Here is a 66,946-nt window from a genome sequence, read left to right as displayed (position 1 = left end):
TCTCGATTTGCGGTGTTTCTTGTTTGCTATTTAACATCATTCTAAGTAAAGAAGAAATAGAAAATTTTAATAATGATCATGAACTTTCCCATTTGTCTTTATTTTATTTAGAGATGGAGTCTTGCTCTGTTGCCCAGGCGGGAGTGCAGTGGCGCGATCGTGGCTCACTGCAGCCTCGAACTTCTGGCCTCAAGTGATCCTCCTGCCTCAGGCTCCCAAAGTGCTGGGATTACAGGCTTAAGCCATCATGCCCAGACCGGCAATGTCAATTTTGAATGCAAATATCAGATCATTTAACTGAGATGAAGAATCCAAGAAAGTACATGATTCATAGTTCATGGCTTGTCCGTGGAGTGTGCCTGGGGCTGGCCAGAGGAGATGGGCATAGGCCAGACCCAGGAAGGTTGGAAGGAAGGTGCGGGAGCCCATCAGGCACAGAGCTGGCTAAGAGAGCACACCTTGGGCATAGGGATGCCAGACAGGCCAGTGTAGACAGTCAGGTGTTCCCCTGGTGCACATGAGCATCTACATTGAACGCAGAGGCAATATGCATTTGGGCTTGATGGGTGCTGCTTTCCTCTCCTGCCAACTGACCGGCAGTGCAGGGAGGTTGAGTCAGACATCACCCCTTTCTATGCAACACCACCCCAAGCCCCGGCAGAAGGCAACCCTCAAGGGTATTGCAACCTTCATGCAAGAAACCTGCCAGGTACCTGGATCAGGAGTGGGGGTGAGACTTACCTCTGCTGAGTTGCCCAGCAAATGCACCAGGGCACCACCCACAGTGGGCAGCCATAGCCATGGCCTGCCCAGAGAGGCACAGGGCATATGAGTCTGGTCTTACCCACTGTAACCTGGCCCGATGCACTCTGCACTCACACCCAGGCCCCCAGCTGAACAAAGGGCAGCAGTGGTTACTGGGCAAGGGCAGAAATGGGGAGACCAGGCTGCCAGACTGGTTCTCTGCTCAGAGAACCCATCCTGGGGAGGCAAGAGGTGGAACCATGTGTGTGCCCAGACTTCCAGTCTCTATTGCATGCTCCATTGTCTCATCTGGGCTTCACAAAACACAAATTCAAAGCTGAAATTTTCAGGACAGTGACTGCAAAACATTAAACCTTGAGTGTGGGCCCTTTGGAGCACTGGACGCTGGGAAAGTGCACTGTTCTTTCTACTAGAAGTCAGCTCTTCTCACAGATAACAAAGAACATAAAATTCAGAAAATAATACTTTTATTGATTAACTACCTCACGCACTTCTGTAATAGTCTTTACAGATGTATACACATATATACATATATATGTGCATATATGCATACAAATTTATATGCATGTGTCTATGCACATATAATATATGCATATATGCACATCCTTATATGCATATATGCACATACATATATACATACATGTATGTGTATCACATATATAATATATATGCATATATGTGTGTGTATATATATTTTTGGTTGTTGTTGTTGATATTAAATTGAGACACGGTCTTTCTCTGTTGCCCAGGCTGAAGTCCGCTGGTGCAATCATGGCTTTCTGCAGCCTCGAACTTCTGGCCTCAAGTGATCCTCCTGCCTCAGCCTCCCAAACTGCTGGGATTACAGGTGCACACCACTGTGCCTGGCTTTTTCTTACATTTTTGTCACTGTACACTCTTTGATTGCCTCTTCATATTTCCTATAGCGAGAATAGAAAAATTGTCTTTTCTCTAGCATTGTTGATTGAAAAAAATTTTTTTGATACTGTGGAAACATTTCTTTTGTCTTCTCTACTTGTTTTGGGTACTACCCTGGAAATTTTTAGGGCCACTGTCACATTTGGGAAACTCTCACATTTCTTTCACAGAAGAGCTGCAAGATTTCAGGGTACTTGTAGTTTTCTTGTGCAGGGACTAACGTGTGATACTTTTTGGATTTGTAATACTAGTTAACCAGATTGCTAGCACTCCTTGTATATAATAGTTCAGTGCTTTTGGATATGACACTTCCCTTGAGAGGCAGCTTAATTCTCCTTCCCTTCAATATGGGATGGACTTAGTGACTCATTTTTTTGAGAGAGGGTCTTGGTCCATCACCCAGACTAGAGTACAGTGGCTTGATTATAGCTCACTGCAGCCTCAGCCTCCTTGGTTCAAGTGATCCTCCCACCTCAGCCTCCTGAGAAGCCAGGACAACAGGCATGTGTTGTCCAGTTGGCCAACTACACATGGCCGGTGACTCACTTTTTTTTTTTTTTGAGACGAAATCTCACTCTGTCACCCAGGCTGGAGTGCAGTGGCATGATCTCGGCTCACTGCAACTTCCGCTTCCCAGGTTCAAGTGATTCTCCTGCCTCAGCCTCCCAAGTAGCTGGGATTACAGGTGTGTGCCACCACAGCCCGCTAATTTTTTTGTATTTTTAGTAGAGACAGGGTTTCACCATGTTGGCCAGGCTGGTCTCGAACTCCTGACCTGAAGTGATACATTCACCTCGGCCTCCCAAAGTGCTGGGATTACAGATGTGAGCTACCATGCTCAGCCCCAGTGACTCACTTCTTTTATTTTATTTTTTTTGAGACGGAGTCTCGCTCTGTTTCCCAGGCTAGAGTGCAGTGGTGTGATCTCAGCTCACTGCAACCTCCTCCCGGGTTCAAGCGATTCTCCTGCCTCAGCCTCCCAAGTAGCTAGGATTACAGGTGTGTGCCACCATGCCCAGCTAATTTTTGTATTTTTAGTAGAGACGAGGTTTTGCCATGTTGGTCAGGCTGGTCTCAAACTCCTGCCCTCATGATCCATCCATCTCAGCCTCCCAAAGTGCTGAGATTACAGGTGCGAGCCACCGCACCTGGCCAACTCACTTCTAATGAAAAGAATATGATAGAGATGCCAGTTTGTCACTTCTGAGACTAGGTCTAAAAGGTGTTGCAGCTTCTGACCCTCTCTGTCAAACCACTCCCTCTGGGGAAAGCTAGCTGTCTGGTCTTGAGGACACCAAAGCAGCCATCTGTAAAAATCCTCGTGGTAAGAAACAGTCTTCTTATTAGCAGCCAGAAGGGGGCCTTCTGCCAACAGATAAATGATTAAACCATCCTGGAAGGAAGACTCCAGCCCCAGTCAAGCCTTCAGATGAATGCAACCTTGGCTGATGTCTTCACTGTAACTGTTGGGGAAAAAAATAATGAAAATAATATCTCCTGCTAACCCAGTAAAACTTCTGCTCCAAATGTAGAAAAGAATGAAATAGTTTTATTAATGAATCAGCATCAGACTAGACTTTGATGAGCATCACAGGCAGTCCATCAAAGTGATTTCAAAGACAAAACACCAGGCCAGGCATGGTGGCTCATGCCTGTAATCCCAGCACTTTGGGAGGCCGAGGTGGGTGGATCACCTGAGGTCAGGAGTTCAAGACCAGCCTTGCCAACATGGTGAAACCCTGTCTCCACTAAAAGTACAAAAATTAACTGGGCATGGTGGCGCACACTTGTAATCCCAGCTACTCGGGAGGCTGAGGCAGGAAAATCACTTGAACCCAGGAGGCAGAGTTTGCAGTGAGTCAACATCATACCACTGCACTCCAGCCTGGGCAACAGAGTGAGACTGTCTAAAAAACAAAAAAATACAGAACACTTTTTTATATGGGAAGGTAGATACAGTCCATTACATACCAATTAATAGTCTTTACCCAAAAGAAAAAAGAAAACTTCTCATATTTTTGTTGTCTTGTTTTTATTTTTTATTTTATTTTCACTTTTTGCTGGGATTACAGGTGCACACCATCACGTCCAGCTAAATTTTATTTTGTATTTTTAGTAGAGACGGGGTTTCACCATGTTGGTCAGGCTGGTCTTGAATGCCTGACCTCAAATGATCCACCCACCTTGGCCTCCCAATGTGCTGGGATTACAGACATGAGCCACTGCACCCGGCCCAAATTTCTTTTTTAAAAATAATTTTACTTAATGTATTGAACCATCAGTGGTTAGTTCTCTTCCACATTGCCTGTCTATAGATTTGTGAAAGTGGTAAAAGGTATAGGAAACAAAGCGTAGAGCTTGTTTGGTGAATCTTCATCCTCATTAAGTTTTCTGGGCAACTTCATATGGATATGGTATGGGACATTCCTTATTCCTTTGGCCCAGAGAGCTTTGTTGAGCCTCACATCAATGTGCACATTTGGAGTCCCCATCTCCTTCATGGCGAATTTCTGGATCTCTCTGTGTGCCCGCGGGGCACTTCTTGAAGCCCACTCCACCAGTGCACTGGTGTATTCTGGGGTCACCGCCTCACTAATGGCAGAACGACCCTTCTTCTTTGCAGAAGCCATTCTGCCAAGCCCCAGTTGGAAAAGGTGGAATCAAATTTCAACATGAGGTTTGGAGGGTACAAACATCCAAACCATAGCACCCAGTAAAACTATCTCTTAAGAACCTGGGTAAGCCAGGTGCAGTGGCTCATACCTGTAATCCCAGCACTTTGGGAGGCCGAGACAGTGAGCCGAGATTGCACCACTGCACTCCAGTCTGGGCGACAGAGCGAGACTCCGTCTCAAAAAAAAAAAAAAGAAAAGAAAAGGGGAAGGAGAGGGCAGCAGCTGCTGAGGTCTAGAACTGTCCAGCATGCTGCGTGGACAGCGGTGGGAAGGGTATATTTACAGGTGAAGGGCAAAGAGCTAGTTGATAGTGATTTGTGGTCACTGATGGAGTGAGAGCTTGGGAAGGCAGGTGCCCAGCATAGACAGGGAATTCACTCTGAATTGGAGCAGTGGGGAGGGAGGCCTGGATGCCCTGTGATGAGGATGGGAGCTGATGCATACAAGTTTGTAGAAGAGGCATGGGGTGGGAGAATCCTGTCTGATAGAATCTTTGTTTTCTTTTTTTCGAGATAGAATCTTGCTCTGTCGCCCAGGCTGGAGTGCAGCGGCACGATCTCAGCTCACTGCAACCTCTGCCTCCCGGGTTCAAGCAATTCTCCTGCCTCAGCCTCCTGAGTAGCTGGGATTACAGTCCCCCACCACCACGCCTGGCTAATTTTTTGTATTTTTAGTAGAGACAGGGCTTCTTTGTGTTGGCCAGGCTGGCCTCAAACTCCTGACCTCAAGTAATCCACCCGCCTTGACCTCCCAAAGTACTGGGATTACAGGCATGAGCCTCAGTGCAGTCTCTACCTGATAGAATCTTTTCTCTGTGAAGCATCATCAACTCATACAAAAATCTTTGAGGCCTCCTTGAGACTAGGACTATTACATCTTTGGCACCTGAAAGGAGGGTGTTATGGACTGAATTGTATCGCTCTCCCCCCACCACCAAATTCATATGTGGAAGTCCTAACGCCCAGTATCTCAGAATGTGAGCATTATTTGGAGAAAGGTAATTAAGGTTAAATGAGGCCACACAGGGAGGGGGCTTAATCCAATAGGACTGGTTTCCTTAATTGAAGAGGCAGAAGCCTGGACAACATAGCAAGATCCCATGTCTACAAAATTAAAAAAAAAATTAGCCAAGCATGGTGTTACATGCCTGTGGTCCCAGCTACTCAGGAGGCTGAGGTGGGAGGATTGCTGGAACCCACAAGCAATCCTCCATATGTCTGCATTACTTGGTGTTTACTGCATGAGCCATGATTGTACCACTGCACTCCAGCCTGGGTGATAGAGCAAGACCTTGTCTTTATGAAAAAAAGAAGAGGCAGGGTGCGGTGGCTCACACCTGTAATTCCAGCACTTTCGGAGACTGAGGCAGGCGGATCACCTGAGGTCAGGAGTTTGAGACCAGCCTGGCCAACACAGTGAAACGCTGTCTGTACTAAAAATACAAAAATTAGCCAGGTGTGGCAGTGTGCGCCTGTAATCCCAGCTACTCGGGAGGCTGAGGCAGGAGAATCACTTGAACCTGGGAGGCGGAGGTTGCAGTGAGCTGAGATGGCGCCACTGCACTCCAGCCTGGGCGACAGAGCAAGACTCCATCTCAAAAAAAAAAAAAAAAAAAAAGAAGAAAGAAGAAGAAGAAAGGAAGAAGAAAGAAGAAAAAGAAGGAAGAAGAAGAAGAAGCAGCAGCAGCAGAGGAAAGAAGGACAGAGGACGGAGGATGGAGGACGAGGGAGGAGGGAGGAGGGAGGAGGAGGAGGAGACGGAGACGGAGACAGAGACAGAGATGGAGAGGGAGACGGAGACGGAGAAGGAGAAGGAAGAAATGCCGGGGAGAAAAGACCAAGTGGGTACACAGGGAGAAAGCTTGTCTGCAAACCAAGGAGAACAGCCTCAGGAGAGACCCAACCTGCTGACACTTTGATCTTGGACTTCCAACCCCCAAAACTGTGGGAAAACACATTTTTTCTGTTTAAGCTGCCCAATCTATGGTATTTTTATCATAGCAGCCCTAGCAAACGAATGGCTTACGCGAAAGGGAACAGGAAAAGAGAAAAGAAGTAGGGGTTTTATGTTGAAACCCCCAGCATCTGTGGCCCTTAGAGTGCTGGGGTGTGTGTGTGTGTGTGTGTGTGTGTGTGCGCGCAAGTGTGTGTGTGTGTGTATATATATATATATATATGGCAGCTATTTTCACTTAGAGGATGGGGCTTTTGGATTTAGACAGACTTCGGTTTTAGATCCAGCAAGTCGCATAACCTTCCTAAGTTTCAGAGTTTTACGTACAAAAAAAAAGATAATGAAATCCACCTTGGGTTTTTGTGAAAGTAAAATGAAATGAAATCCGTAAAAACACTGAGCACACTAACAAACACTCATGGATATTACTATCTGTAAAGGTGGTGTATCATTAGGCTATGTTATTTTGTTAGTATTATTGGAGATAAATGAATTCCTGAGGCATAAGGGCCTGCATTCACACCTTGTCATCTGGTGAGGAACGAGGGGGTCTGGGTGGATATGGTATAGACATTGAGTCACATACAGGGCTTTGCACTGACTCTGGGGTAGAACCACCATAAAACATAACCCCAGGTAACCAGACTCAGAGAGGCTGCCTTCTGAGATGTTGGTACCTGGCAACGCACCTGGCACACAGTAGGCAATCAAAAAGCATTGGCCAGCCTGGCTCGGTGGCTCACGTCTGCAACCCCAGCACTTTGGGAGGCTGAGGCAGGCGGATCATGAGGTCGGCAGTTTGAGACCCGCCTGGCCAACATGTTGAAACCCCGTCTCTACTAAAAATACAAAAATTAGCCGGGCGTGATGGCACATGCCTGTAGTCCCAGCTACTCAGGAGGCTGAGGCAGGAGAATCGCTTGAACCCGAGAGGCAGAGGTTGCGGTGAGCCAAGATTATCCCACTGTACTCCAGCCTGGGCGACAGAACAAGACCCTGTCTCAAAATAATAATGATAATAAAATATATAAAATATAAAAAGCAGGCTGGGCGCGGTGGCTCACACCTGTAATCCCAGCACTCTGAGAGGCCGAGGAGGGCGGATCATGAGGTCAGGAGATCGAGACCATCCTGGCTAACACAGTGAAACCCCGACTGTCGTAATTAATAGCAACCATTCAAACCAGCCTAAGCCAGGGAATTTAAATACATTTAAAATTCTTTTAAATGGAAGGAGAATCTGTTGTCTTGAAGACCGACAAGTCCAGTGTGTGCTTCAGGTATGGCTGGATCCAGGGACAGTGAGATGTATATGGTGATCTTCTCCCTCTTTTTTTCTCCTGTGCTAGCTTTAGATCCAGGCAGGTGCCCTTCATGTGGTGGTCTTGGCAGCCCCTCCTGACTCCTACCTTCTATACACCCAGAAATTCCAGAGCAAAGGGAATCTCTTTTTCAAACAGTGCCAGCTGGAGGCTTGGACTGACTCTGAGCCACACAGCCAGAGTCACAAGATCATCCTTATCCAATCACTCCAGCTCCAGGCCCTGGGAGTAGGGGAGAGATAATTTCTGAAAGGAGAAACAGGAATCCTTTCCCAGCAGAAGGGCAAGACTGGTTGCCAGGCAGGCACAGACCACACTGCCCACTGGACTAAGTATCTATTTCATTTATTTATGTATTATTATTTTTTGAGACAGAGTCTCCTTCTGTCACCAGGGCTGGAGTTCAGAGGCGCAATCTTGGCACACTGCAACCTCTGCCTCACAGGTTTCAACAGATCCTTGTGCCTCAGCCTCCCGAGTAGCTGGGATTACAGGCGCCTGCCAACACACTTGGCTAATTTTTGTGTATTTAGTAGAGACAGCGTTTCACCATGTTGGCCAGGCTGGTCTCAAACTCCTGACCTCAAGTAATCCACCTACCTCGGCCTCCCAAAGTGCCGGGATTACAGGCATGAGCCACTGCGCCCAGGCTGGACTAAGTATCTGGATAGAAGTCAGGTAATTCCTGGGTGACCAGGTAAGACAGACAGAAGCATGCCACCTGGTGAGTACATGGGGATGGGGAACCAGATCTGTGCTGGGTTCAGGCAGCACTAGGGCCATTGGGGCTTTTAAGGAGGCTGGGATCTGCACCCCTGGGCAAGAGGTCATGTAGCAGATTAATTGCAAAAATGGTCCTGATTCTCCATCTGTCCCTGAATCCACACCCTGTGTGGAGTGGCTTTGTGACATCTCCCAGCAGAGCCTGTTTCCCTTCCCCTAGAATCAGGGCTGGCCTTGTCATTTGGATGGACAGCAGACTGTGGCAGAAGGCACAGTGTACCAGCTCTGAGCCTCAGCCTCAAGCCATGTTCTGTGCCTTTGCTTGTTCAGCCTCTTCGACCCCCGATCCCCTCATGAAAAGAATCCTGGCTATTTGGGTGCAAAATGAGAGACCCCATTTTGGGGCTATCCCAGCTTTTCCAGCCAAAGGCCCCAGACATGAGATTGCTTGGCATGATTACCAAAGCTGCCTAGCTGACTCATAGCTGACTGAGAATGCAGAGCCTAGCTCAGATCAGAACCGGGACCCAGAGACTTGTGAGCAGTAAGTGATTGCTGTTTGAAGCCAATGAGTTTTGGGACAGTTTGTCACACAGCATTGTTGTAGCAAACAGATAACCAATACAAGGCATGTTAGGGAGAAAACCTAGCTGGTGCTTGGCCTGACACACTGTGCAATCAAGAGGTTAGGTGTCCTGGAAGGGACTTGTGTTTCTAACTTGCAGGAAAATGCCATGTGGGCTAACCAGGCCTGGAAATCACGCTTGTTGGAGTCTATAATCTCTACAGATCTCATGCAGGGTGTTTTTTGTTTTTTGTTTTTTTTCAGACGGAGTCTCACTCTGTCGCTCAGGCTGGAGTGCAGTGGCAGGATCTCGGCTCACTGCAACCTCTGCCCCCCCAAGTTCAAGCAATTCTTCTGTCTCAGCCTCCCAAGTAGCTGTGAATACAAGCGCGTGCCACCACGCCCGGCTAATTTTGTGTATTTTTAGTAGAGATGTGGCTTCACTATGTTGGCCAGGCTGGTCTTGAACTTCTGGCCTCAGGTGATCCGCCTGCCTCGGCCTCCCAAAGTGGTGGAATTACAGGCGTGAGCCACCGTGCCTTGCCTGCAGAGGTTTTAACTGACCTCCTGACATGTTTCCCAGAGACACAGGCACTGGGAACTTTCGGAAATGATTCTGCTTGAGCTGCTAGGGAGAAATGTACCCCACTAGCCACATCTCCCTTGCAGTATATATTTTGGTTTTGATGTTTTTGTATGGTGGTTGTGTGCAAGGAACAAAAAAACAAAGATGGCTTCCAAGAGGGGCCTAGGGGAGACTGGGAAGAACTGAATAGGTCCCCAGTACTGCTCAGGTGCAATGTAAGCCATTTGATTGCAGTGGATGAAAAAGAATCCAAGAGACAGGATTAAAGCCCATTTCAGACTTTTCCAAAAATAATTAAAAAGAAAAAAAAAAGGTGCAACAAGGGAAGCTGTCTGATGCAAGGATCTGCCGTCAGAGAATTTAAAAAAAGGTGAAACAGTTCACACACCCTCCCTCCCTGCCCACCATGCCACCTGCTCCTGCTCCTGGTATCCAGGTAACTCCTGCTGTAGGCCTAGGCACATGTAAAATGACCATTTGGGTCCCAAACACATCCCAGATTGTGTCATCTGCCCCCAAACCTGCCCTGGTCTCATGACTTGCTCCAGGGAACATCACCATCCGTCCAGGTGAGAAGTCTGGCAGTCGGCCACCAGATCCTGCTCACCTCCTGCCTCAACACCTCCCCATTCTGTCTGCTCTACCTTGACCACGCCTATTCCACTCCCAGGCTCCCCACTTCCAGCTGGGTCACCTCTACACAGGTTTGGGTTTGTCCACTGCAAGAAACCTCAATTCTGCAGTCTGACATAGGGGGTCTTCCTCCTCCAGTCCTTCCTTCCCTGCGTCTCTCCCAGGCCTCTCTCTTCCCGTGTCCCTGAAGCCAGCTTCCAAGGCTCCGGCTGGGCGTGCACATCCCCAGGGCCCCTCTACATTGGGCTTTCTGCCCTCTCGCGTCTCGCGCCCGCCTGCAGGGTCGTGCTCAAGGGTGTCGGCCCCTTCACAGGGACCCGCTAGAAGCAGGATCAAAAAAAAGGTCCACATGTCCCAGGAATGTGGCCACTTTGTAATCCACCCTCCAGGCCCCCCTGACAGCCTGGGAGCAAGGCGGGAAGTGGGCCCAGGAAGCCGACGGAGCACGGTCCTCCAGGTGCAGGCACACTCAGCACCCGCTCCTACAGCATCTGGTTCTGGGCCTGGGGGTAGGAACAAGGGCTGGCAGAGGAGGGCCCGGCCACAGCTCAGCGGCTGAGGTAGCTGCAGGAGAGGCTGGCGGTGTGCTCGGAGCCCAGGGCGCAGTGGCCCCGGACCTCGGCAGTGTCTGGGCTGCCCTCTCGGCCTCCATCTCCCTACTCAGGCCGCAGAGGACGTGGTGTGGCCACTGTCACCAGGCCAGGGGTGAAACCATCCCGGAGCTGCGCGGGCCCTCCCCGGCCTGCAGGTCACTCAGCGCTCGCTGGGGAGGGGGAACACAGAGGTAGGGTGGTCAGTGGTCCCAGGAACCTGTGACACCTTCCCTGTCTCTTCCCACACTAGACAGTCAGCATTGAGGCTGCAACTTGCCCCAACGGGGTTAGGGGGATGTGTCGCTCACTGGGGCCCCTTTCCCAGCCCTGGCTTCATGGAGAATCCCTTCATTTGGCCTCTAGCCCCCACCTCTCCAAAAGGGCCCCTCAGGTCTCCACTGAGGCTCACCTCGAATTTACTCATGAACTCTGCAAAGATGCCGAAGAAAGCCTCAGAGGTGGTGGCCTTGGAATCCTCCCCAAAGAAGGCCAGTGCCTTGCCCAGCTCCTCCATGGCCTCGTGTTGCAGCCCGTCCAGCGCCCGAAGCGCCGGCTGGGCCGTCTCCAGGAAGGACTGACAGGCCTCAGTTAAGGAAACAGCCAGCCCGCTGGTGCCCCTAGGGTCTCGAGTGGTGGCCCGACAGACAGGTCCCTAGCAGCCCTATTCCTGGTTGGCCTGAGTTCTTCCAAGGGCCAAGGCCCTGTGTCCAACAGGAAACCGGGCCCTGTTCAGGGACTCCAGTCCCACTGGCCACTAAGCTCATCCTGAAACTGGCCACAGCCAGTGCGGCCTCAGGCCATTCACCTCTGTTCTCTCTGCAGGGCCAGGCCTTGGGTCTCTGATCAGAGGCCTCCACCGCCACCTTCTTCCCCAACCACTCAGTTACAGTAGGCCCCTCTGTCACTCTCTAGGCCTTACTTTTTTTTTTTTTCTGAGACAGGGTCTTATTCTGTCGCTCAGCCTGGAGTGCAGTGGCGTGATCACAGCTCACAGGTCATTCCAGCCTCTACCTCCCAGGCTCAAGTGATCCTCCCACCTCAGCCTCCTGAGTAGCTGGGACCAGAGGTTCACACCACCATACCCAGCTAATTTTTTGATTTTTAAAATAGAGATGGGGTCTATGTTGCCTAGGGTGGTCTCAAACTCCTGGGCTCAAGTGATCCTCCCACCTTGGCCTCCCAGAGTGCTGGAATTACAGGTGTGAGCCATCACATCTGACCTTAGGCCTTACTCTGTTTTCTAGAGCATTTGTCATGACCTGAAATTATTCACAAGTTCATTTCCTACCACCTAAGTGAAAGCTCACGCCCTCCATGCACCTCCAGGGCTTAGAATAGCATCTGATATATGGTCAGTCCTGCAAAAAGATTCAGTGGCTGAATTGCTATCTTTTTTTTTTTTTTAGATGGAGTCTCACTGTCGCCCAGGCTGGAGCGCAGTGGCTCAATCTCGGCTCACTGCAGGCTCCGCCTCCCGGGTTCATGCCATTCTCCTGCCTCAGCCTCCCGAGTAGCTGGGACTACAGGTGCCCGCCACCTTGCCCAGCTAATTTTTTGTATTTTTAGTAGAGACGGGGTTTCACCGTGTTAGCCAGGATGGTCTCGATCTCCTGACCTCGTGATCCACTCGCCTTGGCCTCCCAAAGTGCTGGGATTACAGGCGCGAGCCACCACGCCCGGCCATTTTTTCAGCACTTAAAACGGTGCCAAGCTTTGTTCCAAGCTTGTTGAATCATCGTTTAACACCTCTATGAGGTAGATTATCTCTATTTTACATGCGAACAAATTAAAGCACAGAGGACTTTAGCAACTAGCCCAAGATCACACAGCAAGAACTGTGGTGCCTGAGCCATGGTTGAACCCACCAGGGTCATATCAATTAATGACCACTGTGGTAGCAGTTCTCATGACCCTTTTTCCTGATGAGAAAACTGGGCTCAGAGAGGGTAAGTGACTTGCCCATAGTCCCATAGCAGGTAAGCAAATGAGTCGGGATTTGGGCCTATGCCTGTCTGATATGCCAGGTCAATTTCCTTTGCAGAGGCTGCCTTTAATTAATTAATTTATTTATTTATTTATTTATTTTGAGACAGAGTCTCGCTCTGTTGCACAGGCTAGAGTGCAATGGCACGATCTCAGCTTACTGCAACCTCAGCCTCCTGGATCCAAGTGATTCTCCTGCCTCAGCCTTCTGGGTAGATGGGATTACAGGCACATGGCACCACACCTGGCTGATTTTTGTATTTTTAGTAGAGACAGGGTTTCACCATGTTGGCCAGGCTGGTCCCGAACTCCTGACCTCAGGTGATCTGCCCTCCTTGGCCTCCCAAAGTGCTGGGATTACAGGCGTGAGCCACCGCGCCTGGCCTGCCTTCCTTTTATTTTTGAGATAAGGTCTCACTCTGTCACCCGGCTAGAGTGCAGTGGTGTGATCATACCTCACTGCAACCTTGAACTCCTGGGCTCAAGTGATCCTCTAGTTGCAGCCTCCTGAGGAGCTGGGACTACAGGCATGCACCACCATGCCAGGCTCATTTCCAAATTCTTTTGTAGAGATGGGGTCCCGCTATGTTGCCCAGGCTGGTCTCAAACTCCTGGCCTCAAGCGATCTCTCAGCCTTGACCTCCCAAAGTGCTGGGATTACAGGCATGAGACACTGCAGCTGGCCCAGAGGCTACCCTTGAGTGTGACCATCCATCTTCTCTCTGGGGACTTCCAAGCCCAAGGAAGCAGGCCAATACCCCTGGACTGAGGGATGCTAGAGTGGACTAACCCTTACCTAAACAGCCTCAGCTTTCACATCTGCAAAACATCTGGGTAGGCCAGGCACAGTGGCTCACGCCTGTAATCCCAGCACTTTGGGAGGCCGAGGCAGGTGGATCACGAGGTCAGGAGTTTGAGATCAGCCTGACCAACATAGTGAAACCCCATCTCTACTAAAAAATACAAAAAATTAACCGGTTGTGGTGGTAGGCACCTGTAATCCCAGCTACTCGGGAGGCTGAGGCAGAAGAATTGCTTGAACCCAGGAGGTGGAGGTTGCAGTGAGCTGAGACTGCGCCATTGCACTCCAGCCTGGGCAACAGCGCGAGACTCCATCTCAAAACAAAACAAAAATCTGGGTGTGAAGTGAGTGAAAGATGGGGGTGAAAAGCATCTTGCCCAAGCTGTAGAGTTTGCTTAGTGATTCTCTGCAGATCTCCTGCCTGAGAGGAAAGGGCGGGGGTGGATCTGACATCAAATTCCTGCTCAAGACACTCACCTGCACCAGACACTCACCCGTGTGCTGCAGTCAGAGACATGTGACAGGGGCTTTCACCACCTACTGCCCTGGCCACAGGCACAGCCCCCAGAGCTCTCCTCCTTACCTAGCTTCAGCATTAGGGAAAACCCTGTGTTCCCTGCCAAGGGGTGTTGGAGCCAGAGAGGGGGAGCAGGGAGAACTGCCACATGCCCTTCTTTCCTGTCTTCCCATCTGGGCCTCTGTCACTCACTGGCCAGGCCCTGCTGGAGGGCTCAATGGGAATGTCCCACCCTCCTGACTGCCTTTGGCTGGTAGGGCCTGACAGGCTGCTCCTTGTAATTTTGAGACTTAGCTCTGGGCTCCACTGCCCCAGAGGACAGATGGTACAGTGGCTTTGGGGCACTCAAAAGAGCTCTGGCTTCAGTTACACACAGACTTGGCATAAGCACTTGGATTATAAATGACCCAGGGCTAAGCGCAGTGGCTCAGGCCTGTAATCTCAGCACTCTGAGAGGCCAAGGCAGGTGGATCACCTGAGGTGAGGAGTGCAAGACTAGCCTGGAAAACATAGTGAACCCATGTCTCTACTAAAAATACAAAAATAAGCCAGGTGTGGTGGTGGGTGCCTGTAATCCCAGCTACTTGGGAGGCTGAGGCAGGAGAATAGCTTGAACCTGGGAGGCGGAGGCTGCAGTGAGCCAAGATCGTGCAACTGCACTCCAGCCTGGGCAACAGAGCAAGGCTCTGTCTCAAAAGATAAATAAAATTAAATAAATATATAAATAAATTTATAATCCAGGATGGGACCTGGTGTTGTGGCTCACACCTGTAATCCTAGCACTCTGGGAGGCTGAGGCAGGCAGATCACTTGAGCCCAGGAGTTTTAGACCAGCCTGGGCAACATGGCAAAACCTTGTCTCTACTAAAAATACAAAAATTAGCTACGCATAGCCTGGGTGACAGAGTGAGATCCTGTCTCAATGAATCAATCAATTAATCAATAAACAACCCAGGATGGAGCCTCTTCCAGGACCCCTGGGTGCACAGCAACCCGTGTCCAGAATCTCTGCTGGAAGTCGAGGTCTCCAGCGGCCACTGGAGCCATAGCCAGCTCTACCCAACCACCCCAGGATCCAGCCTGGTGCAGGAACAGACTGCTCAGAGGATGCTGACATGACCACTGCAAACTTGTCCTCGCTAGAAGGGGAAATGCTCTGGCAGGCGTCCTGTATCTCGCTGATAGTGCCATGGAGGTCGGCCAGGTCGCTGGTCAGGGCCCGTTGGTTCACTGTAGGGAAGAGGACAGAGGCTGCATGGGGCCACTCTCCCAGCCCAGGACAGCATGCCTCTGCCTCCCCATCCACGCACCCAGCATACCTTTGGCAGCCAGGGGCACGGTGGGCAAGTCCTGAGCAAAGCCCAGGAGTTCAGGGAAGTGCTGGCTCAACGATTTGGCAAGGATGTGCAGGAAGGTGGACTTCCCATCCACTGTCTTGGTGGAGTTCAGCTGCAAGTGACCCCCAATATACATTCCTGTCAAGGACCCCATCAGATGGGGTCACATGGGCCCAGCTTCTCCTGGACTACTGTGGCATCAATGATCAATTCTTGGCTCCCCCCTCTTTTTTTTAATAGCAGGGCCTTGCTCTGTTTCCCAGGCTGGAGTGCAGTGGCTCCATCATAGCTCGCTGCAGCCTCAAACTCCTAGGCTCAAGCGATCCTTCCACCTTAGTCTCCCAAGTAGCTTGGACTACAGGCATGTGTCATGCCTGGCTAATTATTTTTGTCGAACTAGGGTCTTGCTATGTTGTCCAGGCTAGCCTCCAACTCCTGGCCTCAAGTGATCCTCTCACCTTGGCCTCCAAAGTGCCGGGATTACAGGCATGAGCCACCACACCCTGCCCAATCCCCAGCCTTTGACACTCTCTTTCCAACTGTCTTCCCTCACTCCATTTTTCCAGATCCTGGGAGTGTGTTCCCCCATCCCACCCGACCCTTTGCTGCAGTCACATCCTGGCTTCAATGTGGCCCTTTTCCTGCCAGGAGGAGAGCCCTCCTTGGCTCCTTGGTCACGATGTCCTCTCATGCCCTCTGCCACAACTGAGCTAGACCTGGCGTCAGCACTTTGCTGGTAGAGCAAACCAGTCAATTGTTGCCGGCAGGTCCCCTCACCTCTGTCAAAAAGTTGATCTTGAAGCCCGTGGTCTTGTTGGTTTTGGGCTGTCCATCGTTGAGATAGTTGCCCATGGCCAACACAAACTGTGGACAAGAAGGTGGGCAGGTCCTGTCCTCACCCCACCACCCACCCACCCTGTTGTCTGGATGGGCCTCCAGGCTGGAAGCCCCAAGAGGCAGAGAAGCAGATAGGGTGCCAGGGAGGGTACGCCCACTGACCTCCAGGATCTTGGCGAGCTTCCGACTGTTTTTGAGCTCCAGGGAGGCCTGGCGCAAGCATTCAAGGCTGCCTCGGATCTCCTCTGTCTTCTCCTGGAGGGTGGCCTGGAAGTGCAGGCTGCGCAGGCGCGTCTTGTATTCGGGAACTGACAGCATCTGCCTCGAAGGCAGAGCCAGGATTCACCCATCCCCTTCCTTGGACCCTCTGCCCCACCGCAGGCTTTGGGGTGGGGGGAGGGGTCTGCTGGCTGCTTTGGCCCGATATTCCGGTAGGAAGAATAAGCACGACCCCTGGGGAAGCCCGCCTCCCATGTACCTTGGACCCCTGATAGGACCTGGCCATTCAAGGTGTTAAACTGGGACTCAGAGACCTGGGCGCAATGGCGGCCCCCGAAGGCGCGCGGGACCCCAGCAGCCCTGGCCACAGCGACAACCCCTATGGAGCCGGCCGAGGCCTCGCGGCGGGGTTGTGGTCGCGGCACCTGCAGGACGAACTGGTCCGGCTCACTGAGGCGGCCGGGCGCCTCGCGGAAGGCCTGGTAGCGCTGCTCCTCGTCGGCGTCGGGCGCGAAGAGCAGCAGCTGCGCCAGATGCGCGGGCTCCAGGCGCCGGGGCTCCATGCTCATCAGCACCTGGCGCAGCTCCGCGGGGCTCAGCTTCAGGTGCGCCAAGAGGATGGCTGCGGGCGGGGCGGCGCGGTGAGTTGGGCGGGGCCGGAGCAGGGCGGGGGCGGGGCCGGATGGGACCCAAGACGGAGAGGGCAGGGCAGAGGCGGGGAGAGGGCGGACACGGGGCGGGGCCTAGGGGAGAGGGCGGGGCCTTGAGGCTGGAGGGACAAGAAACGCGGACCGGGACAAGAGGCTGAGCTGAGGCGGGTCCCGGGTGGGGAGAGGACGGCGCTTCAACATTGGCCTGGGCTAAGGGGAAGAGCCTGGGAGGGGAAGAAAAAAGGAAAGGGGGGCCGCTCGGTGAGCAGGGGCCGGGAGAGGGTGGGGCCCGGCAGGAAGAGGGCGGGGCTTCCAGTTGGCCTAGGATACAGGGGGGAATCTGAAGGGGCAGGGGACAAGGGAAGCGGGTAGACCTGCGAGGGAGAGCTGGGGCGGGGCCTGGGCTACTGGAGGAACTCTAGAGGGGTGGGGGTCAATGAACAGGGCGGGGTCTATGAGGATAAACTGGGGCGGGGCCCGGGTGGAAAGAGGGCGGGACTTTGGGATTCGCCTGGGCTACTGTGAGGAGCCGGGCGGGTAGGAGCAAGGAAACGGAGCGGGGCTGCTGGTTGAGATCAAGCGGGGGAAGAGGGCGGGGCCCAGCAGGGAGAGGGCGGAGCTTCCAGGTGCGCTTCGGCTACAGGGAGGAGACTGAATGGAGGGGACAAGGAACAGGGGAGGAGACTGAATGGAGGGAACAAGGAACAGGGGCGGGGCCTGCGAGGGGTGCCGTAGGGGGCCGTGGCACGGGCGGGCCCTGAAATAGGGACGGTCTTTCAGCGACCGATTGAAGGGTGAGGACGGGGTTCTCGAAACGCTAGATTAAGGAGCTGAGTGGGGTCTATGGGGGTCGGGCCAGGGACTAAGGCGGGGACTGCGAAGGAGAGAGGGAAAGACGCTGGAGGCGGGGCCAGAACCGGGAAGTTGATTAGACAGTGAGGGCGGGGCCGGCACCTGCGCCCAGATGGGATCTGGCTGGCTATGGGGCCTGGGAGGGGGTCTTCACTGCGCTGAGCGACAGGAGTCCGGGTCCCCACCGCCTAATCTCTGTCATCCACCTGGGCAGGTCTGAGGCCCAGAGAAAGGGCCGCCGCCTGCCCCCCTACACCCCCTGGGGTTCCCCGGACCCTCACAGGTGTTGTAGGCCTTCTTATGGGACAGGATCTCCACCACCTCCTTCTTCCGGAAGGGCTCCGGCCCCGGCACCGGTTCTGGAAAAGAAACTGACAGTTTACGAAGGCGGCTAGGCTGAGGCTGCAGTGGGAAGGCCCAGGAGTGGTGTGGCCACAGCCAACAGCCACTATCCCCCTAAGCACGACGTCGACTTAATCAGCTACACATGTCCATAGTCCCTTCATTCCTCAGGTCAGGGACCCTCAGGTCCTGTGTGTAACCTCCCCCGCCCCGTGCCCTGTGCACCCCCTATGCTGCTGGAGGCCAGGTCTTTTCTGTTCCATCCTGGGACCGCCTGTTCCACCCATCAACGACAGGGAGATACCCAGGAAGGGGTGAGGGCAAGGGAGCCTGGAAGATATATTTGTGGATGCCTCCTGTCTACGGTGTGACTGTGAGCAAATTACCTCACCTGTCTATGCTTCCTCATTAGGAAGTGGGGGGTGATCACAGTATGTACATCATAGAGTTGCCATGGGATTTAGAAATGAGAGTCCCTGATATTTGATCACTACACAATAAATGCCAGCTTTTTTTTTTTTTTTTTAGACGGGGTCTCACTGTGTCATCCAGATTACCAGGTCGGAGTGCAGTGGTGTGATCGCGGCTCACTGCAACCTCCACCTCCCAGGCTCAATCGATCCTCCCAACTCAGCCTCCCAAATAGCTGGGACCACAGGCATCCTCCACCGTGCCTGGCTAATTTTTTGTATTTTTGGTAGAGACAGGGGTTTCACCACATTGCCCAGGCTGGTCTCGAACTCCTGAGCTCAGGCGATCCACCCACCTCAGCCTCCCAAAGTGCTGGGATGACAGGCGTGAGCCACTGTGCCCAGCCTAAATGCCAGCTATTAAATAACTCAGGGACTGAAGGCTTGAGGACGCATCAGGTTAAATAGCAGTCAGTGCAGCCCTGGGAGATGCTAAGCCTGGGGCTGCCACAGATGGTGTGGTATCTGGGGTTCCCCCAAGGCCATCAGGCCACTCACTAGAAGGTTTCTGGGTGCCGAAGTGGAGCTCCAGGTCGAGGTATTTCACCATGTCACTCAGCTTATCATAGTCGGAGTCTTCCCCAAGCTGCGAGGGAGGATGGGAGGTTGAGTAGGAGGAGCAGCAGCAGCTGGACTGGCCTCCCACTTCCCACCCTCTGAGGGCTGCCCTAGGGGCTTCCCGAGCAAAAACACCCATCAGGCGCTGGGATAAAGCCCAGAGCAGGAGGAGACTGCAAGAGAAGCCAGACCATCTGAGTCACCGGGTGCTGAGCCAGCTCCTCTTGGGGTCAGTCGAGACTCAAGACTTGGAACTCTACTTGTGCAGAAGCCAGCAAGGTGGGACTGGAGCGGGGGCATGAGGAGCTGTGAAGGGGCTAGAGCCAAGTAAGGGGCTACTGGAGGTGGCTCAGGGGTCTGGCTCTGTCCTGAGGTCTCCTTGGAGGGCGGTGAGTTCACCAGGGCTGCCCTGGGCAGAGTGAGCTGGTGCTGGCAACTGTGACAGCCTAGGGGTCAGACGCTGGACATGTGGCTGTGATGAATGGCGTAGATGAGAGGTGACAGCCTGGGGCTGGGACAGGGAGTGAGGATGGGGTGGCTGCCAAAGGGAGAGAACCTAAAGGGAGGGCAGGCAGGGGAATGAAGTCTTAGAACATGGCTGCAGGGCAGGGACACTGAGGATGGATTTGGGCTTGGCCAGATGTGTGACCTGTGTCCCTGTGTCCACCTTCGGTAACCAATGGAAGAGCCATGCTGTGGAGCAAGACTTGAAGATCGGTCTAAGGTTGGCAGGAGTGAGGTCTCCAGGGGACCCAGGAGGTCCCTATTTGTGCCCTTATCTCACTGAGTTTTTTTTTTTTTTTTTTTTCTGAGGTAGGGTCTCACTCTGTACCCCAGGCTGGAGTGCAGTGGTGCCATCTTGGCTCACTGCAACCTCCACCTCTGGGAATCAAGTGATTCTCCCTCTTCAGCCTCCCGAGTAGCTGGGACCACAGGCATGCACCACCATGTCCGGCTAATTTTTTGATTTTTTTGTAGAGACGAGATCTCACTATGCTGCCCAGACTTGTCTTGAACTCTTAGGCTCAAGCAGTCCTCCCGCCTCAGCCTCCCAAAGTGCCGGGATTACAGGTGTGAACCACCAAGCCTGGCCTCACCAGGCATCTTTATTAGCAACTTGGAAAGGGTCCCTGGAGATGTGGGCTGATGATATCTTGGCTGAGAAGGCAGGAGACAGAATTGGGACCCAGGAGATGGCAGTGGGGAAAAATCACAAGCATGCCTCTGCCCAGTGTGACTACATGTGAGAGTGTGCTATTGATCCCAAGAAGATGGAGTTGAGGATGATGGTGAGCGTGAGCACTGGGACGGGGCAGCCCCGGGAGCTGGAAGGAGCCCCTGCCATATTAAAAGGAGTATGATGTCCAGGTCAAAGGAGGTGAGAACCCTGTTCTCTCCTCTGAGCTGGTCAAGCCCCATTGGGGGTTCCATCTAGGAATGTCTCTTTGACAGGGACATGGACACTGGAGTGGTGGTTGGAAGCCATGTTCTAAGAGAATGATCTGAAAAAAAAAAGGGGTGGGGTGAACCTTGTTCATCTTGCAGATTGGTTGGTCTGTGGATAAGATTGCTCTGCCCGATTTCAAGGGCCAGAAAGAAAACAGGGCATGGGAATCCTGGGGAGACAAGATTTCAGAACAAGACAAAGAATGGTTAAAATCGTCCAGTGAGGAAAGGAAGACCTTGACAGGTAGTGAGTTCCCCATCACTGAAGGTGTTCAAGCATACACTGGCAGTGTTGTGCGGGAGGAAATTCAAGCATCAAAGTGAAAGGGTGAAGGCTGGTGTGCAGGAGTTTGAAGCAGCTGCTCTTTTAAAGGTTTAAGAGAACTCATCTGGCCTCAAGAGTGATAGGTTTCAAGGATGGGTAGGGTGGCATTTCCAGGTGTCCCCAGTGTGTGTCTTTGGCTGAGGGACACAGATTGGCTTCAATGCCTGCAGTGGCCCCCTAGCGTGGGGATGTCCTTGGGCTGGGCCTCTACTCATCCTCTGCTTGGGGTAGGGAGGATGATGTTGGAAGATGTCTGGCCGATGGGTTTTCCTTCAGTGCTGCTGCCCAAGCCATCCTCCCCCAGTACAGAACACTGCTGGGTCCCAGGTCACCCACCTGACCCCAGATGGTGCCTTCTGAGTTCTCCACCTGTTCCCACCGCAAGCGCTTGACGCTCATGTGGCTGGTCTCACTGCGCCGGTGGCCCAGGCCCCGGGACAGCATGGGGGGTGCACAGGGCACGGGTGGGGGCAGGGGCGGTGGGGGTGGTGGAGGGACTGGGTGGCTGAGTTGGGTGAGGGGCTTGGCTAGTGCCTGAGCAGGGCCCCGGGAACCATCAGAGCTACGGGAGCTGGGCTTAGGGTCATGGAAAGGCAGGGGTGGCGGGGGTGGGGGGCTGAGCGGGGGTGGGGGGATATGGTCAGAGATGGAGGAGTAGGTCAGGGAGCTGCCTTCTTCACTGCTGCTGATGCAGTCGCTGGCGCTGCTCCGCTCATTGGTTACGAAGCTGCCCTGGTCATCATGGAAGCTCATCTGGTGGTGGGGAGAGAGGCAAGGGGAGGGTGAGGCTGGGCCCAGAGAGACTAGAGCAGGTGCAAAGTGAAGGATCATGGAATAACCTGGGACAAGGATAGGGCCATCTCACGGGTTAGCCTCAGGCTGTAAGGGACACCTGGGCTAAGGATAGGACTGTCTCACAGGTTAACCTCAGGCTGTGAGGGGAATAGCCTGGGCTAAGGATAGGACCCTCTCACGGGTTAGCCTCAGGCTGTGGGTGGGATAGCCTGAGCTAAGGAATGGGCTAACCTGGGACAGGGAATACGGGCTAGCCTCAGACAAGCATGATAACCTTGAACAGGAGATAGGGTAAATGGGGGCAAGTGGTGGGATAGCTTGAGCCAGGGAGTGGGATAGCCTGGGGAAGATCCCAAGGGCAGCAGGCCCCTTGCGGGAGCCCAGGAACACTGTTGCCTTGCAGACCGCCACACCTCATTTCACCCGCCTCCCTCCACACCTGCGTGCCCACCTCCTCGTAGTCGTTCTCAGGGGTCAGGAAATCATCCACGATGGTAACCCGGGGGCCCAGCTGCTCGCTCAGCACATCCAGGAAGCGGTCAGTATCTCGGCTTCGCACAGCGTGGGAGAAGGTGAAGAGCTTCCTGCGGCTGGGCGGGCGGGCAGGGTCTGGGCTTGGGGGACTGTCGGGGCAGATGGGCCCGGGGCCTGGCTGTGGGGAGGGCGCCCTGCTGCTGTCCAGGCTGGCGTAGGGGTGGGACTCAGAGCTGCTGGGGGAGGCCAGGCCCCCCGAACACAGTGGGTGGTAGCAGGGGGAGGGCAACAGTCGCTCGCTGGGCCACGAGACGCCGGACAGGGTCCTGGGCCCTGGAGGAGGGATGGAGTATGAGGATTCCTCTTCAGCCAGCACCAGGGTTCCAGGTGCAAGCTGGAGAGAGGGCCCTAGGGCAGGCTGGTTCTGTGTCCCAGACCACTCCCCTTTCCCTCTCTGGGCACAGTGCAGGAAGACACTGGGCAGCCCTGCCTTCCAAGCATGACTAAAGGCCAGATCTGGTGAGCAGGAGCACTGCTCAGCCTCAGGACAGGCTGGACGCCAGCTCACCTTGGAATGGTCACCAGGGGTCCCAGCTGGGAACCACTGAACACCACTAACTCGAACGGTGGAGGGGCTTCTCTAGGGCCCAGACCCAGAGTCATGGAGCGTCTCGCATGCCCAGCAAGCCCTGAGATCACAGGAGGATCTCCCAGGGCTCCTGCCTTCTGAGCTGCAGAGCAACTGTCTTCCCAGCTGTGCCATTCACAGGACAACGCGTGCACTTGATCATTTATCCGGTAACCACTTGCTAACTCGGGGACTTCTTCAGAAACAGGCATCTGCCTTCTTTCTTTTTCTTTTTTAAGACAGGGTCTTGCTCTGCTGCTTATAGGCTAGAGTGCAGTGGCTCAAAATAGCTCACTGCAGCCTTGAACTCCTGGGCTCAAGTGATCCTCCTGCCTCAGCCTCTTGAGGAGTTGGGACTACAGGCATGTAGTCATGCCCCATGCCCAGCTAATTTTGTATTTTTTTTGTTAGAGATGGGGTCTCACTATGTTGCCAGGCTGGTCTCAAACTCCTGGGCTCAATCGATCCTCCTGCCTCAGCCTCCCAAAGTGCTGGGATTACAGGCACGACCCACGGTACCCAGGCTACTTTCTTGATCCACAGCTGAGGTTAGGGTCACAGGACCATGGGAGGGACTGGGACAACCCTCACCCTGATGGAGCAGAGAAGCAGCTCCAGGGCTGAGCCTGGGGTGGAGGGAAACACCTGGACAGTCGAGATGACAGAGGCTGGAGCCCTACCTGTGGTGACTGCTGGGCTGGGGCCTGGAGGGAAAGCCCGGGATTTGGACACGGTCCCCATCTTCCCCTTGAAGCTGCTGTTCAGTCGAGACTCAAGCTCTGCATAGACAGCTGACATCTGGAGGGAGACGGGGGAGAGTCCAGCTCATTCTACTTCCCCTCATGGCCCTAGTGTGGCCTCCGAGGCCAGGCCTGGGTGGGCCGGGAGGCAGGGATATGCCTCAGCCTGAAGCAGCACAGGGACGCCTTGGCCTGGGTCTCCTGGGCCCAGTCCTATGGACCGTCCATTCCCTGCCCCCTACTGACCCCACCTGGAGGGCAGAGAGAAGGTCTCACCATCTTGGGGTTGGGGGTCTCAGGGAGGGACGTGCCATCGCCTGCCTGGCGCTCGCCTGGGATCAGGGGAAGAGGCATCTCAGGGCACTCGCCAGGACCTGCCGGGGAACAATGTCATTACCGTATCTGAGCTCTACAGCTCAGGCCCCGGCCCAGAACCAACAGGCCCCGCAGGCCCAGGAGGGCCAATTCTGAGCCCTGCTTAGCCCCATTCCCTGGGATTCCCCACCTCACCAAGCCTATTTTGCAGGTGGAAAAACTGAGCTCCATTCATACCCTCCCCCCAACACCAGCCTTACCGCAGCTGAGGCCGGCCTCCAGGCCCTGGGACCGGAGGCTGCGGCGGCACATGGAGGAAGCCCGCAGGGAGCTCCGTGGCTGGGGCTCAGGCGTGGGCTCCGGCTCCAGGTCCAGCTCAGGCTCCGGCTCTGCTGTGGGACATGCAGGGAACATGGGGCCCTCTTGTCCTCTCAGCCAGACAAGGGACCTCCAAAACAGGGAGGGGAGGGCAGATGTCATCTGCACCAATATGCGGACCCCAAGCCACGGGGCCTGCCCTGCTTCCTCCAGAACAGCTCTTGAGGGGAAGCCCCAGGGCAAGAAACCAGGTGCCAGGAGCAGCACCAGAATGCAGCTAGCCTGAACTCAGGGGCCTAGCAGAGATCTCATGACAACAGCTTCCAGAGTCTCAACGCCCTGCCTGTACTTGCCCCAGGCCAAGTCACTGCTGCCCAGAGAGGATTATGGGCAAAATAGAAGGTTTTTTTTTTTTTTTTTTTTTTTTTTGAGACTGAGTTTTGCTCTTGTTGTCCAGGCAGGAGTGCAGTGGTGCAATCTCAGCTCACTGCAACCTCCACCTCCCAGGTTCAAGCCATTCTCCTGCCTCAGCCTCCCAAGTAGCTGGGATTACAGGTGTCCATCACCATGCCTGGCTAATTTTTGTATTTTTAGTAGAGATGCGGTTTCAACATGTTGGCCAGGCTGGTCTCAAGCTCCTGACCTCAGGTGATCCACCCGCCTCGGCCTCCCAAAGTGCTGGGATTACAGGTGTGAGCCACTGCTCCAGGCCAAAATAGAAGTTTTTTGAGCCTACGCAGATATGTAAGGCATGTGCGGTCCAGCATGGAGCCTGAGCTTCTCGCTAAAATCCTAGCAAATTGTGGGTCCCTGGGACTGCAGCTCATGGGCACACAAGGGACAGCAACTCTGCAGCGGCCCCTTCCCTTTCCTTCCTTTCCTTTCCTTCCTTCTCTTCCTTCTCTCACTTTCTCTCTTTCTCTGTCTTTCTCTTCCTTTATTCAGAGTCTGGCTTTCTCGTCCAGGCTGGAGTGCAGTGGCACACTCTCAGCTCGTTGCAACCTCCACCTCCCAGGTTCAAATGATTCTTGAGCCTCAGCCTCCCAAGTAGCTGGGACCACAGGCATGCGCCACCATGCCTGGCTAAATTTTTGTATGTTTTTTTTTTAAGCAGAAATGGGGTTTCACCATATTGGACAGGCTGGTCTTCAACTCCTGACCTCAGGTGATCCACCTGCCTCAGCCTCTGAAAGTGCTGGGATTACAGATGCGAGCCACTACACCTGCCTTTTTTTCTTTTCTTCTTCTTCTTCTTTTTTTTTTTTTTGAGACAGGTCTCACTCTGTCCCCCAGGCTGGAGTGCAATCAAGGCTCAGTGCAGCCTTGAATGTCAGGCTCAAGAGATCCTCCTGCCTGAGCCTCCCCAGTAGCTGGGATTACAGGTATGTGCCACCACACCCAGCTAATTTCAAAATTTTTTGCTATGTTGCCCAGGCTGGTCTCCAACTCCTGAGCTCAAGTGCTCCTCCCACCTCATCCTCCCAAGTAGCTGGGACTACAGGTGCATATCACCACGCCTGGCTAATTTTTTATTTTTTTTCTTTGAGATGGAGTCTCGCTGTGTTGCCCAGGCTGGAGTGCAGTGGTGTGATCTCAGCTCACTGCAACCTCCATCTCCCGGGTTCAAGCAATTCTCCTGCCTCAGCCTCCTGAATAGCTACAAGTGCGTACCACCACACCTGGCTTATTTTTTTATTTTTAGTACAGATGAGTTTTCCCCATGTTGGCCAGGCTTGTCTCGAACTCCTGACCTCATGTGATCGGCCTGCCTCAGCCCCACAAAGTGCTGGGATTACAGACGTGAGCCACCGCACATGGCCACCCCTGGCTGATTTTTAAATATTTTGAATATATGGGGGTCTTGTTGTGTTGCCCAAGCTGGTCTTGAACTCCTGACCTCAAGTGATCCGCCCACCTCAGCCTACCAAAGTGCTGGGATTACAAGAGTGAACCACTGCACCTGCAGCGGCTTTCATAGCAGGTGCAGGGTGCCTAGAACAGGGTAGAACACAGGCTTCGGCACACCTTCCATCCACATGGCCTGCATGCTGAGTGCAGGGGTTTGTGGGCATTCAGAAGGCATGCTGAACAGACAGGTGGCAGCCACACATGGCACCGCAGGCCTGTGTGTGTGCAAGAAAGAGTACACTGGGAGCCCACCAGCCAGGTGGGAAGTGGTCGTGTGCTCACGATCCTGGTGGTGGTGTTGGCATGTCTGTAAATGGCAACCACGTGAGTTTCTTTCTTTTTTCTTTCTTTTTTTTTTTTTTTGGAGTGCAGTAGCTTGATCATAGCTCACTGCAGCCTCGATCTCCTGGACTCAAGCCATCTTCCCACCTCAGCCTCCTGAGTAGCTGGGACTACAGGTGTGCATCTCACTTGGCTAAATTAAAACTTTTTTTTTTTTTTTTGGTAGAGACAGGCTCTTGCTATGTTGCCCAGGCTAATCTTGAGCTCCTGAGCTCAAGTGATGCTTCCACCTCAGCCTCCTAAAATGCTGGGATTATAGGCGTGAGCCACCGTGTCCAGCCTTACACAAGTTCCTTCTCACAAGTTCCACTTCTCAGAGTACAGAGCGCAGCCACTGAGACCACTTCCATTTTGTGGGTGCAAAAACTGAGACTGCAGGTGGTTAGGTGCAGTGTCTAAAGTCTCAGGTTATGTTGTGTATGCTACATAAAGGTCATGCTGGGAAGGCACGTCCATGGGGCCACGTGTGGGCCTAGCCCTGGTGTATTGGGTGTGTATGTGCATGGCTGTGGACACATCTATATGGGAGGGGCCCAAATCAGCTGTAAGACCTCATAGGTGAGGCCAGATGCAGTGGCTCACACCTGTAATCCCTGTGCTTTGGGAGGCCGGGGCAGGAGGATCGCTTGAGCCCAGGAGGTTGAGGCTGTGGTGAGCCGTGATGGCACCATGACACTCCAGCCTGGGCAACAGAGCAAGACCCCATCTCAAAAAAAAAAAAAAAAAAAAGGCTGGGCACGGTGGCTCACACCTGTAATCCCAGCACTTTGGGAGGCCAAGGCGGGCGGATCATGAGGTCAGGAGATAGAGACCATCTTGGTTAACACGGTGAAACCTCTTCTCTACTAAAAATACAAAAGAAGAGCTGGGCGTGGTGGCATGCACCTTTAGTCCCAGCTACTCAGGAGGCCGATGCAGGAGAATCGCTTGAACCAGGGAGGCGGAGGTTGCAGTGAGCCAAGATCGTGCCATTGCACTCCAGCCTGGGGCACAAGAGTGAGACTCCATTTCAAAACAAACAAATAAACAAACAAACAACTTCACAGGTGAGAACAGGTGTCTGGCTGTTCATCTGGTGAGCTGGACAGTCAGCAGCTGCAGGCAGGGAAGTGGCAGGGGAGAGGATGCTTACCTGTCATGGCCGTGTAGCCCAGGAAGCATGCGATTTTCTCCTGACAGAGCTCCTGCTCCTCATAGGTCAGCAGCTGGTAGATGAACTGCCACAGGACCTGCTTGGCAGGGGTGTCCAGCACAGGGTAGACGTCAACGATGAGGGTGTCGATGTTCCTGGGGGAAGGTGCAGGAATGCGAGGCTCAATACTCACAGGCTTACCATGATGCTCAGAGTGGGGGTAGACAAGACGGCACTTCCAAGCCACAGTGTCTGCCCTCATGCCCTATCCCTACCCTTGAAAGACAGAAGTGGGGGCCGGGCACGGTGGCTCACGCCTGTAATCCCAGCACTTTGAGAGGTTGAGGCAGGTGGATCATTTGAGGTCAGGAGTTCGAGACCAGCCCGGCCAACATGGTGAAACCCCGTCTCTACTGAAAGTAGAATTAGTCAGGCGTGGTGGTGCACACCTGTAATCCCAGCCACTCAGGAGGCTGAGGCAGAAGAATTGCTTGAGCCTGGGAAGTGGAAGTTGCAGTGAGCTGAGATCGTGTCACTGCACTCCAGTCTGGGAGACACAGTGAGACTCTGACTCAAAAAAAAAAAAAAAAAAAAAAAAAAAAAAAAAAGAAAAAGGGAGAGAGAAGTGGGCAGGAAGGCAGGGATAGGGTAGCCAGACTCCAATCTCAGCTCTGCCACTTACCAGCTAAGTGACCTTTCTCAAGTGACTTACCCTCTCTGTGCCTCAGTTTCCTCATTTGTAAAATGGGGATAAAAATAGCATCTACCTCATAGAGCTGTTGTGAAGATTAAAACATATAGAGGAGGCCAGGCACGGTGGCTCATGCCTGTAATCTCAGCACTTTGGGAGGCTGAGGCGGTTGGATCACCTCAGATCGGGAGTTCAAGACCAGTCTGGCCAACATAGTGAAACCCCCTCTCTACTAAAAATACAAAAATTAGCTGGGCGTGGTGGCATGTACCTTCAGTCCCAGCTACTCAGGAGGCTGAGGTAGGAGAATCGCTTAAACTGGGAGGCAGAGGTTGCAGTGAGCTGAGATTGTGCCACTGCACTCCAGCCTGGGTGACAGAGCAAGACTCTGTCTCAAAAAAAAAAAAAACAAAAAACCAAAAAACATATAGAGCAGGCCAGGCATGGTGGCTCATGCCTATAATCCCAGCACTTTGGGAGGCTGAGGCAGGTGAATCATCTGAGGTCGGGAACTCGAGATCAGTTTGGCCAACATGGTGAACCCTATTTCTACAAAAAAATACAAAAATTTGGTAGGCATGTTGGTGCACACCTGTAATCCCAGCTACTCAGGAGGCTGAGGCAGGAGAATCGCCTGCGCTCGGGAGGCAGAGGTTACACTGAGCCAAGATTGCGCCACTACACTCCAGCCTGGGCCACAGAGCGAGACTCTGTCTCAAAAAAAAAAAAACAAAAACAAAAATAAAAATAGGCTGGGGGTGGTGGCTCACGCCTGTAATCCTAGCACTTTGGGAGGCTGAGGTGGGTGGATCACGAGCTCAGGAGTTCAAGACCAGACTGGCCAACATGGTAAAACCCCCTCTCTACTAAAAATACAAAAATTAGCCAGGTGTGGTGGCGTGTGCCTGTAATCCCAGCTACTCGGGAGGCTGAGGCAGCAGAATCACTTGAACCCGGGAGGCGGAGGTTGCGGTGAGCTGAGGTTGCGCCATTGCACTCCAGCCTGGGCGACAGAGCAAGACCCCATCTCAAAATGATAATAATAATAATATAAATAAATAAATAAATAAAAATAAAGTAGGAGAATATCTTTTGACCTAGAAGCAGGGAAGAGCTTAAAATTTCAAAAGCCAAAACTGTGGGTGGCAAGCCACCCAGATGCCAAGGCAAGAGACCGAGGGCACAAGCTGTTCTAGTATAATAAAGAAAATATATAGAATAAGAACAGTTACACTAGAAATAGATTACAGATATGATTATATATGAATATTACTAATCATTAGTTTGTAGCATTACTGTTTATTCCAATTTTATAATAATCTTTGTTCTGCAATTATAACCTAGGAGAAACCAGGCCATACAGAGATAGGAGCTGAAGCGACACGGTGAGATGTGACCAAAAGACAAAAGTGTGAGCCCTCCGTTATGCCTGGACAGGGCCACCAGAGGGCTCCCTGGTCTAGCGGTAACGCCAGTGCCTGGGGAAGGCACCCGTTACTTAGCAGACCGGGAACGGGAGTCTCCCTTTCCTGGTGGAGTTAAAGAAGACTCTGCTCCACCACCGCTTGTGGAAGGCCTGACATCAGTCAGGCCCGCCCGCAGCCATCCAGAGGGCTAACCCTCTCCCTGTGATGCTGTGCTTCAGTGGTCACGCTTCTGGTCCGCATTCATGTTCTGCCCTGTACGCCTGGCTCCACCTTCTAGATAGCAGCAGCAGAATTAGTGAAAGTACTAAAGTCTTTAAAATGCATAGAAGAAATAATGATGTAAGCTGTCCCCTCTTTCTCTCCGCCTCGGGTAGTACCAAATAGGGAAGGGCCCCATCTGGTGGACACGTGAGTCACATGACCTTACCTATCGTTGGAGATGACTCTCACTCCATACCCTGCCCCTTTGCCTCGTACACAATAAATAACAGCACGGCCAGGCATTTGGGGCCACTACTGTTTTTTGCGTCTTGGTGGTAGTGGTCCCCCCGGCCTAGCTGTCTTTTCTTCTATCTCTTTGTCTTGTGTCTTTCTTTTTTTTGAGACGGAGTCTCGCTCTGTCGCCTAGGCTGGAGTGCAGTGGCACGATCTCGGCTCACTGCAAGCTCCACCTCCCAGGTTCACACCATTTTCCTGCCTCAGCCTCCCGAGTAGCTGAGGCACCTGCCCCAACGCCCGGCTATTTCTTTGTGCATTTTTAGTAGAGACAGGGTTTCACCGCGTTAGCCAGGATGGTCTTGATCTCCTGACCTCGTGATCCGCCCGTCTCGGCCTCCCAAAGTGCTGGGATTACAGGCGTGAGCCACCGCGCCCAGCCGTCTTGTGTCTTTATTTCTACGATCTCTCATCTCTGCACACGAAGAGAAAAACCTACAGGCCCTGGAGGGCTGGACCCTACACAAAACTGTAAGACCAAAAATGTGGTGAGTTTGATTATGCAAAATCAAGGTTATCTATTCAAGGAACCCCAACTTAGACACATTCATATTAGACACAACAGACCTAATAACAGAAGTAACAAATAGGAGAGAAATTTACAATGTTCAAAATCAAGGAGAAATCAGTATCTAAAATATACAAAGGTGTCCAGCCATCGTGGCTCATACCAGTCATCCCAGCACTTTGGGAGACTGAGGCAGGGGGATCACCTGAGGTCAGGAGTTCGAGACCAGCCTGGCCAACATGGTGAAACCCCATCTCTATTAAAAGTACAAAAATTAGCCACGCATGGTGGTGGGCACCTGTAATCCCAGCTACTCGGGAGGCTGAGGCAGGAGAAACACTTGAACAAGGAAGGCAGAGGTTGAAGTGAGCCAAGATCATGCCACTGAACTCCAGCCTGGGCGACAGAGCAATATTCTGCCTCAAAATAAATAAATAAATAAATGAAATATACAAGGGGCTGGGAGCAGTGGCTCACACCTGTAATTCCAGCACTTTGGGAGGCTAAAATGGGCGAATCTTTTGAGCCCAGGAGTTCAAGACCAGCAACATGGAAAAACCCTGTCTCTACTAAAAAAAAAAAAAAAAAAATTAGCTGAGCATGGTAGGTGAGCACCTGTAGTCCCAGCTACCTGGGGGGCAGAGGCACAAGGATCACTTTAGCCTGGGAGTTCGAGGCTGCAGTGAGCTGTGTTTGCACCACTGCACTCCAGCTTGGGTGACAGAGTGAGACCCTGTCTCAGAAAATAAATAAAATAAAATATACAAGAAACTTCATGCCAGTCAACAAGGACAAAAAGTCAAAGAAAACAAAAATGGACAAAGGGTATGAACAGGTAATTTATAGAGAAAATCCCAGAAAAAGTTCACAAGCATATTAAAAGATGCTTAAAATAATTAGTAATAGAAGAAAACCAAATAAAAATAACAGGATGTCACTTTTATGGCTAAGAAACTAGCAAAAATAGGCCGGGCATGGTGGCTCATGCCTGTAATGCCAGCACTTTGGGAGGCTGAAGCAGGCAGATCACAAGGTCAAGAGATCAAGACCATCCTGGCCAACATGGTAAAACCCCGTTTCTACTAAAAATACAAAAATTAGCTGGGGGTGGTGGAGAGTGCCTGTAGTCCCAGCTACTTGGGAGGCTGAGGCAGGAGAATCGCTTGAACCCAGGAGGTGGAGGTTGCAGTGAGCCGAGATCACGCCACTGTACTCCAGCCTGATGACAGAGACTCTATCTCAAACAAAAAATAAAAAATAAGAAAAAGAAACTAGCAAAAAATAAAAAGTTGGACATCACTGTGATCTAAAGGAATTTGGCTTTAGTTATAATCAATGTATGAAATATACATTGGACAGAGCTAAACACATAGTAATTGGTGAATAAGTTAGATAAAAAACATGATATAAAGCACAATTTTTTTTTTTTTTTGAGACGAAGTCTCATTCTGTCACCCAGGCTGGAGAGCAGTGGCGTGATCTTGGCTCACTATAACCTCTGCCTCCTGGGTTCAGGTGATTCTCCTGCCTCAGCCTCCTGAGTAGCTGGGACTACAGGTGCCCACCACCACGCCTGGCTAATTTCTTGTATTTCAGTAGAGACGGAGTTTCACCCTGTTGCCCAGGCTGGTCTCAAACTCTTGAGCTCAGGCAATCTTCCCAACTCAGCCTCTCAAAGTGGTAGGATAACAGATGTGACCTACTGCACCTGGCCTGTTTTTTTCTTTTTTCTTTTTTGAGACAGGGCCTTATTCTGTCACCCAAGCTGGAGTGCAGTGGCACAATCACTGCTCACTGCAGCCTTGAACCCCTGGGCTCAAGCAATCCTCCTGCCTCAGCCACCCAAGTAACTGGAACTACAGGTGCGCACCACCATGCCCAGCTAATTTTTTCTTTTTTTAGAGATGGCTCCTTGCTCTGTTGCCCAGGCTGGTTTTGAACTCCTGGGCTCAAGTGATCCTCCTGCCTCAGCCTCCCAAAGTGCTGGGATTATAGGTGTCTGGCCTGGGTTTCTTTTTGATGTGATGAAGTTTTAAAATGGACCGTGGTGATGTTTGCACATATTTGTGAATATACTAAAAACCACTGAATTGTATAATTAAATGGCAAATTGCATAGTATGTGAATTACATCTTAAGACTCTTTAGAGCCAAGTACAGTGGCTCATGCCTGTAACCCCAGCACTTTGGGAGGATCACTTGAGCCCAAGAGTTCGAGACCAGCCTTGGTAACATAGTGAGACCTCCCCATCTTTTTTAAAAAACAAAACATAACTAGGCCGGGTGCAGTGGCTCACACCTGTAATCCCAGCACTTTGGGAGGCTGAAGCAGGCAGATCACCTGAGGTCGGGAGTTTGAGACCAGCCTGACCAACATGGAGAAACCCTATCTCTACTAAAAATATAAAATTAGCTGGGCGTGGTGGCGCATGCCTGTAATCCCAGCTACTTGGGAGGCTGGGGCAGGAGAATCGCTTGAGTCCGGGAGGTAGGGATTGTGGTGAGCCAAGATTGCACCATTGCACTCCAGCCTGGGCAACGAGAGCGAAACACCATCTCAAAAAAACAAAAACACCATCTTCAAACAAAACAAAAAGGTATGGACAAGTGACAGGCTTTGCAGAGACCATAATAATGACCCCATGGACCGAGGAGTGTGATAAATGCAGCTGGCTGCAGCTGAGGTCCAAAAAGAAAGACACCAACCCTACCCTGAAGGGCCTGGCCCATGACAAGTGCCCACAGGTGGGGCTCTGGTGAAGGTCCCATCAAGAATGCTGCAGGTGGGCCAAGGCGTGGTGGCTCACGCCTGTAATCCCAGCACTTTGGGAGGCTGAGGCGGGCAGATCACGAGGTCAGGAGTTTCAAACCAGCCTGACCAACATGGTGAAACCCCGTCTCTAGTAAAAATACAAAAAAATTAGCCAGGTGTGCTGGCACGCACCTGTAATCCCAGCTACTCAGGAGGCTGAGGCAGGAGGATCGCTTGAACCCAGGAGGCGGAGGTTGCAGTGAGCCAAGACTTCATCATTGCACTCTAGCTGGGTGACAGAGCGAGACTCCATCTCAAAAAAAAAAAAAAATAGAATGTTGCAGGTGGTTCCTGAATGCCTCACTTCACAGAGAAGGCTGAGACTCGCCCAAGGTCACGTGACTAGGAGGTGTCAGAGTCAGAGATTGTTCCAGGGCAGCTCAATTGCCCACCACCCTGGGGCCACTGATACCAGCAGCCACCTTCCTGAGCATCCCCCAGGAGAATGGGACTGAGGAGGCTCAGGCAGGGAGACTAGGATGTGAGTCTAGGCAGGACTTAGGGCCCACCCAGGGCAGGGCCCCACCACGGCTCTGGCCCGGCCACCTGTGCTGGAAGAAGCTCTCCAGGGCCCGGCAGACCCCATAGCGCTCAGGAGGCGTGAGTAGGTGCTCCAGCTGCTGGCTGAAGGTCCTCCCTTGGACCCGAATGCTGGACGGCAGGATCTCCGCCACCCACTGCAGGGAGGTGAGCGCCGACGACGGGTTGGGCGAGTCCAGAGAATCGGAGTCTGCTGGGACCACAGGCGGGAGAGGCATGAGTGACTCAGAGTCCCCAGGCCAGGTGCAGTCTCCCTGGCTTTTGAGGTCAGCAGACCTCCTGAGCTGGGGTGTGGCTGTCCAGTGCCATGCATGGGAAGGCATGCCTGCGGCCCGACACTGGGGCCAAGGATAGAGGGACTCAGCCCTGGGAAGGGTCCCTAAAGCTATACACTAGGGTTTTTTATTTGTTTGTTTTGAGACAGAGTCTCGCTCTGTTGCCCAGGCAGGAGTGCAGTGGCGCGATCTCAGCTCACTGCAACCTCCGCTTCCTGGGTTCAAATGATTCTCTTGCCTCAGCCTCCCAAGTAGCTGGGACTACAGGCGCGTGCCGTCACGCCCAGCTAAGTTTTGTATTTTTAGTAGAGACAGAGTTGCGCCATGTTGCCCAGGCTGGTCTCAAACTCCTGGCCTCAAGCGATCCTCCCACCTTGGCCTCCCAAAATGCTGGGATTCCAGGCGTGAGCCACCATGCCCAGCCTCACTGGGGTTCTATAGCACCACTTAGGGGGCAGCCCTGGGGAGGCAAGCTGCAGGTTTAGAGGAAGAGCTGAGTCCTCCACACTGTGACTCTCACACATAGCAGCCCGGGCAGGGTCTCTGTGGGCCAAGGAAGCCAAGTGTCCATGGGGGTCTCACCACTGGCAAATGGGACGAGCCCTTCCTCCACCACCAGCGTGGGCATGGCACCACTGCCCTGCAGCATGGACACCACCTTGTCGTGGGAGCAGTTCCTGCCAAGCAGAGATGGCCCAGGAGGGCCTGACTGGGGTAAGCCCTGTCCATGGCCACCAGCCAGACCTCCCTGTCCTGCCCACAGAGGTCACACGGCAAGACCACCTCTGTGTGACTCTGTGTCCCCAGCACCCAGCATACAGCTGGAGTATTTTCTGGTTGGAAGGATGAACTGAGGTACTGGCTAGAGTTGGTGACTGGCAAGGAGGAGGGTTAGATTCAAGAGTTCCCACTGGAAGAGGGACAGACCCTGGGGACCAACTGGTGAGAGGAGATTGTGTTCATGGCCTGGGTGCCCCAAGAGGCAGGAGTCTTGAAGGGGGTGGGGGCAGCTCATCACCAACCTCTGGTGTCCCCAATAGCTTCTGACCTCATGTCCAGTCCATTGAGGAAGAGGATCCGGTCACCTGACTTGAGGGCAGCATTGTCGGCTGGGCTCCCTGGAAGCAAGAAGAGAGGGTGTGCCGCTCAGCTGGGCAGGGTGCCACTTTGAGAGCAGGATGCTATCCTGTTTTACAGGCGAGAAATGGGGACTCAGAGACTCATAGCTGGCCGGGCATGGTGGCTCACACCTGTAATCCCAGCACTTTGGGAGGCCAAGGCAGGAGGATTGCTTGAGCCCAGGAGTTCGAGACCAGCTTGGGCAACATAGCGAGACCCCCGTCTCTACCAAAAAAAAAAAAAAGTACAGAGCCCCATACGTATGGGTGGCAGAGGAGAGTCAAATCAGGTCAGCAGAACCCTGTAATAGACTCTGCATGTCTCAGATCTCAGCTGCTCTAAGGATCTAAGGACCACGGAAATGATCCCCTAGCGGGGGCACAGCATGGACCCCCAGTGTTGGAGAAGAGCGAGGTCTGGAGGGCAGGACTTAGGCAGCATCAGTACTTCTTGAGTCCCTGCTCCATACACTGTTCTTAGCCCCGCATAGAAAGGTCCTCTCAGGGTCTGGGATTCCTTGTTGCTTCAGAAGAATTATTTTCTGTATATATATATTTTTTAATTTTAGAGACAGGGTCTTGCTGCAGTGCAGAGGTGTGATCACAGATCACTGCAGCCTCAACCTCCTAGGCTCAAGCAGTCTTCCCACCTCAGCCTCTGAGTAGCTGGGACCATAGGCATGCACCAAGACTCCAGGATAATTTTTTTTTTTTTTTTTTGAGATGGAGTCTCGCTCCATCACCCAGGCTGGAGTGCAGTGCCGTGATCTCAGCTCACTGCAACCTCTGCCTCCTGGGTTCAAGCTATTCTCCCACCTCAGCCTCCTGAATAGGTGGGACTACAGCCACCACGCCTGGCTAATGTGTGTGTGTGTATGCGTGTTTAGTAGAGACGAGGTTTCGCCATATTGCCCAGGCTGGCCTCCAACTCCTGAGCTTAAGTGATCTGCCCGCATTGGCCTCCCAAAGTGCTGGGATTACAGGCACAAGCTACCGTGCCCGACCACCTAATTTTTGTATTTTTTGTAGAGACGAGTTTCACCATGTTGCCCAGGCTGGTCTCAAACTCCTGGCCTCAAATGATCCTCCTGCCTCAGTCTCCCAAAGCACTGGGATTACAAGTGTGAGCCACCACGTCGGCCTCTTTCTGCCTCTTTTATGAGTCATCATTCTAAATGTAATTTGGAAAGTAGGGAAAATGATCAATGGCTAAATAAAATATACTCTCAGATTGCGAGAAGTTCTCTCTGGGGGAGGTGGAAACTGTCCAGAGAAGAAGGGGAACAATTAGGGAAGACTTCCCGGGAGAGGCGAGATGGGGGAAGTCCTTTCCCTGGAACGAAAAGGAGAGAGTGATGGTGGTGGTGAATCCAATCTGGCCTGCCTGGAATGATGGGACAGCTGGAGAGGTTGTCGCAGAGGATCAAAAACCACTAGGCCAGGAGTCAGGAGACCCCAGTTTCTGGTCCTTAATGTACTAGAGCCTCTCCAGGCCTCAGTTTCCCCATCTGTAAAAGTGTCCATCTAAGCATCCATTTGGCTTCCTATGACAGGAAAGGCATGGGATCACTAGCTTGAAGGTTGGGTTGGGAAGAACAGCAGACCTGGATATTTTTTTTCTTTTTTTGAGACAGGGTCTTGCTCTGCCACCCAGGCTGGAGTGCAGTGGCACGATCATAGCTCACTACAGCCTCGAACTTCTGGGCTCAAGTGATCCTCCCACTCCAGCCTCCAGAGTAGCTGGGACTACAGGCATGTGCCTCACTATTGCCCAGACTGGTCTCAAACTCCTGGGCTCAAGGGATCTTCCTGCCTCGGCCTCCCAAAGTGCTGGGATTACAAGTGTGAGCCACTGCACCCAGCCACACCTGGATTCTAACAAGGCCCTAGGCCAGGTATCTCTGGCTACACATGTGGGAGAGACTGGGAGATGGAGATGATGGTGGTGGCATGGTTGGAACAGCCACATCCACAGAGGAGAGATTAATCACTTCTAGAGGAAGCTCTCTAGAGAGCAGCTTTGGGCCTTTTGCTTACAATATGGTGTCAACAATTTAGTGATGCCCAAGTCGGGGAAGAACCTGAACATGACACTTATCAGGATTAAGTCTCAGAACAGCCTGAAGCCTGTAAGGATGATGCACTGACACTGAAGTGCTCTTCCAGGGCTGGGACTACTGGCCTCAGTTTCCCCATCTGTAAAAGTGTCCATCTAAGCATCCATTTGGCTTCCTATGACAGGAAAGGCATGGGATCAGTCCCGGGCTGGGACTACAGGATCAGACGATGCCCAGCTCACAGATCCATACACTGGAGATGTGATGACACGCAGAGTGTGGAAAGAACGCATTGGCATGGCTACCAATGGGGATGTGTAACCAGGAACATTACACTTAGGTGCTGGGAGGGGACGGATGCAGGACAGAGCAGGTGACCCAGTTCTGAGCAGATGGTTACAGGGAGGGAGAATTCAATTCAGCTCTAGGAGACACTTCTGCCCTACAAACACCTTCCACAATGAATATGAGCGCACACACACCCCTGCCCCAATGGAGGGGCAGGAAGAAAGGGATTCTTGCACTGGGGAGCTTCTGCCTTCTTCAAGATGCCATGGCTGGGCATGGTGGCTCACGCCTGTAATCCCAACATTTAGGAGGCTGAGGCAGGAGGATCCCTTGAGCCCAGGAGTTCGAGGCTGCAGTGGGCCATGATCATGCCACTGCACTCCAGCCTGGGTGACAGAGGGAGACCTCATCTCTCTTTTTTTTTTTTTTCTTGAGACGGAGTCTCACTCTGTCGCCCAGGCTGGAGTGCAGCGGCACAATCTCAGCTCATTGCAAGCTCCGCCTCTCGGGCTCACGCCATTCTCCTGCCTCAGCCTCCCGAGTAGCTGGGACTACAGGCACCTGCCACCACACCTGGCTAATTTTTTTCTGTATTTTTAGTAGAGATGGGTTTCACCATGTTAGCCAGGATGGTCTCAATCTCCTGACCTCGTGATCCACCTGCCTTGGCCTCCTAAAATGCTGGGATTACAGGCGTGAGCCACCGCACCCGGCCGACCTCATCTCTTAAAATAAAATAAAATAGGCCGAGTGTGGTGGCTCTTGCCTGTAATTCCAGAACTTTAGGAGGCCAAGACAGGTGGATCACCTGAGGCCAGGAGTTCAAGACCAGCTTGGCCAACATGACGAAGCCCCATCTCTACTAAAAATACAAAAAAATTAGCCGGGTGTGGTGGCAGGCGCCTGTAATCCCAGCTACTCAGGAGGCTGAGGCAGGAGAATCGCTTGCACCTGGGAGGCAGAGGCTGCAGTGGGCTGAGATCATGCCATTGCACTCCAGCCTGGTCAACAACAGCAAAACTCTGTCTCAAAAAATTAAATTAAATTAAATTTAAAAAATAGGTCAGGTGTGATGGCTCACGCCTGCACTCCCAGCGCTTTGGGAGGCCAAGGCAGGAGGATTACTTGAGCTCAGGAGTTCAAGATCAACCTGGGCAATATGGCAAAATCCCAACTCTACCAGAAATACAAAAAATTAGCTAGGCATGGTGGCGGTGCCTGTGGTCCCAGCTACTCTGGAGGCTGAGGTGGGAGGATCACTTGAGCCTGGGAGATGGAGGTTGCAATGAGCCAAGATTGCACCACTGCACTCCAGCCTGGGTGACAGAGCGAGACCCTATCTCATTAAAATAAAATAAAATAAAATAAAATAAAATAAAATAAAATAAAATAAAATAAAAATAAAAAGACGCCATGATTTCAGGAACAAGAAGGGGCAGGCAGGGTGGGAGGAGAGCGAAGTCCATATTCAGCAGGGGTTAGACAGCAGGCAGAGGCCCTGAGGCCCTTTTGGCTGTCTGAGTCTGGCCTGCCAGGCAAGAGCCCAGTTCAGCATGGGCACTCCATGAAGCTCGTGTTGCTGGGGGCACAGCCTGGGTAGGCACCAGCTCAGTCCTGGCTGCCCCAGAGTCCTAGACAGTGCCCCCAGGCCTCCCTGTGGACACAGGAAAGGTCTGGATGCAGAACCTGGTTCCCTTGGCTTGGGGTGATGCTGAATTTAGAGGGGCAGGGGTGGGGTGCCCCCACTCAGGCAGAAGGCTCTGGCCTCAAGCATCTTAGGTAGGAGTGGGATTCAGATCTGCTGGCTCTGGGACACTCTGGGGACACCGTCCACACAAGGATGGTACCTGGCGGGGAGGGGTTGCTGAGCAGGAGCCTACATGGGGTACAATGACCCGGCAGAGCCACCACGGGGCCCTTCACCCCATCCCGGGCCTTAGGGACTCTTAGGGCAACCGGCCCACCCCTCACCAGGCAGGACAGACTCGATCCAGACAGGCCCGTGGCCGCGAAGTGTGAAGCCGAAGCTCTTGTTGCCTTTGTAGACTCGGACAGTCCTGGGGGGAAAAAGAAGGGGCGAGCAGCATGATGGAGAGTGGGCCCTGGGGCGCAGAGGTTGGCGATGTCCCGTGTCCCTCTCCCCTTAACCTCTCCGGCCCCCTATGCACCCCAGATGCCCAGCCCCGCCCCTGCGCCCTCTCCCCGGGTCTCTGTCCTGAGCCCACCCGCAGGGAGGCGCCCGCTGCCAGTGCCTGTGAGCCCCGCATACCTGCGCGCGCCCCCGGGGCCAGCGAGGCCGCCCACCAGCAAGGAGGCCCTGCGCGGGGGCGGCTCATCGGGGCGGCGTGGCGGGGCGCTGGCGCGCGTGGACACCAGGAGGCGCTCGGGCCGCTCCTCGCTGCGGCTCCGGCGCAGTCGCTGCGCGCCCTGGGCCCGGCGGGCGCGGCACAGCTTGCCCAGGAGGCCCTGTGACACCACCTCGTCGAAGCGCGCCCGGTGCTTCTTGGGGATGAAGATCCTGGCGGCGAGGACGGCGGAGTTGGGGCGCGTTCCCGGACCCCGGATCTCTGGAAACCGCGGCCCGAAGGCGCGTCCTCGCGGGCGCCGCCCTAGGCTCTCCCACCTCTTCCTAGGAGTGGCGGAGGGCTGGGGGGATCGGGTTGAGCAGCCGGTAGCACCCCAGTCTCCCGCTCAGTGCTCAGATTTGCGCCCCCAGCTAGGACGTGGCGTCCTGCTCGCTCCACCTCGGGAATGGCCCGTTCGTACCGTCCTCCATGACTCTGGCCACTGCAGGGCCCGAGTCCCCCAAAGCCAGTCCACGGACCCGTTCCTCCTCCTGCCTCTGTCCTCCTTCTCTGGCCTCTCCCCCCACTCCCTCTGCACCCGCCAGGCCAAGCCCCGAGCCAGGGATCCCCACCACCCACTGTCTCCCACCTGGTCTCTAGATGGCTCTGCTGGAGGAAACTGGAACCCACGAGCCCCTCAGCACGCCTCCAGTCTTCCTGCTTGCTTCTCTGGCCAGCCCCATCTGCAGCTGCCCACTCACATATCTGCCAGTAACCCCGTTTCTGCCACCTTCAGTCCTTTCTCTAAGCTCTTGCCCAGGCTCTTGCCCCAGCCTGGTCCACTCCTTTGCTTCCTTAGCTAAATGAGGCTCCGTACCCAACACTGGCCTCCTTTCAACTCAATCCTACATGTATTCAGGGAGCCCCTGCTATCTGTGCCAGCCAGGAACTGGCGTTCAAAGCTGAAGGGACTGTGGCTCCTGCTCTCAAAGTAGTTACCTTGGAAGTGAGAGGCAGGGGGAAGGCCCGTGGGTCTCCACTGCAGAGCTAGAAACTCCCTCTCTTTCTCTGTCTCTCTCTGTTCTTTTCTCTCAAGAGAGAGGGTCTTGCTCTGTCTCCCAGGCTATAGTACAGTGGCACCATCATAGCACGATCATAGCTCACTGTAACCTGGAACTCCTGGTCTCAAGGGATCCTCCTGCCTCAGCCTCCCTTGTAGGACTACAGGCACATGCCACCAGGCTAATTTTTTTTTTTTTTTTTTTTTTCAGACAGAGTCTTGCTCTGTCGCCCAGGCTGGAGTGCAATGGTGAGATCTCGGCTCACTGGAATCTCCACCTCCCCAGTTCAAGCAATTCTTCTGCCTCAGCCTTCCGAGTAGCTGGGATTACAGGTGCATGCCACCACGCCGGCTAATTTTTGTATTTTTAATAGAGATAGGGTTTCACCATGTTGGCCAGGCTGGTCTTGAACTCCTGACCTCAGGTGATCTGCCCGCCTTGGCCTCCCAAAGTCCTGGGATTAGACGTGAGCCACTGTGCCTGGCATTTTTTTTCTTTTTAATTTTTTTGTAGAGAAGAGGCTCTATGTTGCCCAAACTGGTCTCAAACTCCTGGGCTCAAGTGATACTTCCACCTCCGCTTCTCAAAGTGCTGGGATTACAGGCGTGAGCTACAACACCCAGCCTTGGAAGCTTTCTGGGGGTTAGGTCTATAGTTGAATCCTGAGCCACAGTGACTGGCCACGGCTCAGCACATAGGAGAGACTCAGTCAACAGAGATCCACCAGCAGCCTAACCCCATTTCTGAGTAATGGCAGCAGTTAACATCCTGATGGACTCTCCAGTCTGTGGCAGAGGATTCTGAGGCACAGAGAGGACCTGTAGCTCTCCACGGTTACACAGCTGGCCTGTGGCACAGCTGGCATCAGAGCCCAGACTTCAGCTCTCAGCACTGTGGCAGGACCTCTAACAAGAGTCCCTAAAGGTCTGGTTGCCTGTGAGGTCTCCCTGGCTGCATCCCAAGGCCCCCTTCCCTGTTCCTTGTACCAGGTGCCAGGGCCAAGGGCAAGATGAGGGGGAGAAGGGAGAAGGGATCAGTGGCCTTGCAGCTGAAATACAAACCCCTCTGAGGTGTCCCAACAGCCCTCACACTTCCCTCCACCTCTGTGGGTAGGAGTAATTAGGCCAGCCAGGCAAAAGAAGTTGCCTGGTGGGAGGAAGTGGGTGTGGATTCTCAGGGAGGAGGCTCTGTCCCCGCAGTGAGCTCCGCTCCAGGTCTGGATGGTCCGGGGGGTAACCAGGAGCCAGGATGAATGTCCTGCTCACCTCTGCCCGGTGCCCATTCCCAGCCACCTGCAATGCTGCCTGCAAATCCGGAAACTCAGCCTCATCCCCCAGATGGTCATTTAAAGTCTCTGGAGCCTGATCACTCCATCTGCCAGGCCTGCACATTCCCTAGTGCCTCCCAGACCTTAAGTCTCATATCCAGGCAAAGGAGAGAAGACACACACACCTGAGACTGTCCACCTCACTTCCGGCTCCTGCCACAGACTCTGAAGACATCACCCCATGCACCCAACCCCCGAGTCCAACCTGGGCAGGGGTCAAGAGGACATCACAGCTCTACCTTCCAGCAGCAACTAGAAAAGGCCCTGTCGTCCAGGCGCGGTGGCTCAAGGCTGTAATCCTAGCACTTTGGGAGGCCAAGGCGGGCAGATTACCTGAGGTCAGGAGTTCGAGACCAGCCTGGCCAACGTGGTGAAACCCCATCTCTACTAAAAATACAAAACTTAGCCAGGCGTGGTAATGTACTCCTGTAATCCCAGCTACTCAGGAAGCTGAGGCACGAGAGTTGCTTGAACCGGGGAGACAGAGGTTGCAGTGAGCCAAGATTGTACCACTGCACTCCAGCTGGGCAACAGAGTGAGACTCCATCTCAAAAAAAAGAAAAGGCCCTGTCCCCCAGGTGGGAACCAGGCTTTCACCAACTGCACAGATGGAAGAAGGTCGGGCAGCCCTTTCCTTACTTGGTGTTTTTGGAGCTGAGACAGAGGTCAAGGCTGCCTGGTGAGCCAGACATCCAACCTGGCTCCTGCTGGCCCTCCATGCAGCTCAGCCTGGCCCAGAGTCCCCAGCCCTGGGTCTGCCCTAAATCGACTGACCCAGCAGAGCCAGGAGCAGTGGGGCCACAGCAACTATTACCACCAGTCACTATCCCCCTGACTGGCAGTCCAGCAATCACTGTCCCTGGACTCCGAAGTCCCTGCTATGCCAACAGGCCTCTCTCAGACCACAGGACTCTTCCTGGGGGCCACACAATGACCTTGCACCCCAGGTCAGTTTTGTTCTCTCTGTCAGAGTCAGATCTACATCCAACCCCAAGTTCCTACCCTGCCCCCTCCTAGGGTCCTCTCTCTCCATTCCCCGTCCCCACCCACCTTTCTCTCTTTCTTTCTTTTTTTTTTAAGACGGAGTCTCGCTCTGTCACCCAGGTTGGAGTGCAGTGCTGCGATCTCCGCTCACTGCAAGTCCGCCTCCCGGATTCACGCCATTCTCCTGCCTCAGCCTCCCCAGTAGCTGGGACTACAGGCGCATGCCTTCACACCCGGCTAATTTTTTGTATTTTTAGTAGAGACGGGGTTTCACCGTTTTAGCCAGGATGGTCTCAATCTCCTGACCTCATGATCCGCCCGCCTCGGCCTCCCAAAGTGCTGGGATTACAGGAGTGAGCCACCGCGCCCGGCCTTTTTTGTTGTTGTTTGTTTGTTTGAGAGAGACTCTCTGTCGCCCAGGATGGAGTGCAGTGCTACAATCTTGGCTCACTGCAACCTCTGCCTCCCAGGTTCAAGCGATTCTCCTGCCTCAGCCTCTCGAGTATCTGGGGCTACAGGCATGCACCACCACACTTGGCTGTTTTTTTTTTATTTTTAGTAGAGACGGGGTTTCACCATGTTGGTCAGGCCGGTCTCGAACTCCTGACCTCAGAAGATCCGCCCCCCTCGCCCTCCCAAAGTGCTGGGATTACAGGCGTGAGCCACCGGGCCTGGCCCCCCCACCCAGCTTTCTTTATCTCACCTTTGATCATCAGCCAGCGAAATGGTGGCAAGGGGACAAGGGTTCCCTGGTTCAGTATAGGGAGCACGGCAGTAGAGAGGTCGTGACCCCCAAACTCAGGACGAGATGCCCCCGATTTTCACAAGAGCACCCAACCTCTGTCTCGGCCCTCTGTCCTGTCCCCTCGACCAGCCCAGTTGTAAAAAGGAAAGTGGGCTTTCAATCCCAGCCTTTTGTCCCAACACCGACTCTTTAGGGCCGCGCACGGTTCTGAGCGCCCAACGCTTAGACCTCGCCGCCCCGATACCCACTGAGTTTATTTCCAACCTCCCTGGGCCTCGGGCTCCGCCCAGGCTCGGAAGGTGCCCACCCAGGGCAGGGAAGCCCCTCCACGCTCCAGCCCCACCCCCTTTCAGACCAGCCCGAGGCGGATCCGTGGCGCACAGGGCGCACGGTTCCCGGAGGCGCGGGACGCGATGGGGAAGCTACCGAAAGTGCCGAGAGAAGCCCTGGTCCTTCCCCATCTGGAACCGGGGACCGCGGCGCGGCAGGTGCCGAAGGGCAGGGGGTAGCCGAGCCCGGGAACGGAGCGAGCGCACGGCGACTCCACGCACCTCTGCCCGGCGAGCGCGCGCGGCCCCTCCCGAGCGGTCCCGGCCCGCAGCCCCGCCCCGCCCCCTTTTGGTGGCCCCGCCCCTCCCGGTGGCCCCGCCTCTCCCCTGCTGGGACCCTTTTGGTCGCTCTGGGGTGCGGGGGAAACTGGCGGCTGTTTGAAGCCGCCGCGCTCACTCCCCTTGGCTCTCTCCATTATTCCCTCCCCAGGTTCCTCGCCTGCGTCCTCTCCAGCCACTGCGCCCCGGACCCCCACACAGTGGCGAGTCCCTGCAGTTCAGAGGAAGCCCCGACGGCCTTTGGTAGAGCATGCAATATTTTCCGGAGGGGATGGCCTTTGCGCTGGGCCTCCAGGGCTCAGGAGTTGGCCGGCTAGAAGAAGCTCTCTCTACCCTCCCCGGGGTCGGGGAGGGACCCACCTCAGCCTCCCGAGTAGCTGGGACTACAAGCATATACCATCATGCCTGGCTAATTATCGGCTATGGCCAAGAAGGGGCTGGATAGGGAGGCTTTGAATGCCGTGGTCAGCAGCTGAGACCCCACTCTGGGAAGAGGAAGGAGCCGTGGGAGGGTTTCATGGTTCAAGGAGAGGTGGAAGGACTCCAAAGGTTTTGGCACACCAGGAGAGGGCTGATGCTGGGAGGTGACCCAGAGGGGGGTGTTGGGATGGGACAAGAAGCCGAATTCCAAAACACAGAGGAGGTGGAGTGTCTGAGGCCTGGGGAGTCAGTGCGAGTGAGGACTCGCCCACTGTGACAACCCCCAGGCGAGTGGGCAGGGAGCGAGTAGAGGGCCACCCTGAGCTGCGCGTCTTGCCCTGCCAGGAGAGAAGAGGAGAGGAGAATTAAAAGGGAGGGGAGGGAGGCCACAGGAAAGGAGGTCTGGACTCTTCCCTGGGGGCTCTGGGCCTGCCATCTCCTGAACAGTAGCAGGAGGGGACCCCAGCGTGCCTGCTTGCGTGTCATGTCTCAAGGAGTCCTGACTGCCACTGGAGAGGCCCAGAATCAGGCCTGAGGAACAAATGAGAGTTGGGGTAACCAGTTCAAGGCACATCCTGGGGAGGGGCTCTTCAGGGGCACCCCCAACCAGAACATCAGCATGAGGCCCTCTCCAAAGACAGGCTGGAACAGCAGAGGCAAGATGCCCCAGGACTTTCCCTCTGTCTCACTCAGAGGGACAGCTCCCATGGGGCAGCCTGTGGGTACCTGCGGGCAGCACAGGGAGGACCCTGCTGGTCTGATCATCGGTCTCTGGTACTGTCCACGCACTGCTCCCCAATACATCGCAGCCCCCCATTCCTGGCCCTAGCAAGACCATCACCTTGCCGTGACCTCCCGTGGCTGTACTTCTTCCTGGAAGCAGCCAGAAACTGGAGCCAGTGCCCACTCATGCCGTGCCCTCCCCAAGCCCTGTCCTCAGCCCTATGAGGGAGAGAAGCAGCTGACAAGCCTCCCAGCCAGCACAGCTCTCTGACGTCTATGGGGCCCCAGCCATCCCATTATGATTGGAGCCATTCCTGGTTGTATTGTGCCAGCTGCAGTGGCCCAGAATCCAGAACCATGCATGGCCAAAGGCTCTAAAAACCATCTACCGTGCTGTGGGCACAGGAGATGCAACCAGGAGCAGATGTCCAGGGTCGAATCCAGGCACGCTACCTCAGAGCCAGGTCTCCATGGGCACAGTGGGGCCAGCTGCTCATGCCTGTGGCCAGGTGACCCAGGGCAGCATGAGGTGGTCACCCAGTCACTAGGTGACCACCAGGGGACAGGCAACAGTCGGACTTCCTGAAGTGTCTGCTCCAGCAAAAGGCACTGCCTAAGGTTCCTCCAGAGCTGTACTTCTCAACCAGTTGTGATTTTTGTCCACCCAGAGGATATTTGGCAGTCACTTGGCATTTTGTTTGTTACAAAATGACAACTGACAGGGGGTTGTGCTACTGGCATCTAGGGGGTAGAGGCCTGGGATGCCGCTAAACATCCTATAATGTGCAGGACAGCCCCCAACAACAGAGAAATATCAGCTCCCAAATGTCAGCAGTGCCCTACTTGAGACATCTGCTCTTGGGAACAAGAGCTTCCCTAAGAGAAGCCAATACTAATTGAGCACATATTTTATGCCTGGTGCTTCCATCTACACGTCTCATAGAATTCTCCCAATATCTCTCTTATTTATTTTTAGAGACAGAGTCTCGCTCTGTCACCCAGGCTGGAGTGCAATGGCATGATCATGAATCACTGCAGCCTCAAATTCCTGGGCTTAAGTGATCCTCCCACCTCAGCCTCCCAAGTAGCTAGGGCTACAGGCATGTACCACTATGCCTGGCTAATTTTTTAATTTTTTTTTGTAAACATGGGGTCTTGCTCTGTTGCCCAGGCTGGTCTTCAACTCCTGGCCTTAAGCAGTCCTTCTGCTTCAGCCTCCAGAATTGCTGGGATTACAGGCAGGCACCACTGCCCCCAGCTCATTTTTAAACTTTTTTTTTTTTTTTAAGAGATGGGGTCTTCCTATGTTGTCTAGGCTGGCCTTAAGCTCCTGGGCTCCAGTGATCCTCCCACCTCAGCCTCCCAAAATGTTGGGATTACAGGTGTGAACCACCAAACCCAGCTAATTTTTTATTTGTATTTTTTGTAGAGATGGGGTTTCACTATGCTGCCCAGACTGGTCTTGAACTCTGGCCTTAAGCAACCCTCCCGCCTCAGCCTCCCAAAATGCTGGGCTTACAGGCATGAACCACTGCACCCAGTCCCAATAACTCTATATTATGGTGTTCGTGACACTTGGCACTGAAGCAGAAGAGGGTGATGGGGTGCAGATGGTCTCTCACACACCACCCTTGGATTCTCAACTCACCTCTTCCCTGCTTTCAGTTGGCCGAGTTCATTTACATGGTTTCCTAACAAGAACCCTGCTGAGAACACCCAGAAACTACCAAGCCCATTTTACAGACAAACCATAGATGTCAGTGAACCTGCTTGAGGTTGCACTGCCAGTGAGTGGACCTGTATTCAAGCCGGGTCTGTCTGGATTCCAAATCCCAGCTTCTGCCATGACCTGCCCCCGACCTGACACCCCGTTCCCCCCACCCCACCACCCATATTTCCTGAAACACTAGCAGACCGCAAAGCTGACTCTGCTTTCCTGTTCCCTCCTGGCCACGTCACACTTTCCAAACTGCCTGGCCTGTCCTAATTAGAAAACCATTTTCTCACTTCATCAGACCGGGATCCCTTTGGGGACAGACCCAAATTAGCCTCCCAGTCGCAGGATTAACTGTTGTGGTGAAGGAAGAGGAGACCTCCTGCTTACATGGTGACCACGGACCCATCTCACCCTTTACAGCAGCAGCGCTGTCCAAGGGAACGTTCTGTGACGATGGACAAGATCTACATCCGCCTGGTCCTGTACGGTAGCCGCTAGCCATATGTCACTGTCACTGCTGTGTGCTTGGAATGTGGCTAGTGAGACTGAGAAGCTGAACTTTATATTTTATCAAATATTAATTACATTTAACTTTTCTTTTATTTTTTTTTTTGGAACAGAATCTGGCTCCGTCACCCAGGCTGTAGGCTGGAGTGCAGTGGCTTGATCTCAGCTCACTGCAACCTCCACCTCCGGGGTTCAAGCGATTCTCCTGCTTCAGCCTCCCAAGCAGCTGGGATTACTGGCACCTGCCATCATGCCCAGCTTATTTATTTATTTATTTTGAGATAGAGTTTCACTCCTGTTGCCCAGGCTGGAGTGCAATGGCGCGATCTCGGCTCACTGCAATCTCCGCCTCCCAGGTTCAAGGGATTCTCCTGCCTCAGCCTCCCGAGTAGCTGGGATTACAGGCATGCGCCACCACCCCCAGCTAATTTTGTATTTTTTAGTAGAGACGGGGTTTCTCCATGTTGGTCAGGCTGGTCTCGAACTCCTGACCTCAGGTGATCCACCCGCCTCGGCCTCCTAAAGTGCTGGAATTATAGGCATAAGCCACCATGCCCAGCCACATTTAACTTTAAATAACGATGTGTGGCTAGTGGCTACTGTGCTAGATGGCCCAGCTTCATGGTATCACTGCTCCCTTCTCCTTCTCCCCAAGCCTTCTATTTTGGCCACTGGGATCACCCTTTAGTGAGGCCACACCTCTCTGATTTGGGTGGGTCCTGGCCTCCTTGCAGAGCTTTGACACATACACATGTGTATATTTTTTTGCCTACCACCTTTTGGCTGTTCAACCTCTCACTTAAACTTTACCTCTTGGTGGGGCACAGTGGCTCACACCTGTAATCCCAGCACTTTGGGAGGCTGAGATGGGAGGATCTCTTGAGGCCAGGCCAGCATGGGCAACACAGTGAGATGCTGTCTCTGTTTATAAATTCTTAAAAAAATTAAACCTTGTCTCTCCTCAATGTGGGGTCCTAGGACCCAAGTGGTGGCTCTCTGTGGTCCCCTCTACTCCCTGTTGGGTGGTTCACAGCTGGGGGCTGCTGGATGCCATAGGCCAGGGTGGCACTGCCCTCACCCTGTGTGGCTAGCACCTGGCCCATCTGAACTCTCCTTGGGGACTGTCCTCCCACATCCACAGGACGCACCACCAGACTCCACCAGTCACTAAGCCACAGCACCGCCACCTCCTGCTGCCTCCTCCAAGAAGCCTGCCCTGGTTGCTCTGTGCTGAGTTAGCCATCAACCGGCACCCAACCCTGGAAATCACCCTGTGTCTGTGGCTTCTCCATGCCTCCTCTGGCCTCTCTCCAGATAGGGCTGCCCAGAGATCGCTGCCACCCTAGAGGCCAGCACACTGTGGGGCCATGGGTGACAGGCCAACCTTGGGGAGGGGGTTGTTGGGAAGTGGGGGGTTTGAAGAGGTGGGGGGTGGCTGAAGCCCTACTGCCAGGGTAACGTTCTCCTTGCAGAGCCCAGCTGGGCGCCGCCCCTTCCTCCAGCAGCCTCCCCAGTTTTCCTGACTCACTTGACACGCGCTTACAGCAGAGGCTGCCGTTTCAGGCTGCGGGGACTGGGCATCCCCAGGTGTCCAGGGCTCCCGCTGCCCAGGCTCTAAATCGAGCGCACCCAAGGGGGTTCCCCCTCCCGCGCCCTGCCCGACCCGCTGCCGCGGCTGCTGGCGGCTTGGGGACCAGCAGCGGCTGGGAAAGGCGGGCGTGGGGCTGTCCCGGGGGACAGGCGGGCTGGCCCGGGAGGGGGCAGGAACAGACACCGGCAGCGCTGTGGGGAGAGGAGGACCGAGAGGGCCTTCAGCCGAGCCCGGCTGCCAGCAGCCGGGAGACGAGCGAGCCAACTTCCTGGGGGACAGCTGGGCCGCCTGCGCCCCGCTGGCCCATCCCTGGTGGGGAGGGGCGGGACGGGGGGCTGCCTGTCAATCAGCTCCCCAGGAAGCGCTCAGAGCCAGCGCATCATCTCCGCGGCAAATTCGGCTCTAGAAATAACTTTTTTCTTTTTTTTCCCCTTTTCTGATTATCCTAGCAAGGGGCTCACCCCTTACTCACCCCAGGCAGCTCATGGTGGCCTCTTTCGGTGGTGGTCGCCTATGCTCCGCTGCAGAGCCGAGAGCTGCGCCGGGGCTGGGGTGGGGTGGGGGGCGGGGAGGGTGGCCAGCCCAGTCCCTGACATTGGCCAGGCCCAGAGGGAGGGGCAGGCTGCGGGGTGAATGGCAGCAAGGGGAGGGGGCGGGCTGAGTCCCGGAAGGGGGAGGGGAGGGATGGGGGAGCAGTCGCAGGCCCAGGAGGCTGGGTGAGGAGGGAAACCCGGCGGGATCCAGGGAAGGAGAACAGCAGTCCAGCCCAGAGGGGGCTTGGTCCAAGCTGGGCAGGCAGCGAGGGCCTCCAAGGATGGAAGTGGAGTCACGAGATTCCTGGGTCCCTCCAGGTGAGGACCCACCAGGATTTTTTTTTCTTCTGACAAATAAACTTAGAGCAGGCCGGGCGCTGTGACTCACGCCTGTAATCCCAGCATTTTGGGAGGCTGAGGCGGGCAGATCATTTGAGGTCAGGAGTTCGAGACCGGCCTGGCAAAAATAGTGAGACCCCCCCCTTTTTTTTTTTTTTTTGAGACAGAGTCTCACTCTGTTGGCCGGGCTGGACTGCAGTGTCGCGATCTCAGCTCGCTGCAACCTCTGCCTCCTAGGTTCAAGTGATTCTCCTGCCTTAGCCTCCTGAGTAGCTAGGATTACAGGCACCCACCACCACAACCTGCTAATTTTTTGTATTTTTAGTAGAGACGGGGTTTCACTTTGTTGGCCAGGCTAGTCTCGAACTCCTGATCTCATGATCTGCCCGCCTCGGCCTCCCAAAGTGCTGGGATTACAGGCGTGAGCCACTTTGCCCGGCCGAGACCCCGTCTTTACTAAAAATACAAAAATTAGCCAAGCGTGGTGGCGTCGTGGCGCCCAGCTACTTGGGAGGCTGAGGCAGGAGAATCACTTGAACCCGGGAGGCAGACGTTGCAGTAAGCCAAGATCATGCCACTGCACACCAGCCTGGGTGACAGAGCGAGACTCCGATTCAAAAAAGCTTTGAGCAAAACAGAGCGGAAGAGCAGAAAGTGTACTGCTGACCCTGCTCGTGATCCTGTGACTGCTACCAATTTGCTGTGTGGCTTCAGGCCAGCCTCTTAACCTCTCCGAGCCTCAGTCTGTCTCTGGGAAATGGGGTTAATAACAGCTCTTGGGTGATTCAATGAAAGAGTGTTCCTCTAGGGTCTGCTGAGGTCCTTGGCACACATTCATCATCATCATCAAAAGGCATCGAAGGGCCGGGCACCGTGGCTCATGCCTGTAACTCCAGCACTTTAGGAGGCCATGGTGGGCGATTGACTGAGCTCAGGAGTTTGAGGCCAGCCTGGATAACATGGTGAAACCTCATCCCTAAAAAAATACAAAAATTAGCTGGGCATGGTGGCACGCACCTGAAGTCCCAGCTACTCAGGAGGCTGTGGCAGGAGGATCACTTGAGCCCAGGAGTTGGAGGCTGCAGTGAGCCAAGATCATGGCACTGCCCTCCTGCCTGGGCGACGGAGCGAGACCCTGTCTCAAAACAAAACAAAATAAAACAAGAAAAGTAATCAGGCCGGGTACAGTGGTTCACGCCTGTAATCCACACACTTTGGGAGGCCGAGGTGGGTGAGTCATTTGAGGTCAGGAGTTGGAGACCAGCCTGGCCAACATGGTGACACCCCATCTTTACTAAAAATACGAAAATTAGCTGGGCGTGGTGGCACCTGTAGTCTCAGCTACTCGGGAGGTTGAGGCAGGAGAATTGCTTGAACCCGGGAGGCAGAGGTTGCAGTGAGCCGAGATCACGCCACTGCACTCCAGCCTGGGCAATAGAGTGAGACTCTGTCTCAAAAGAAAGGAAGATGAATGAAAGAAAGAAAGAGAGAGAGAGAAGAAAGGAAAGAAAGGAAATCAAAGGGCCAAGAGCACACATGGTTTGTAGGGTGGAGGTGGGGGGGGGGGGGACTGGAGCCCCACATGGCACAGTCCTGGGCTTCCCTGCCCTCACATTGTGCCATTATCCTGTCTCAATAAAGAATTGGAAGTGTCTGGTACCCTGTTGGAGATTTTCACAATCTAGGTTTTGGGGTGGAGCAGGGCAGACTGTGACCTTTTTTTTTGAGACAGTGTCTTGCTCTGTCATCCAGGCTGGAGTGCAGTAGCACAATCATAGCTCACTGCAGCCCCACCCTCCTGGGTTCAAGCAATCCTCCAGCCTCAACCTCCCAAGTAGCTGGGACTACAAGCATGTGCCACCACACCCAGTTAATTTTTATATTTTATAGACATGGGGTCTTTCTATGTTGCGCAGGCTGGTCTCCAACTCCTGGCCTCAAGTGGTTCTCCCACCTCAGCCTCCCAAAGCACGTGGATTACAGGCAGGAGCCACCGTGCCTGGCCAAGGTGGTGACTTTGGATCGGAAGGTGGATCCTTTCTGAGGTCTGTCCTGGGCCTTCTCCTATCACTCAAGGTGGTACCCTGGCATCTGGCAGAGCCAACAGCTGCCTTCTCAGGGTCATTGGCCTACTCTTGTTTGGGAGCTTGCAGGTATGTTGCGATGCCATTCAAGAGCAGGCTACCATCTATCATCTCCCACCTGGGCTGGAAGGGGTGTCTGGGGTGGTTGTGGGGGAATGACGGCCCTAAGTGAGACCCACCCTGCCTGTCTATCCAGCCCCCTGCCTGCAGTACCTGAGGTTGTCCAGGAGTGGCCCGCAGGCCTCTTGGGGCAGTGCCAGGGTGAGAGCCCACACCAGGTCATCCACCTGCTGCTCAGCTGCAAACTGCTTCAGTGCGGCGAACACCTGCTCCTTGGCAGTCGGCTGGTCCCCCAAGATTTCATCCACCTGCAAGGAGGAGTCCTGTGAATGAGCAAAAGGGATCCAGAGTGGAACCCTGGAGAACTGCTCTCCTCCTTTCTTTCCTCCCTCAGTTTACCTCCATGGGGTGGCTGACCTGGGTGTACCACCTGAGTGCTATGCCCATATCATGCCCCTTCCTTCCCTCCTTCCTTCCTTCCTTCCTTCCCTCTCTCCCTCCCTCCTTCCCTCCTTCCTTCCTTCTGCTTTTTGCTTCCTTCCTTCCTTCCTCCCTTCCTTCTTCCCTTTCCTCCCCCTCCCCTCTCCTCCCCCCCCCCCCCTCCTCCCCCTCCTCCTTCCTCCTTCCCTCCTCCTCCCCTCCCCTCCCCTCCCCCCTCCTCCCCTTCCCTACCGAGTTTCACTCTATCACCAGGCTGCAGTGCAGTGGTGCAATCTTGGTGCACTGCAACCTCACCTCCCAGGTTCCAGTGATTCTCCTGCCTCAGCCTTCTGAGTAGCTGGGATTACAGGCATGCGCCACCACGCCTGGCTAATTTTGTATTTTTAGTAGAGACGGGGGTTTCTCCATGTTGGTTAGGCTGGTCTTGAACTCCCGACCTCAGGTGATCCGCCCGCCTTGGCCTCCCAAAGTGCTGGGATTACAGGCGTGAGCCACCGCGGCCGACCATATCATGCCATTTCCAACCACATATCTGCCCTGCGAAGTGGGCCTGGTTGCATGGTTAGTATCTTCATTTTATTTTAATTTTCTAATTTATTGTTAGGGGTGCAATGGCTCAATCTCGACTCACTGCAACCTCTGCCTCCCAAGTTCAAGAGATTCTCCTGCCTTAGCCTCCCAAGTAGCTGGGATTACAAGCACCTGCGACCACACCTGGCTAATTTTTTGTATTTTTAGTAGAGACGGGATTTTACCATGTTGGCCAGGCTGCTCTCAAACTCCTGACCTCAGGTGACCCACCCACCTTGGGCTCCCAAAGTGCTGGGATTACAGGTGTCAACCACCGCACCCAGCCAATTTATTTTAATTTCATTTTTTTAGAGGCATCATCTCACTCTGTTGTCTAGGCTGGAGTGCAGTGATGTGATTATAACTTACTGCAGCTTTGACCTCCTAGGCTCAAGTGATCCTCCCTCCTTAGCCTCCCGAGTAGCTGGGACCACAAGTGTGTGCCTACATGCTTGGCTAATCTGTTTTTTTATAATCCCTCATCTACTTAAAGACACGTGGCTAATTAAAAATTTTTTTTTCTGTAGAGATGGAGTCTTGCTATATTGCCCAGGCTGATCTCAAACCTCTGGGTTCAAGTGATCCTTCCACCATGGCCTCCCAAGGTGCTGGGATTACAGGTGTGAGCCACCTCTCTTGGCCAGCATCTTCATTTTCCACATAAGGAAACTGAGGCTGGTAGAGGTGACGGCGTCATGGGGCAAAAGTGAAGGGTCAGGATTCAAACCCAAAGAGAGCTGTTCTAATAAGTATTGTAAAGATCAAAGGAATTAATATAAAAGCTTAAAACCACGCCACACATTCAGTAATTGCTAGTTACTATTATTGAATACTACACTCACTTCCATGCTGTGCGCTGAGAGATCCCACAGAGAACATTCTGACTCTACAAAAAAAGTCCTGGCACGTTACCTTAGCCCTGAATTTTGACTCCCTCAGTTCTCTCTCCGAACTTTTGTTTCTTTGTCTTTGTCCACAAACCAGCTGATACTAATCAAGGCACATCTGCACACAGGAGTGTGTGGCCATTGGAAATGAGCGTGCAAATGGACACATTGGAAATTAATGTGCAAATGGGCACGTTGGAAGTGAGGGTGCAAATGATCATGTTGGAAAGGAGCATGCAAATGGATACGTTGGAAACGAGCGTGCAAATGGGCATGTTGGAAATGAGCGTGCAAATGGACATGTTGGAAACGAGCATGCAAATGGACACGTTGGAAACGAGCGTGCAAATGGACACGTTGGAAACGAGCGTGCAAATGGGCATGTTGGAAATGAGCGTGCAAATGGACATGTTGGAAACGAGCATGCAAATGGACACATTGGAAACGAGCGTGCAAATGGACACGTTGGAAACGAGCGTGCAAATGGGCATGTTGGAAATAAGCGTGCAAATGGGCATGTTGAAAATGAGCGTGCAAATGGGCATGTTGGAAATGAGCGTGCAAATGCTCACGTTTCTGGAAGGCAGGTTGTTAAGTGTGTCCAAAGCCCATCCTTCTACCCAATGATCTCACATCTAGGAATTTATCTTAGACACATCCTGGCAAGACACATGCACAATGATGTATGAGTGAGGTGGTTCACCTGTGTATTATTCCTAACACTAAGACGTTGGCAGCAATATAAATATCTGACAGTAGGGGCTAAATAACTGCAGTACATCCATGTGGGAGATATTTGTAGTTTTTTGGCTATGTAGGCCAAAAACAAAGAGGAAAATCTCAGCTGGGTGCGGTGGCTCACACCTGTAATCCCAGCACTTTGGGAGGCCAAGGGGGGCGGATCACCTGAGGTCAGGTGTTCGACACCAGCCTGGCCAACATGGTGAAACCCCGTCTCTACTAAAAATACAAAAATTAGCCAGACGTGGTGGTGGGCGCCTTTATTCATCCCAGCTACTCGGGAGGCTGAGGCAGGAGAATCGCTTGAACCCAGGAGTCGGAGGTTGCAGTGAGCCGAGATCTTGCCATTGCACTCCATCCAGCCTAGGCAACAAGAGCAAAGACTCTGTCTCAAACAAAAAAAAAAAGAAAAGAAAATCCCAAGTAGGTGGGAGGCAAGATCCTGGCAGGGCTGGGGGCAATGGCTCACACCTGTAATCCCAGTGCTGAGGGAGACCGAGGCAGGAGGATTGTCTGAGGCCAGGAATTCAAGACCATCCTGGGCAACATAGCGTGACCCCATTTCTACGAAAAATTTTTTTTTAAATTAGCCAGATGTGGTGGTGCACGCCTGTAGTCTCAGCTACTTGGGAGGCTGAAGTGAGAAGATCACTTGAGCTCAGGAAGTTGAGGCTGCAGTGAGCCAAGATTGTGCCACTGCACTGTCCAGTCTGGGCAACAGATCAATATCCCATTTCAATAAATAAATAAGAAAATAAAACCATGAAATAGGGAGTGATGGCTAAGGTGTGCAGAATTTCTTGTTAGAGTGATCAGATTGTTTGAAAATGGATGGTAGTGACGGGTGTTATCATTCTGCGAACATATTAAAAATCATCGAATTGCCCACACGTCATACAGTTTAGCCACTGAAAGCACATACTCCATGAGACCCCTCCCTTGTTGGCTGAAGGTCTGGTTGTCTCTGGGCACTTACAGCTGGAGCTGATCCTGAAGCAAGGCTGGGTCCATGAGTGAGTCCATGAGTCATTTATGTCTCCCTCTCTCGAGGACTTGTGGGTGCAACTTCAGCCTGAACTGGGGCTGTCAGGCCCCACCTCTCTCACCCTCATCCACCTCCAAACTTCTCAACAGACTCCGCATCCTTCCCTTCCATCCTCTGTTCTCAGAGGTTGAAGAGGTCCCCTTCCAGCTGGGTGCGGTGGCTCACGGCTGTCATCCCAGCACTTTGGTAGGCCAAGGTGGGCAGATCATCTGAAGTTAGGAGTTCGAGACCAGCCTGGCCAACATGGTGAAACCCCATCTCTACTACAAATACAAAAATTAGCTGGGCATGGCCGGGCGCGGTGGCTCAAGCCTGTAATCCCAGCACTTTGGGAGGCCGAGGCGGGCGGATCACGAGGTCAGGAGATCGAGACCATCCTGGCTAACACGGTGAAACCCCGTCTCTACTAAAAAAATACAAAAAATTAGCCGGGTGTGTTGGCGGGCGCCTGTAGTCCCAGCTACTCGGGAGGCTGAGGCAGGAGAATGGCGTGAACCCAGGAGGCGGAGCTTGCAGTGAGCCGAGATCGCGCCACTGCACTCCAGCCTGGGGCACAGAGCAAGACTCCGTCTCAAAAAAAAAAAAAACCCCGTCTCTACTAAAAAGTTTAAAAAAATTAGCTGGGCATGATGGCAAACGCCTGTAATCCCAGTTACTTGGGAGGCTGAGGCCGGAGAATTGCTTGAGCCTGGGAGGCGGAGGTTGCAGTGAGCCAAGATCGTGCCACTGCACTCCAGCCTGGGTGACAGAGCGAGACTGTCTCAAAAAAAGAAAAAAAAAAAAAAGCCCCCTTCCTAGTCAAGGCCAAACCACCAGGCCACAGACACCTCACCATTCCCAGTCTCCACCCTTTCTTCCTGCCACCTACTTGTCATTCAGCTTTCAGCTCAAAGATCATCTCATCAGGCAGCCTTTCCTGGCCACCCTGTCAAAGTGGGTCCCGTCACTCTCACCTTACCCTGTTTATGCCTCCACTTTATTCATCATCATCTTTTTTTTTTTGGAGTCAGGGTCTTGCTCTGTTGCCCAGGCTGGAGTGCAGTGGTGCAATCATAGCTCCCTGTGGCCTTGAACTCCTGTGTTCAAGTGATCCTCCCACCTCTGCCTTCCGAGTAGCCAGGATCACAGGTGCACACCACTGTGCTTGGCTAATTTAATTTAATTTTATTATTATTATTATTTTTTTGAGACAAAGTCTCACTCTGTCACTCACTCTGTTGCTCTATGCAGTGGTGGGATCTTGGCTCACTGCAACCTCCACTTCCTGAGTTCAAGCGGTTCTCCTGACTCAGCCTCCCAAGTAGCTGGGATAACAGGCAAACGCCACCACGCCTGGCTCATTTTTGTAATTTTTGTAGAGATGGGGTTTCACCATGTTGGCCAGGCTGGTCTCAAACTCCTGACCTCAGGTGATCCGCCCACCTCGGCCTCCCAAAGTGCTGGAATTACAGGCGTGAGCCATCGCGCCCGGCCTATCATGATCTTTAATAGCTTGTGTATTGATTAATCCACTTGCTTACTGTCTCTTTCCCTGCAGTAATGTTAGGTGTGTGAAGTCAGGCTCCTTGTCTGTGTTGCTCATGGCTATTTCCCCTGTCCTGCACATCCAGGCCCACAATCAATGACTGGTAAATGCATGGTTTTCTTTTTCTTTTTTCTTTCTTTTTTTTTTTTTTTTGAGACGGAGTGTCAACTCTTGTTGCCCGGGCTGGAGTGCAATGGCGTGATCTCGGCTCATTGCAACCTCTGCCTCCTGGGTTCAAGCAATGCTCCTGCCTCACCCTCCTGAGTAGCTGGGATTACAGGCACCCGCCACCACAACGAGCTAATGTTTTGTGTTTTTAGTAGAGACAGGGTTTCTCCATGTTGGCCAGGCTGGTCTCAAACTCCTGACCTCAGGTGATCCACCCGCCTCAGCCTCCCAATGTGCTGGGTTTACAGGTGTGAGCCACTGCGCCCAGCCTGCATGGTTTTCAGTATCTCTACTTCTCCATTCCCTGCAGCTTATATAAATGTTCAAGTCTCTCTCAAGCTATAAATAAATAAATAATAAGCTGGGCACAGCGGCTCATGCCTATAATCCCAGAGCTTTGGGAGGACAAGGTGGGAGGATCGCTTGAGGCCAGGAGTTGGAGACCAGCCTGGGCAACATAACCAGACCCTGTCTCTAAATAACGAAAAAGTCGGCTGGGCACGGTTGCTCACACCTACAATCCCAGCACTTTGGGAGGCTGAGGCAGGTGGATCACAAGGTCAGGAGATCGAGACCATCCTGACTAACACGGTGAAACCCCGTCTCTACTAAAAATAGAAAAAAAATTAGCTGGGTGTGGTGGCAGGCGCCTGTAGCCCCAGCTACTCGGGAGGCTGAGGCAGGAGAATGGCATGAACCTGGGAGGCAGAGCTTGCAGTGAGCCGAGATTGTGACACTGTACTCCAGCCTGGGCGACAGAGACAGACTCCAGATCAAAGAAAAAAAAAAAAAGAAAAAGCCAGATGTGGTGGTGCATGCCTGTAGTCCCAGCTACTAGCTACTTGGGAGGCTGAGGTGGGAGGATCTCTTGTGCCCGGGAAATCAAGGCTGCAGCGAGCCATGATCACACCACTGCGCTCCAGCCTGAGTGACAGAGCGAGACCCTGTCTCCATAAATAAAGAAATAAAAGACAATCCTCCTTCGATCCCGAAAGCTGCTGATTCTCCTCCCTTCTCTAGTCTGGAGCCGTCTACATGTGCTGTTTCTGTACCACTGCCCTTTGCCACTGCAGTTCACTTTTGCACTTGAGGCTCTCCACGACCCTGCTCCGGCCAAGAACCCCAGACGGTGACTCTCAGACCTCGATCTTCAGCCCAGAGCTCACTCTTGAACTCCGGAACTGTATATCCACCCACTTTCTAGATAATACCAAAAGGGGAGGAGAAGTAGCGGGAGGCTTCGAGGGTTTCCAGTCAGAGGCCACGTTCTGTGCACGTCTGAATCCTAGCACAGACACACCATGAGTCTGTGTAACCGTCTGTCTCCCCCACCTAGGTGTGATGACCCAAGGTCTCATGCCTGTCCAGCCCCAAGCATAGCGCCTGGCACATATTAGGCACTCGGCGAATGTGGATGGAACTGAACCAAAAAGCAGCCTTGCATTGCACTTCCTGCAGGCCCCAGCTCACCACTGTTTCCCTCCCTGTGAGCGGGCCAGGCTGGCAGCACCAGCTGCCCCCTCCCCATGCACGCACCATGCTGGGGAAGGTTGCCGGTTTGGAAATCAAAGTCAGCAGCAACCTCAATTCAAAGGAGAACATGGCTGGCTGCAGAGATGTTTTATGTAAGAAAGAGGAAAAAATAGTTCCTCCCTCCTGGGGCCCGTGCCACAGTGTGGTTTCGGTGTCAGTTATTACCCAGATGTTCTCAGCCTACATCTAAGCATGAGGTATCATCACGGGACACTAATGGATTTTCTATTAAATATCAGCCACTTCAAGGAGGAAAAACTGGGGCAGGCAGAAAGCGCAGGCGAGAATTGGAGGGCTGGTGATTGAAAACCAACCAGTCTGGCGCAGTGGCTCATGCCTGTAATCCCAGTACTTTGGAAGTCAGAGGCAGGTGGATCACCTGAGGTCAGGAGTTTGAGACTAGCTTGACCAACATGGTGAAACCCCATCTCTACTTGAGCTCCTGACCTCAGGTGATCCATCTGCCTCGGCCTCCCAAAGTGCAGGGATTACAGGTGTGAGCCACCGTGCCCAGCCAAGCCACCAAGCCTAGCCGGTCTCTACTAAAAAATATACAAAATTAGCCAGGCATGGTGGTGCATGCCTGCAATACCAGCTGCTTGGGAGGCTGAGGCAGGAGAATTGCTTGAACCCAGGAGGCGGAGGCTGCAGTGAGCCAAGATCATGCCATTGCACTCCAGCCTGGGCAACAAGAGCGAAACTCAGTCTCAAAAAAAAAAAAAAAAAAAAAAAAAAAAAAGATAGAAAACCAACTGGGCTCCACGGAGGCCCTTCATCTTCCCGAGGAAGTCATGTTTCGAGATTCACTCTCAGCTTTTGTGGGTGCCCAGCAAGCCCTAACCGAAATCCTCCACTTCCCCGTTCCTTCTTGCCAGAAAACACACTGCAGCTGGCTTGGGCAGCCTGTCGGGTTCTACCCTCAGCGGGTTGCTGCCCAGTCCTGCTCCTGGGCAGGTCTTCTTTTGCATCCTGCCCTGTTTGGGGTTCTGAACGTGCCCCCTTCCAACTCTCCAGGGATTAGATGGAGTCTGCGATAGACCTTTGGTTCCATGGCAGGTGATCTGGGATTGTAGCAGGCATTACTCGCACCCACCAATATTTCTAGGTCTTTCCTCTTTCCAGGACACACATTAGACTACATTTCCCAGCATCCTTAGGGAGGAGCAGTGTAACCAGTTCTGGCCAATGAGCATTGAGGACAGATGCTGTCTGTAAGAGCAGATGCACAATTGTCCATGTTCTCTTCCTCTTCCATAGGGAACCCTGAAGCTTCACATCAAGATGGAGGAGTCTGAAATGCTGAGACCTTGTATGGACATCAAGCCACCCTAGAAAGTCTACTGACCCCCTAGAGGACTCTGTGGGTCAAAAATAAACTTCTGTAGTGCAAAGGCACTAAGAAGTTGATTTTGGGTCAGGCATAGTGGCTCACACCTACAATCCCAGCACTTTGGGAGGCTGAGGCAGGAGAATTGCTTGAGGCCAGGAGTTTGAGACTAGCCTGGGCAACATAGCAAGGCCTCATCTCCCCAATCTTTTTTTTTTTTAATCAGCCAGGTGTGGTGGTGCACACCTGTGGTCCCAGCTACTAGAGAGGCTGAGGCAGGAGGATCACTTGAGCCCAGGAGCTGGAAGCTGTAGTGAGCTATGATTGCACCACTGCACTCCAATCTGGGCAACAGAGCTAGACCATGTCTCAAAAACAACAACAATAAAAAATGTTGGGTTTCTTTGTTATAGCAGCAGAGCCTGTTGTGGGTACAGGAAGAAAGTCACAGCTTTGGAAGATCTGGACATTGGTGATGTAGTGAAGCTGGAGTTGAGTCCTGTGTGTATGTGAGTGTGTGCATCTGTCCACAGAGGCTGGTCTACTCAGGGTCAGAAAAGCCCATTCAGGGGATCAGGCTAGGGTACATGATGGAGGAGACACTCCTTACGGGGTTAGTTTGGAAGGGGTTAGGACTGGACCAAGCTTGGGCACTGGAGGAGGCCAGAGTGGGTGGGGATCTGATGCCTGGGCGGTGGGCTGGGAGGCATTTCTGCAATAGTCAAACTCCAACAAAGTTTCCAGGCTCCCTGACCTCCCAAACCCCATGGCCAAGTGCTGCTGGGGCAGAACTGAGCAGATTCCCTTCCGCGGAGGTAAAGTCTGTGAGCTTGATAACACAACAGGGTGACTATAGCCAATAATAACGTAATTGTCCATTTTAAAATAACTTAGGCCGGGTGCAGTAGCTCACGCCTGTAATTCCAGCACTTTTGGAAGGCCAAGGTAGGCAGATCTCCTGAGGTCAGGAGCTCGAGACCAGCCTGGACAACATAGTGAAACCGTGTCTCTACTATAAATACAAAAATTAGCCAGGCATGGTGGTGGGCGCCTGTAATCCTAGCTCCTTGGGAGGCTGAGCCAGGAGAATTGCTTAAACCTGGGAGGCGGAGGTTGCAGTGAGCCAAGATCGTACCGCTGTACGCCAGCCTGGGCAACAGAGCGAGACTCCATCTTCAAAAAAAAAAATACAAACTTAAAGAGTGTAGACGGATTGTTTATAACTCAAAACATAAATGCTTGAGGGGATGGGTACCCCATTCTCCATGACATGCTTATTTCACATTGCATGCCTGTATCAAAATATCTCAGATACCCCATAAATATATACACCTACTAGGTACCCACAAAAATTAAAAATCAAAATAATGTAAAAAAAGTCGGCCAGACATGGTGGCTCACACCTGTAATCCCAGCAGTTTGGGAGGCAGCGGTAGGTGGATCACGAGATCAGGAGTTCAAGACCAGCCTGGTCAATATGGTGAAATCCCATCTCTACTAAGAATACAGAAAAAAAAAAATTAGCTGTGCATGGTGGCACATGCCTGTAATCCCAGCTATGTGAGAGGCTGAGGCACGAGAGTCACTTGAACCCGGGAGGCGGAGGTTGCAGTGAGCTGAGATCACGCCACTGCACTCCAGCCTGGGTGACAGAGAGAAACTCTGTCTCAAAAAAAAAAAAAAATTCTATGAGCTTAAGTGTCCCAGCCACCAAGCAAATACTGAGTTTCCAGGCTTCACGTCCACAAGGGTCCGATAACCAGGCAGGGGTAGGGACTGAGTGTCTTGGCTCTGGACTATTTCCTAGTCGCACACAGGCTCACTTTGTGTTCCATTCAAGTATTAGTGAAATAGAGGCCTTAGGACCCCATCTGAAAGCCCTGGAGGACAGGAGCGAAGGTGAGTGGTGTGGGAGGTTGCTGTACTGGGACCTCGTGGATGGCCTGGGGTAGATTTAACCATACTAGGCAGCTTCTTCTTTTATAACCGTGTCACATCCCAGGTTTCTTGGAATTGCCTGGATCTGTCCAGTAAATGGCAGGTTCCTGCAATCAGGGGTTGCTTGGGATTCAGGCCTGAGACCGACTCTATCCTCCCTCTTTCCATCCCAGCCCTGGGTCTCTGAATGGTGCCTCCATCTTGCCTTGTGGCCACTCCCCACTTCCTGCAGGTGACTCAGGCCTTGGGTTCTTCTTGCGGCTGGAGGTCTGATCCATTCCAGGCTCCTCATTCTTAATCTTCAGGACCATGCTAATATTCCACCTGCAGTCTATCACAGCCTGGTTTGTGCCAAAGTCAAGAGGAAACGCCTTTGGCAGATTGGTGAACCCAAACTAGGGCCTCCTACAGCCAACAAGCCATCCAGGCCGCTGTGCAAGGGCAGGCCTAATCCTGGTTTTGTGGGGGCTTAGAACAAGTGTGACTCTTTTACATTTTTTTGGAGCGGGGGAATGGTGGGGAGGGGAATGGAGTCTCACTCTGTCACCCAGGCTGCAGTGTAGTAGCATGATCTCAGCTCACTGCAACCTCTGCCTCCCTAGCTCAAGTAATCCTCCCACCTCAACCCCCTTGAGTATCTGGGACCACAGGCATGCGCCACCACACCTGGCTGTGTTTTTTTTTTTTTTTTTTTTTTTTTTTTGATAGAGATGGGATTTCACCACATTGCCCAGGCTGGTCTCAAACTCCTGAGTTCAAGCCATCAGCCCTCCTCGGCCTCCCAAAGTGCTGGGATAACAGACGTAAGCCACCTCACCCCACTGGCTCTTTTACACTTGATCTTAGATGAAGGGCCAAGAAGCGATATCTGTGGCTCTTTTTATTTTATCTTTTTATTTTAGAGATGGGGTCTCACTGTGTCACCCAGGCTGGAATGCAGTGGTGCAATCATAGCTCACTGCAGCCTCAAACTACCATGCTCAAGTGATCTTCCCTCCTCAGCCTCCTGAGTAGTTGGGACTATAAGGCATGCACCACCATGCCCAGCTAGTTTCTGATTTTTTTTGTAGAGATGGTGCCTCATTATGTTGCCCAGGCTGGCCTTGAACTCAGGGTCTCAAGTGATCCTCCCACCTTGGCCTCCTAAAATGCTAGGATTACACGTAGCACCTAGCCTGCAGTTAAGTTTTAATGGGGAGGATAGACAGGGAAAGGGGCACGTGGGAACCTTCTGGTGTCAATTATTCTATAGTCTACATTATATTTTTATCTATATCCTATTATTTTATATATTGATCAAGAGGGTGGTTATTCAAGGGTGTATGCATATGGAAAATTTATTGAGCTGTACACTTAATGCACTTTACACCTATAGTACCTTAATAAAAAAGAAAAACAAGTGAATAAAAATTGCAAAATTAGGCCAGGGTCAGTGGCTCATGCCTGTAATCCCAGCAATTTGGGAGGCTGAGGCGGGCAGATCACTTGAGGTCAGGAGATTGAGACCAGACTGACCAACATGGTGAAACCCCGTCTCTACTAAAAAAAAAAAAAAAAAAAAAAATTAGCTAGGTGTGGTGGCAAACGCCTGTAATCTCAATTACTGGAAGAATGAGGCAGGAGAATCACTTGAACTTGGGAGGCAGAGGTTGTAGTGAGCCAAGACCTCGCCACTGCACTCCAGCCTGGGCGACAGAGCGAGACTCTATCTCAAAAAAGAAATGCAAAATCAGATGCAAGGTTTTGAAGTTGAGCATTCCCATATTTCTGTTAAATCTGACCCCAGAAGTTTCCTTACCTCTGGCCCTGGGAGAGCGGCGCCCCGCCCACTCCCTGCCCACATTATGAGCCCCCTCCTCCCCGCCCCTACCTCCCACGCCCGCGCCCTACCTTGCGGCTGAACTCTTGGGCCTTGCGCCTGCGCTCTCGGTGCACCGCGTCCAGGCGCTTGCGGCCAGCCAGGCGAAGCAGCTCACGGCCCAGAGCTAGGCCGCGGCCGCACCGCGGGGCCCGCAAGGCTGTGGTCGGGGCCGCGAGGCCGGATCCCGGGCCGTGGACACCGTCGGGAGCCGGGAGCACGCCCAGGCTGGGTGGCACACGTGGGCAGCGCCGTGCCAGGTGCACGAGACGCTCGCGGCTCAGACAACCCACCGCCAGCCCCTCCACCTCCAGGATCTGGTCCCCTGGCCTCAGTCCTCCGGCATGTGCGCTGCTTCCCTCGGCCACTTCCAGGACGAAGCAGGGGCCGGAGCCACCTAGACGGAAGCCAAAGTCCTCGGGCCAGCCCTGGTTGGTGGCCGGCATGGCAGCAGTGGCCATGCACCTAGAACTGAAGACAGAACAGGGATTTCCTTGCGGCTCTGTCCGTGGCTCCAAAGCCACTCAAAGGCCCAGGGCATGGGCCACTGAAGGCCTCTACTTATCTCTGCCCCCTCCCTCTGACTCTGACTCTTTGTCTCAATTCCCTTCCATCTGTCTGTGTTTTTTGTTTTTTTTTTTTTAAGACGGAGTTTCGCTCTTGTTGCCCAGGCTGGAGTGCAATGGCACCATCTCGGCTCACCGCACCCTTCACCTCCTGGGTTCAAGCGATTCTCCTGCCTCAGTCTCGTGAGTAGCTGAGATTACAGGCATGTGCCCCCACACCTGGCTAATTTTGTATTTTTAGTGGAGACCGGGTTTCTCCATGTTGGTCAGGCTGGGAACTCCTGACCTTAGGTGATCTGCCGGCCTTGGCCTCCCAAAGTGCTGGGATTACAGGCGTGAGCCACTGTGCCTGGCCTGCCTAATTGTTGTATGTTTAGTAGAGACAGGGTTTCACCATGTTACCCAGGCCGGTCTCGAACTCCCGGCCTCAGGTAGTCTGCCTGCCTTGGCCTCTCAAAGTGCTAGGATTACAGGCATGAGCCATCGTGCCTGGCCTGGTGTGTTTTTTTTTTGTTTTTTTTTTTTTACTAAAAACAAAATTGGGAAGGGGGTGTAAAAGAAAAGTGGCCCTTCCTTAAAGTCTTCTTTTGAGTGCCTTGGATTTTTAACCAATGCGGCCACACCCTTTTCCATGGGCCCCTCCTGCTTCCACAGGTCTGTTTTACTGTCTTACATGGTACACTTGGCTTCCATAGGCCCTCCTCACTCCCTACACCTTAATCCCTCTTCTTACTCCTCTCCATCTACCAAAATTCCCTTTCAGGGTCTGGCATGAATCACAAACTTCCTGAAGCCCAGAATGTTGGAGCAGAATGGTCCCCCAGAGACCATTCATATCTTTGGGCCTTTTATTTTATTTTATTTTATTTTATTTTTGAGACAGAGTCTTGTTCTGTCACCCAGGCTGGAGTGCAGTGGTGTGATCTCGGCTCACTGCAACCTCTGACTCCTGGGTTCAAGTGATTCTCTTGTCTCAGCCTCCCGAATAGCTGGGATTACAGGTGTCCACCACCACACGTGGCTAGTTTTTGTATTTTTAGTAGAGACAGGGTTTCACCATTTTGGCCAGGCTGGTCTCCAACTCCTGACCTCAGGTGATCCACCTGCCTCGGCCTCCCAAAGTGCTGTGATTACAGGCGTGAGCCACCGTGCCCAGCCTCTGGGGCTTTATTTTATTTTGCTTTATTTTTTAGAGGCAGAGTCTCACTCTGTCACCCAGCCTGGAATGCAGACACACCATCATATCTCACTGCAGCCTCAACCTTCCAAGCTGAAGTCATCCTCCTGCCTCAGCCTCCTGAGTAGCTGGGACCACAGGCTCATACTACCATGCCCAGCTAATTAAAAAAAATTTTTTTTTATAGAAATGGGGTCTCACTACATTGCCCAGACAGATCTCAAACTTCTGGGCTCAAGCGATCCTCCTTCAG

The 66,946-nt window shown here is 53.1% G+C and overlaps 1 protein-coding gene across 7 annotated transcripts; it reads right to left on the bottom strand.

Annotated features, from left to right (window-relative positions):
• Positions 1-7,549: 7,549 nt before the first annotated feature.
• GRID2IP (Grid2 interacting protein) lies at positions 7,550-65,411 on the bottom strand. Of its 7 annotated transcripts, XM_058442614.1 has the most exons (22): positions 64,983-65,411; positions 53,071-53,225; positions 40,203-40,451; positions 39,905-39,990; positions 35,519-35,588; positions 35,053-35,147; positions 34,202-34,385; positions 27,724-27,878; positions 24,284-24,415; positions 23,985-24,082; positions 23,649-23,766; positions 22,318-22,673; positions 21,408-21,824; positions 19,241-19,328; positions 18,212-18,289; positions 16,854-17,050; positions 16,372-16,527; positions 16,150-16,236; positions 15,355-15,484; positions 15,147-15,265; positions 11,143-11,307; positions 7,550-10,903 (listed from the first exon to the last, which is right to left on the bottom strand). In XM_058442614.1, exons 1-22 carry the CDS (start codon positions 65,409-65,411, stop codon positions 10,832-10,834), a joined length of 3,636 nt encoding a protein of 1,211 aa, XP_058298597.1. In that variant the 3' UTR covers positions 7,550-10,831. The 7 variants fall into 7 exon arrangements, with proteins under 7 accessions (XP_058298597.1, XP_058298592.1, XP_058298594.1 ...); XM_058442609.1 differs by lacking the exons at positions 53,071-53,225; positions 64,983-65,411 and adding an exon at positions 50,374-50,436 and having other exon boundaries at positions 18,212-18,301; XM_058442611.1 differs by lacking the exons at positions 53,071-53,225; positions 64,983-65,411 and adding an exon at positions 50,374-50,436 and having other exon boundaries at positions 24,284-24,412.
• Between the last annotated feature and the right edge of the window lie 1,535 nt (positions 65,412-66,946).

The sequence above is a fragment of the Hylobates moloch genome, unplaced genomic scaffold (genome assembly GCF_009828535.3).
Source record: "Hylobates moloch isolate HMO894 unplaced genomic scaffold, HMol_V3 SCAFFOLD_1, whole genome shotgun sequence".
NCBI lineage: Eukaryota > Metazoa > Chordata > Mammalia > Primates > Hylobatidae > Hylobates > Hylobates moloch.
This window is presented reverse-complemented; position numbering and strand designations above follow the sequence as displayed.

What these genes read in the sequence shown, in the direction of transcription:
- GRID2IP (XM_058442614.1), bottom strand. Translation starts at nt 65,411, where the DNA reads ATGGCCACTGCTGCCATGCCGGCCACCAACCAGGGCTGGCCCGAGGAC. An exon ending in GCTCGTCCCATTTGCCAGTG is followed by an intron (nt 34,386 to 35,052) that starts GTGAGACCCCCA and finishes TGGTCCCAGCAG; the next exon opens with ACTCCGATTCTCTGGACTCG. An exon ending in CGTGCCCCTGGCTGCCAAAG is followed by an intron (nt 15,266 to 15,354) that starts GTATGCTGGGTG and finishes TCTTCCCTACAG; the next exon opens with TGAACCAACGGGCCCTGACC.